This window comes from Polypterus senegalus, chromosome 1 (genome assembly GCF_016835505.1).
Source record: "Polypterus senegalus isolate Bchr_013 chromosome 1, ASM1683550v1, whole genome shotgun sequence".
NCBI classification, from domain to species: domain Eukaryota; kingdom Metazoa; phylum Chordata; class Cladistia; order Polypteriformes; family Polypteridae; genus Polypterus; species Polypterus senegalus.
The window spans coordinates 307,166,857-307,238,945 of record NC_053154.1 but is presented as its reverse complement, the minus strand read 5'-3'; the positions used below and the strand labels follow the sequence as shown (position 1 = coordinate 307,238,945).

The 72,089-nt window shown below is 41.8% G+C and overlaps 1 long non-coding RNA gene across 1 annotated transcript; it reads right to left on the bottom strand.

The window, feature by feature from the left end:
* Positions 1 to 46,093: 46,093 nt before the first annotated feature.
* LOC120519462 lies at positions 46,094 to 54,119 on the bottom strand. The gene is made up of 2 exons (XR_005631531.1): positions 53,880 to 54,119; positions 46,094 to 46,367 (listed from the first exon to the last, which is right to left on the bottom strand). It is a non-coding gene; the product is annotated as an uncharacterized LOC120519462 (long non-coding RNA).
* Positions 54,120 to 72,089: the final 17,970 nt, after the last annotated feature.

Sequence of the window (72,089 nt, the reverse complement as noted above, 5' to 3'; positions counted from 1 at the left end):
GGTCTCCTCGGTCCCCAGGCGTCTGTTGAGTGTTGTAAGAAGAAGGGGAGATGCCACACAGTGGTGAAAATGGCCTTGTCCCAACTTTTTTGGGATTTGTTGATACCATTAAATTCTGAATCAACATATTTTCCCCTTAAAATGATACATTTTCTCAGTTTAAACTTTTGTTCCGTGATTTATGTTCTATTCTGAATAAAATATTAGAAGTTGGCACCTCCACATCATTGCATTCAGTTTTTATTCACGATTTGTATAGTGTCCCAACTTTTTTGGAATCCGGTTTCTATCTATCTATCTATCTATCTATCTATCTATCTATCTATCTATTATATAGTGCCTTTATCTATCTATCTATTATATAGTTCCATCTATCTATCTATCCATCTATCTATCTATCTATCTATCTATCTATCTATCTATCTATCTATCTATCTATCTATCTATCTATCTATCTATCTATTATATAGTGCCTTTATCTATCTATCTATCTATTATATAGTGCCTTTATCTATCTATCTATCTATCTATTATATAGTGCCATCTATCTATCTATCTATCTATGATTTCCAAGGAAGTTGTTAAATGTCCTCATGACTGGCAATATATGGTAGGAGGTGCCTTAAAGTCGAGACGTCATTCATTCTCAAACATGAACTCCTACTCCTTACCAGATGCTGTGTAAATATTTCTTGTGTCCCACTCTAAGGTAGGTCAGATTCTTAGTCAGACCTTTGGTCCAATTCCTAGGAGTAATTCTGAGATGCTTCATATGTGTGGGCTCTGATTTCAAAACTATGAAACACATATTCATGTCATTACAAGGAATATTTTATGTGTAAGCCTAACAGTCAGTGTCAGTTTCAAGTAAACATGCTGATTTCTAATTCTGTAGTCCACTTAGCTTTTGACAAGTGGATCTGCAGCCTTCAGTAAAAGAAGGTTGAGGACCCTTAGTGGGTATGCAAAGAAAAAAAAAAAAGAAAAGTCTAGAACTAGGGTCACACTACAGACTGTCCTGAAATCACTAGTTTTTTTATTTCTTAGAAAAGATGAGGCCTCGTGACCATCAGGATTTAGTATTAGCAGAGAAGAAGCTAACATTAGCTTGTCCAGGCCTGAGTGGGGCACCTAATGTTGTGGTAATTCAAGTGGAGGTGACACAGCTGCCCATAAGTAAATGACCAATAATGTGTCTGATGATGATGAAGCCCAGGCCTCGCCTGTAGATCGACAGCAAAGCCATTACAGTGTTTCTGTAGAGCCTGCATTATGGGGGCCATTCAGCAATCATGGTGCTGGGACAGTGATGGAGAACAGATTGGCTTCTCAATAGTGGAAAATAATATTGGAATGAACTACCTGGTGACTACTTATTGGCTTGGCAACCCATTCTACTGTCTCCTTATTAGTTAGTAATTAGAGGCCCAGCTTCCCAGTGATTCCTAGGCAGATTACAGAGTTATTAATTACATTTGTATAGTACTTTTTTAGCTACTAAAAGTGTTTTATATAAACAGTGGGGGCAGGCCCGCACCTAGGGGGGTGAGGGGGGCAACCGTGACACTTGTCAGGGGCCCGAGCTAGATAGGGTCCTGCCCTTTAAGTTAAAATATACGCACGTATTTGAAACACGAAAGGGGCCTGAACTCTGTCAGCTGCCTGGGGCCCAGAATTTCCTAGGTGCGGGCCTGGTGGGGGGCTGCTTTATCCAACACCAATATGCAGCATCTGCAAGGATCACAGGATAGCAGCAATTCTTGAGCCAGAACGCTCTTTATATATTAACTATTAGGTGGTGAATGAGAGAGATAGTTAGCCAATTGGAGTCAGCAGATGTTTAGGGGGCCAGAAAAAGAAAGATAGATATTATATCATGACAAACAACTAACCTCTCTGAAATTCACAATAGAATGACTAAGAAGAAAGAAAACTTCTGACTTGAAAGTCCCAGTACCAGTGAGGCATTACGCACACGTATTGCTGTTGGTATAAAGGAGCCCCCCATTGCATTTCTTGACACAATTCTGCTGAATGATTCGTTGGCTGAAAGTCCTCAGTGTTGGCGTGTCACAGAGAGGATGTGTAGCTTTGTTCATAATGACACTTAGTTTTGTCTTCATTATCTCTTTTGCTGCTACCTTTAGAGGAGTCAAGAGTGCATCCCATAACTTAGTCTGCCTGCTTAATCAGTGTGTTGATTCAGTGGGTCTCTGTTGAGGTGATGTTACCAGCCCAGCAGACCACAGCCTAGAAAATCACACTGGCCATCACAGAGTTGTAGAACATGTGAAGGATGTTACTCCACACATTAAAAGAGCTCAGTCTCTTTCTCTTTATCAATACACCTCATAAGTGCAAAATCATTTGAGAAGTTCTGTAAGTGGCATGACCTGCTGTTACGTTTGTAGTCCGAGGTGCATGGGGTGAAGGGAACAGGAGAGAGGACAGTTTCTTGTGATACTCCAGTTTTGCTCACATCCACATCAGGCATAAAGTCCTTGAGTCTCTGCTGGTCCATTTTCTATGATGCCATAGGCTCATTTACTCAAAAGATGCTCAGGTATCTTTGCTGTTTTTGCTATTCTTGTTATATTTTACTGTCTTGATAAATACACCTGCTATTTACAAAGATGCTTTCTGTGAGATTTGGGCACAAGCTGAGGGTTTACACTCATCCTATTGTTTTGTGAGGCTTTCTGAAATATTTCTGGAACATTTCCTTATGTTTTGAACTTTTTACCCAGCTTCCAATTTCTGAGACCTGCTAGGTTATAAACCAGCACTTATGCATTTGAGTGAGCTGGATTGGGGTGGGCCTCTTCTGGGATGGTTGCTGAAGGTCCTAGCCTGCCTTTTGTGGAGCGTTTTGATGGTCTTGCACCTATTTTCACCCCACTCACAACAAATACATTTTAAAAACGTGTTTTCTTTAATACAATCATTTAGTACCCTTTGCTAAGTTTGTAAGAAAATATCGTAGGAGCTGGCAGACAGCATACATGGGCAGAGCAAAAGGCAACTCTCTGTGAACACTTTATGACTAGACTGGGTGAGACCCTTGAGTGAGAGCAGCCTGGCTGGCAGAGAAGGGAAGCTTGTCCTTTGACCAATCTTGGGAGGATTTGAGAAAAATGACACAGACGTTCAGGGAAAATTGTTAAATTAGAGCCATATGTACAGTAGCTGCTGGCAATTGCCTTGGTCTCAGTGAGGCTGACGAGTGTAATGATGGTAGCAAGATGAGGTACATAGGGATGCCCCAAGAATTGGTGTTGGGCCCTCTTCTCTCCTCTTCTCCCTACACATCTATTCACTAGGACCCATCTTCCTGTCTGTGGTTTTTCTTATCAGTCCTTTGTTGAAGAAACACAGCTGTGCCTGCCATTCCTTCTAGAGAACCACATAGCATCAGCTAGAATCTCTGCATGTCTTGTTGATATTGCAATCAGGAGGAAGGAACACTCTAAACCCAGGGCTAAATGAACTCATTCCAGCTGTTGAGGAAGACATCTCCTTTCAAAAATTTAGCTTTAACTGTTAATTCGATTTCAGAGGAGGAGCCATCCTAGAAGTGTTTAAGGGATAAGTGCTGTGAGAGAAGAAACCCAAGTGTCCATTGCTTTATCGTGGAGTCTGGAACGGCCTACAAAAGGGCGGGGATTCTTTGTTTGATTTTATTATAAAGCCAGGCATGCCTGCTTAAAATCGAACCCAAAGATAAGTGTGTGGCTGTTTCAGTTAAGCAGCAGGATGAGACAATATAAGGTCTATTAAGGATAGAACTACCGTCAGATGCTGTCCTGTTTTTAATATTAATGCCCTCGTTTGCACTAAACTGCCAGTACTCGGAGCTAAACAAACTCATTCCAGCTGTTAAGGAGCACATCTCATTTCAAAAAAATGTTTAAATTTAACAGTTAATTCGATTTCAGAGGCGGAGCCATCCTAGAAATTTTTAAGGAATAAGTGCTGTGAGAGTAGAAACGCGAGTGTCCATTGCTCTATTGCAGAGTCTGGAATGGCCTAAAAAACAACGTGCTACTTTAGTTACGATGGGATTTGAGAAACTAGTAAATTAAACAATTTTAAAATGACGTTTATGATGTTCTACTTTAATGACAAAATAAATTACATGATTAAAGTGGAAATTTCAAGATTAAAGTTGACATTTCGTGCTTTTTCTCATCTGTGTGCCTTTTTTTTTCTCTGTACCCTAATAAGCTCTCATATGACACCATATGGCACAGCAGGTACGTGCACATGTGTTACTTTTCACACTGACTGGGATTTTTGTAGCGGAAGAACGTGGAAGTTGGCGAATGCACAGATTTATGCATCTGGATTTTTTTGTGCGTAAGTACGTTTCCGCTTTTGTGCTTATGTCATGTTATAGGGTGAATTCTATGCACGCCGTTATGCATGAGGCCCCTGGTGTTCAACCAGCCGAGACTGGTACATGTCTCTCATGCCCTACATCGGCTCCCTGTAGCATCTCATATTAAGTTCATATCCTTGAGGCTTGTCTGTAGAATAGTCAACTATATATTATGTGACACTTGTAAGGCCTATGCTTCTTCTTGACCACTAAGGTCTGCTGATAAAAAGCAAGTTCATGGCAAAAGCAGCAAAACCAAACCTGCATATGATGTCAGAAGAGAATCTGCCATCAGAACTCTGTACAATTTCCAGGTATGTGAACTCCAAAACCTGCTCCACTTTTTGACCCTGTGTTGTTCCTGACCCTTACACTCCACATTTTTATTTTCTCTCAGGGTACCTGTAGACACAAATGAGATTAATCTGATTCAAACTGCTCCTCCAAGGCCTGTAGGTCTGTAGGTGAAGTATCTACTAAGGCAGTGATGGCGAACCTTTTAGAAACCGAGTGCCCAAACTGCAACCCAAAATCCATTTATTTATTGCAAAGTGCCAACATGGCAATTTAACCTGAATACCACCTAAAACTGAACACCAGCAAAACCAAAGGAGCTGGTGGTGGATTTTAGGATGCCCAGGCCCCTCATGGACCCCGTGATCATCAGAGGTGACTGTGCAGAGGGTGCAGACCTATAAATACCTGGGAGTGCAGCTGGATGATAAATTGGACTGGACTGCCAATGCTGATGCTCTGTGTAAGAGAGGACAGAGCCGAATATACTTCCTTAGAAGGCTGGCGTCCTTCAACATCTGCAATAAGATGCTGCAGATGTTCTATCAGACAGTTGTGGCGAGCGCCCTCTTCTACGTGGTGGTGTGCTGGGGAGGCAGCATAAAGAAGAGTAACACCTCTCGCCTGGCCAAACTGGTGAGGAAGGCAGGCTCTATTGTAGGCACAGAGCTGGAAAGTTTGACATCCGTGGCAGAGCGATGGGTGCTGAGCAGGCTCCTGTCAATCATGGAGAATCCACTGCATCAACTGAACAGGATCATCTCCAGACAGAGGAGCAGCTTCAGCGACAGACTGCTGTCACCGTCCTGCTCCACTGACAGACTGAGGAGACCCCACACTATGCGACTCTTCAATTCCACCCTGGTGGGGTAAACGTTAACACTATACAAAGTTATTGTCTGTTATACGTGCCTCACACTCTCCACCTTGCATTTTTTAACTTGCACTACATTGTTATCACTCTAATTTAATATTGTTATTTATCAGTATGCTGCTGCTGTTGGAGTATATGACTTTCCCCTTGGGATTAATAAAGTATCTATCTATCTATCTATCTATCTATTATATAGTGCCTAATCTATCTATCTATCTATCTATCTATCTATCTATCTATCTATCTATCTATCTATCTATCTATCTATCTACTGAGCTTTTTGTTTAGAAAAGCAACTCATACATTAACATCAGTAGTTATAGGCAGGGACTTTCTGTCAAACGGTCAATCAAAATGATTAATGACCTTTAAGCCCCGGCCCCTATGACGTCATACCGGAAGCCCCGCCCAGCTGATGCAAGACCGGAAGTCCCGCCCCGCTGATGCAAGACCGGAAGTCCCACCCCGTCGCCTCCTGATGACGTCACTCCGGAATTCCCCCGCCCCTCACGTGACCTCTCTCCTCCCCCTTTGGCACCGCCCCCTAGTGGCGGTTGGGTGAAGGGCCCCCTGTCCCCGCCCAGACACAGCCTTGAACCCTCCACCGGCTCCTGATTGGTTCAGGAAACTGTCAAGGGGACTTTGATGGATGTCTGTCCCCTCCTTGAACCCACCCCAGCCCTCTGATTGGTTCTCCTTTCTGTCAAGGGGACTTTGATGGATGTCTGTCCCCTCGTTGATCCCTCCCCTGGCCCCTGATTGGTTCTCCTTTCTGTCAAGGGGGCTTTGATGGATGTCTGCCCCCTGTTTAAACCCTCCCCTGGCCCCTGATTGGTTCTCCTTTTTGTCAAGGGGGCTTTGATGGATGTCTGCCCCCTGTTTGAACCCGCTCCCACCCCACACCCACCTGCCTGCCCAGGAAACTGTCAAGGGCAGTTTGATGGATGTCTACCCCCTCCTTGAACTCCCCACCGGCCCCTCTCCCGAAAGACAAGCCCGGGCAAGTGACAGCCTTTACCTCGACAAGCTCAGACATACCCGAGGCCTGTCCTGACCAGCTCAGACATGCCCGGGGGCTGCCTCGGCCCCCGCCCTTTCTCTGGCACAAGCCCAGACAGGCCCCAAGTCACCCTGCACCAGTCCCAGCACGTTCACGAAATTAAAATCTCTATCTCATCTTGGCCTCTCTAAGTCAAGCTGCTTTTTTTGTCCCTCACACAGACAACAAACTGTCAGCTGGAAGACACGGTCTGAGTCAGTCCGCATTTAACCATAGGCGCCCCACACTTCCCGGTCCCCCACACCTCCCAGTCCCCCACACTTTCCTGCCGAAAGCCTAAAAAGCTAAGCATTTTGTTCTCAGTTCTATCTATGATTTTAATATGAACACGCCATTAAAATATCTATCTCATCTTTGTTTTATCACTTACAGGTCCATCCTTTTCCATCTCACAGAAATTCCTCAACCAACATTGAATCAGGTTCCCAGTGACAGACTCTGCAGTAAAAACATTCTTAGCAATGAAGCAGGTTTCTCAGAAAGAAATCAAGCAGCCCAGCTTTTAGCCGACCCCCTGCGAACAGGCCCTGCTCTCTCTCTACCCACACACACACCCCCTAACTGCCGCGTGCCGCTCTCTCTGGTCGTTTCAGCACCCATCCCCTTTGAGACCATAAGTCATGAGCTGTACTTCATTTTTAAAGTGAAGTTTAGGTTCCGGCAGGGAGGCTTGCATCCTTGAGCTGTGCAACTCATAGGATGACTCCCACGCCGCTGAGGAATTCCTTTCTTTGAAGCTGCTTATGTCATTTTTTCATCTCTTTTAAGGGAGTTTAGGATCATCCTTTATCTGGGCAACTCAAGGTCCGGCCGCAACAATATTCGGATCTAAATAGAGAAAAGGACGCAGGCCTGTGTGCTCTCTCTCTCTCTCAGAGCGCAGACACAGGCTGAGACAGCCCCTGCTGCAGCGTAGAGCGCGATCGTCTTAGCAAAAATGTTCACCTATATACAGAGCTTAACCTTAAGGTTTATTTTTCCGGGGTCTGTCTAAAATCAGACAAAAGACACTTACTAAAAAAGAGCAAAACCCTAATTTCCTTAATTACATTGTCCTCCTGGCTGAGTAATGAACCATGTCCTGTACTTTCGAGAGGCCGGCCCATGCCTGTCATCCCTTACACTATATAGCATGTTTGGTTACTCTTTTTGTAAGTATAATATAATGAAGTATCACTACACTGGTCAAGAGAAACGGATTCCACTTTTGTTTTTGCTTAGCTCATTTCTATCACCTAGGAGCCTTTTGACAAAAGAAACCTCTCTAAATACACTTGTGCATTTCGGATATTTATAAGAAATCAGGTTTTCTACCTTATCCCAGTTTTGTATGCGTGCATGTAAAAGCACAGAATTTTGATATTTTCTGTCTACTCAAAAAACTGAAAATATTTCTATTAACACAAATGATAATTAGAAATCATTTTACTATTTTTATTTAAAAGTTAAAAACAGAAAAGCCCAATTATGATTTTTGTTTTGTCATGGGAGGGCCCTAGGGTGACACTTTTCCCCTTGTGAACGGCACCCGGGCACAGACAGGCGGACATGTTGTTATCACACCACCACACGTTTATTTACAAAATATTTACAATTATTATGGTCACCAAGACCCCAGTCCATTGGTCACAAAGACCCAGTCACGTGCACAAAACCCCAAACACTCAAAGTCCTGGCCACAATGCCTTTCTTGGGCCGCCTCCACTCTCCACTGCTTCGTCCCTCCTTCCACCCGACTCCAGCTCTGAATGACGGGAGACGGCCCCTTTTATGGAGGCCCCGGATGAGCCCCAGGTGTTCCCGGCAATCTTCTGGCCACGCCCAAGTGTGGCGGAAATGCCGGCTGTCCTCCCGGCTGCTCTCCGGGCGCCGTCATAAATCTTCCCCCCAGCACTTCCTGGTGTGGCAGGAGTGCTGGGGAAACAATCCCAAGGCATTGGGGCCTCCTGGCGGTGCCACGGGCCCCTACAGGGAAGAGCTTCCAAGCCCTTGACCCGTGGCCCCAAAGCAACCCGAAGGCGAACCCCGTGGTCCAGGCAGGGCTCTGACCCTCTTCCGGTCCCTCCTGGCGTCCCGGCGGGTCATGGCCCCTGGCATCCCCTGACAGTGCCCCACAGCCAGCGAAGACCACTCGTGGGTAAGGCGACCCGTCCAGAGGGCAGCAGAGCCAAGCGGGTCCCACTTTCGAGGATAGCCGGGGTCCGGCCCGCACTCCTAGCAGGGACAGGGGGGAGACACAATCTGAGCACCAACCCATGGTGCATCCTGTGCCTCGCACAGGTTGTGCTCCCCTTTACCGGCACCCGGGGCCTCCTCGGTCGGCACCCCTCCGAGACCTCCACGCCCCTTTGTTCTGAGCACTCGTTCCCCGTTGGCTCCTCCAGCTGTGGCGCACCTGCGCACCGACAGAGAGATCATTCTGCAGGCGGCCCGACATCAGAGTGCTGTTCCGCCATGAAGGGGTTCCTTCAACTCGCCCGGGGTCCGTCCCTACAAAAGAGAACACAGGGGCAGAACCGCTGCCAAAGCACCCAGCTCGTGCCGCGCGGGCAGCGTTCCCCTCAACCGGCACCCGGCACTTGCCTGATCGGCACCCTCTCCGCGGCTTCCGTGTCCTCTCGATGATGGAATGCGTCGGCACCGCCCGCTCTCTCTCCGCCCGGCCTCAGGGATTCCCTCTGCTCTCCCAGAGGGCAGCCAGCCGCAGCGTGCACCAACAGCGCGTCTCACCTTATTGGAGGAATCGGCACCCAGCCTCTTAATCCTCCCTTTACTTTCGGACGCCTTGACGATATGCGGCTCCGTATTAATCAACACGAGCCCCTTTCCCGTCTGCGTCCGTAACATATCGGAGGAATCGGCACCCAGCCTCTTATTCCTCCCTTCACTCTGGGGCGCCATGGCGGTTTGAGACTCCTTATGGAATAAAAGGCCTCTGTCCCGTCTGCGTCCCTATAGTCGGCGCAAGACCGCAGCCGACTTCGGCGGGCGCGCTAGGACCCGGGGCACTTAGCAGCCCGTGTCCATTCAGCGTCCTCTCGGACTCCCCCCTCGCCCGCGCATACAGCCCGCGGCGCCGCCTCTCCTGTCGGGCTGCTTACTCGGAACTGATCGTTAACATCACAGCCTTTTCAACAGACCCTCCTGCATGCTGTGCGAGTCGGCTGTACTCACCGTCTCCGCTGTACCTCTCCGGCTGGAGATTCCAGCGTCAGCGCCCGTCCGTTGTTGATTGAAGCGTTCTCAGCGCCGGCGCTTCCTCTCCAGTTCCAGCACCTCAGCCCGGAGGGCACATAGCATCTGTAACACGCTGCTCTGTGGGCTGAAGGGACAACCCCAGCTCCGCCAAAGCAGCCGGCAAAGACAGGAAGTTAACCGACGCGGAGCCTACCTGTCTGTCAGCCTCCGACGCCGGCCACTTCCTGTGGGCCTTTTCCTCCGGCCCAATCGGGTCTTCCCCCTGCCCGTGATGGACATTCGTTGGTCCCGCCTCTCTGCAGTCATCGGCGGGTACACAAGACACACCGTCCAATCGCGTGCCTGTCAGGGGGAGGGACTTCTGGTCCGCGGCCATCTTGGCTCCCCTTCTGCGGCGGCGGCGTGCTTGCCGGCAGCCTTGTTGTTCCGGCACCTTTGAGCTGCAGCGTCTCCTCCTCCGCAGCCCTGCGGCTGCCGCTGTGCTGCCGGAGCCCGCGACCGGCATCGCCTGCCACTGGCGTGGATCCGGGAAGCCCCTGTCTGCAACAAAGAAAACACGCCCGGCCCCCATGGGCCGGCTGCCGCTAGGCAGGGAACTCACCTCCCCGGACTCGTCAAACCGAGGACACCTCCTCGGCGTGGCCTTTCTTGACGCCATGCCGTCCCGGGCGCCTCCAGCAACGGCGCGCTCGTTGGAGACCGCTGCACTCATTGTAGGCATGCCGCCCTCCCGCATCAGGGAATAACGGCCCTCCTGCGGACCCCTGGCGGTCCGTGGGGTTCCTTTACCCCGCGGGGCTGTGTGCACGCAGCACCCGCGGTACGTGGGTGGGGTCCCCTGCTGCACGGGCGTCCACAACAATATTTTGTTGATCAGGTCTCCGCCTTGAAACAGGCGGAGCATCCTGCCGACTACGCCAGATGTGAACGGCACCCGGGCACAGACAGGCGGACATGTTGTTATCACACCACCACACGTTTATTTACAAAATATTTACAATTATTATGGTCACCAAGACCCCAGTCCATTGGTCACAAAGACCCAGTCACGTGCACAAAACCCCAAACACTCAAAAGTCCTGGCCACAATGCCTTTCTTCGGGCCGCCTCCACTCTCCACTGCTTCGTCCTCCTTCCACCCGACTCCAGCTCTGAATGACGGAGACGGCCCCTTTATGGAGGCCCCGGATGAGCCCCAGGTGTTCCGGCAATCTTCTGGCCGCGCCCAAGTGTGGCGGAAATGCCGGCTGTCCTCCCGGCTGCTCTCCGGGCGCCGTCATAAATCTTCCCCCCAGCACTTCGTGGTGTGGCAGGAGTGCTGGGGAAACAAGTCCCAAGGCATTGGGCGCCTCCTGGCGGTGGCCACGGGCCCCTACAGGAAGAGCTTCCAAGCCCTTGACCCGTGGCCCCAAAGCAACCCGGGGCGAACCCCACGTGGTCCAGGCAGGGCTCTGACCCTCTTCCGGTCCCTCCTGGCGTCCCGGCCGGGTCATGGCCCCTGGCATCCCTGACACCCTTTATACTCTTACTTATGTAGACCTTAAAACATATTCTTACCAAAATAGTTCATCACTTCCCAATTCCTGTAACTTCAGGTAATTAGACAGAGCTCCATAACAGGCAAGAGATGATTATAGGTCAAATACACAGTGTCATAAAATAAAATAAAGTGTGAACACCGCGCAGACCTCTGCCCATGACGGATGGATCTTTTAAAGTTAAGGGATTTTTAAAGATTAGCTTGTAAAGTTTGAGATAACTGCTAGTTCAGCCCTTTAAAAATCACACCTAGTTAAATAATATGCAGTAGTTCCCTTTTAAATCACGTTTGAGACGTCTAAAAAATCTAGCCTGGGCTGTATAATTTGTAATTATATTACTTAATATAATTTGTATAAAAATCGATCTAAAACAAGCCCTTTTTTCTCTTCAAACTCACCCCACATTTTAAATACAGGTATCTTCAGCTGACCCTAAGGAAACATCTTGTGGTCCGCATGGCTCAGGGAGGGGTGATGGTTCCAGCAGGGGCCGAATTCACACTTCAGCTAAATCAGGTTTCCAGTGACAGACTCTGCAGTAAAAACAGTTTTAGCAATGAAGCTGATTTCCCAGAGAGAAAGACCAAGTGGCAGACCCTGTCAGCTTTTAGCCGACCCCTGCGAGCAGCCCTGCTCTTTCTACACACAGAAAGTAAAGTCAGGTTCTGTAAGCACCCCAATCGGAGGAAGGACTCTGCGAGTTTGCTTGCAAACAACTGAGCCCGCCCGTTTCGAGCACCCACCCCCCGCTGGGTGACCCTCAGAGAGCTCACCGGCTGGTAGTCTCAGGAATTTGTTAGGATTATGTCATGTACAAACCTAAACTTTGATTTATCACCTTTAAAGACATGGAGCAGTCTCGTGCTACAAACGCCTTGTGTCTCTTTTAACACTTCTGCCTGTAAAAGCTCTCTATTCCTTCTGTGGCCTCAGGTTTAATAGGGGCTTGCACCCAGGCTAATGAACAAGGTCCTGTACATGCCCCATACCTGCCGTCCTTACACTATATAACATGTTTGGTTATTCATTTTGTATGTATAATATAATGAAGTTATTTTTAAAAGTAACCCCACACCGCACAAGAGACAGATTCCACGTGTGTTTTAGGATTTGCTGTGATCAGTGATTTTAGTGTTTTGCTGAGCTCATTTCTATCACCTAGGAGCCTTTGGACAAAGGAAAACTCTGTAAATACACTTGTGCGTTTAAACGGAGATTTATAAGAATGCACAGGAGGCCGTAGTGAGGTGTGCTGGTTTAACTAGAGGCAGGGGATGTAAGTAGCCCTTTTTTGCCCCTCCGAAGTTCATCGAACTAAAATCATGTTTTAAAATCAGCAGCTTTAGCTCATGCTAGTGACCTCGTAAATGGGAGCCAACCGCTCAGCAGCTTGTATAGCTCACAAAATAGCAGAGCTAATTACTCTTTCTTCTTAAACTAATGATCAGATATTCGGGTAATTCTTAATGAAACACTAAAGCTTAGTGAACAAAATACATGTTCAGTAGCCAAGTAAAAGCGACCGGTTGCTTTAACATGAAAATAAAGTATCTTTAGAAAATAAAGCGTCTAAAAGCATCTTTGTAAAGGTCCGATTTTAAAACGTTATAAGAAAAAGCCTTGTTTCCCAAAGAGTTCTTTGGAACCATCAGTGCCTTTCTGATCACATCCACCCCAAACATAGCACAGAACTTAATTTCTGTACTCCTTTTAAATGAGAATAGCCAGTATAAAGTCCCTAAAGGAACGGAGACATCTGATATCTTTTACCCTATATGTTTTCTTGCCGCCCAAGTCATTCAGATTCTGCTTACAACACAAATGTACGATTATTTTTCTCAAATGGCCAGTTCTTTGGCCTGCTAATCATGAAAAATCATATTTTATTCTCCTGACACTTTATTTGCATATTTTATTATACCTACTTGTATCGACATTTATCTATCTCTATATTTATTTTTCTGTATCAGAAGGTAGTTTAAGTCAATTTGTTTTGGGTTCAATAGATGTATTTTTCATATTTTGATTCTTGTTTTCTTTTTTCACATCTTGAGTCCCCTTTTTGTTACTTCGCGCCCTAGCGTGGTCAGCCCAGAGTTTGAGAACCACTGTTGTAGGGTTTTATTGGTAAAACACTCTGCGGCATTTCAAGCTAAGTTAGATTCCCTTGTTTATTCAGCCGTCCATCGGTGTTCCATTTTGTTATAAATTGTATTTAGTCTCTCTTTATTTACTAAGCATTTTATATGATGATTAGAAAACAGTTATCTTGTTCAGGCTTTACTTTAAATCAGCATTTTCATCAACAGGTTATAAACACTTTGGTACTCAGGGGTCTTTGTATAATACAGCGTTTTAGAAATTCTGTGAAGCTTGGTAATAGCCTTCCATTTTACAGCAGTTATGAGCCCCTGAAAATAAGAACGGTTATAGTAGGTTATAGGAACCTGTACACTACAGGGCTGATGATTAGGCTTTGGACACGTTAGGCCAATCAGGATGGAAAATGTTTTTAGTGAATAGTTACATTATATCTATTATAGGCGTTAGCACAAGGATTAAAATTTTACTAAAACTATGAGGTTTATTCTTTCTTTTAGGTAGTCCAGGTGACATAGGACGGCTGTTATGAAAACTGCTTTTCCCTCTGTTTGTGAAAAAGCATCCTTGGTTTTAGTAGCATTCAGGGTCAAGGGGCGTAAGTTTGAACTGTGATTCCAAGAGTCAACAAGTGTCTGCAATCTTCTTGAATACGAGTCACAGGACCAGGGTTTGTGCAGGGATCATAGTCAGGGGCAGAATTACGCTAGACATTATTATTCCAAAATGAAACATTGACTCGCCCTATCACAAAGATAAGACAGTACAAACTAAAATGTACAAATACTAAGTGACAGAGGAGATTAAAAACATCTTAAGACCGGATCACCCTAAGCTCAACGCACACTACAACAGAACCTAAGTGTTCTGCGGTATATTATCAGCTAAATGGTCATCTATGTAGGCAGTTCCACGGGATGGCAAAGAGTTGGGGAAAACATTATTGAACATCTGCTAGTATGAGGCTGATTAACATGAGCGGTTATTGTTAGAATCTTATCCTGGCACTAAAAGTCAGGCTTGTGTTCCTCCTGATTCAGGAAGAACATTAAATATTGGAGTTTAGAATATGAACTAGACTGATAAGGACATGTGTGCCAAAATTAATAAATAAAGTAAATAACCACATGAAAAAGTGGAGTGATTACAATTTGAAAAACTGCCGTGATGTATCAAAACATTTGAAATAAATAATAAGCTTTTTGACATGCAGTCGGAATAGTCTGAATGTGTCTTAAAGAGTTCATTTTTAAATAAAACTTAAAAGGCAAATTAAAAATATTAAATCTGAATAAAACACAGAAGTATCATTTAATGATATCAATTAGGGTTAAGTATTATCGAGCACCGGGATCTATTTATCAGGTTTATTTAATTTAGTTATAAACAAAATGATTGTTGGCATTTTGCTTTGAAATGAACAATAGTCTGATAGAGCTTTAAGAATTAGAATGTAAGACAAACCTCTACACTCTATAACAAAATGTTGCTGTTCCAATAGGAATATCTCGGATGTCTGTTTTATTTTAACCTTTTGACAAGAAGCCCTGGTCTTGGAAATATACCACCTATGTTGAAAATGAACAGTGCCACATGCTAACTAAATAGATATAATCTAAGATATTTTAGAATATGACCCTAGGCTAACCCCATGATTCTGACCAACTAAAGGGTCTTCACTTCATTGTCCAACTTCCTGCGGTGCTATGGATCTTGTAATGGAGACTGCAAAAGATTCTCTAATCTTTACTCTGTAATGGTCCATATGGCGGAGATCTAGCACCTGGGTCCATAGGGTTAACGGTCATAGGACATGATGTTCAAAATTCAACTCGGGTTTTCAAATGAGATAGGACGAGTGCGTGTGTGTTCTGTATTCTCTTTACTATATTCACTATTCACAACGACCCACTATCCTCGGTCGGCGGTGAAAGTAATTAGGGTTTAAAATCAACGATCCTTTATTGGTCATTTTCAAAACAATCTAAAAATTCAGAGAGGTTTTACCAACCACTTCAAAACATTACAAGTAAACAGCGTGATTAAAAGCTGACAAAAAACATGTGATCTCACGAAACATTCAGTTCAGACACTTCATCTGATTTTCCAGTTCGTATACCCTAAGGTCCATCAAACCTATCAGGTCCAGAAAATGGCATTTAGAAAGCCTCTGCAATTTCCGTATTTTTGAATAAGAGTCGACGTCCGTGTGATAAAGGCTTGGACGATCGACTCCTGAATAGAATGTTCATTTTCTGGTCAACAGCATTTTGTAAAAACTGGTGAAATGGCAGAAAGATAATCCCCCTGGGTGAATTCCAACCTGGACCCGGGGCCTGGTGAAGGATTTTGCCCCCGGGCCCCGGAAAAATCAAAGGTACAAAAGTTTGGCGGCCGGTTTTGGGAAATAAAGGCCCAAAAAGGGCCCCGGGCGTTAAAAGGGTAGGCCCCCAATCGGGGAGTTGGGAAAGATGGCCTCCGGAAAAAGGGGTCTGCGGACGGGCGGGGGCGGGGAGCGGGGAAACGGCCCCCTTTTTAAACCCCTTTTGGGCCAACCGCTGGTGTGGAACTAGCTTTTAGAGATCTATTTCCTAAAAATTTTTTTAAAATTTTTTAATTGAAAATCCCCCAAAGGTATTTTTAGGAAACGCAAAAATTTTTTTTTATTCATGAAAAACCCATAAAAAAACCAAAGGGGGGAAAGGTTGAATGTAAAACAAAAAAATAAGAAAACCCCCTTTTTTTCCCCCCATTCCCTTAAACCCGGGGAATTTTTTAAACTTTTGGCGAACCCCCGGGGACCCAGGGGAATTCTAAAAAATTAATTAAATAAAAATTAGAATTTTTCCCTTTTCCCTAACCCTGGGGTAACAAGAAAAGCCCCTTTTTTGGGGAAATTCAGGGGTTTTTTTCCCCAAAAAAATTTTTTTTATATTTAGTTGCTTTCAATTTTTTTAACTTTGGGGGATTTCCCAAAAACTTTTTAAAATTTTTTAAAACAAAAACCGAAAATATTCCATTGGAAACAACTTTTTTTAAAAATATTTTTTATTCAATTTTAAATTTTTTTTGCTTTGTTATTTAAAAAAATAAAACATTTTGTTTTTCTAAAATTTAAAAAACCATAAAATTTTTTGATAATTTAAACCCAATTTATTAAATATTTCTGTGTTTTATTGGGGGTTTAAAATTTTTTTTTTTTGCCTTTAGTTTTTTTTAAAAAAACTCAAAAATTTTTTTTGGTCGAGAAAAAAATTTTTTTTATTTAGTTTTATTAAAAAGTTTTTAAATTTAATCCTCCCCCTTTTTAGTGGGTTATTTTTTTTTTAAATTTTTCCCCAATGCCTTCCCCCTCATTCATATTTTAAACCCAATTTTAAGTTTTTGAAACGGGGAAAACCCAATTTGCTTTTGTGAAGGGTTTTACCCAAAAAGGCCCTGAACGCCCTATACAGATTTAATAATGTTTTCCCCTCTTTTCCCTCCCGGGGGGGGGCCCCTGTTTCCTTTAGCTGTTTTTAAAAAAAATTTTGGTTTTGTTTGGGGTGGAGAGGGTTTACGGGAAGAGTTTTTTTTTCCCCCAAAAATTTTTTACAAGTTTTAAACCTTTTTTTTTGTAAGGGCGTCGTTTTTTTTGGGAAAAATAAGTCTAAAATTTTCCCCGTTGACCTCAAAACCCCGGTCCGGGCTGGGTTAACGTTGGAGCCTGTTTCCGAACCGCAAACTTCCCCACCCTGAAGCTCTCCAAGGAAAAACGGGAAAAAAAAATTTTAAAAAAGTCTTTTTCATATATAAAAGAAAAAAAAAACCCCAAATTTATAAAATTTTCCTTTTGGGAACCCTAAAGATTAATGCTTTTCAAAAAACCCCCTTTGGTCGTCCAAAAAAACTAGCCCCGTAAAACGGTTTTATAAATCAAAAAAATTTTTAGGGCCAAATTTGGAAAATGGGAAACTTTACCAAGCCCAGAATTTTAAAAGCCAAACCCAAAACCCTGGAAAAATTTTATAACCTGTTGTGAAAAAGGGTTTTTAAAAACCCCCAAAATAAATTTTTTCTAACAAATAAAATGTTAAATGAGCAAATCTTTAAAAAAACCCCTAGGTAATAAAAAAGGAACAACGCTTAAATTGAATGTTTTCCAAAAAAACCCCCCCGTGGCTTAAACCGGGTTTTCCCGCGGGGAATAAAAAAATGTAAAAAAAACGTAAAATTGTCATCAGGCCCCCAAAAAAATTTCTTAAATTTTTTTTGATGAAAAAAAAAAGAGGAAAAAGGGCCCGGAATAATAAAAAAAGCTGGGGTTTGGGTAAAAAAAAAATTTTTTCTTTAGACCAAAGAATGGGCCCTTTTGGGAAAAAAATCAATTTGTGTTTTTAAAAAAAAAATATTCAAAAAAAAAAAAAAAATTTGGTTTTGGGTTTTACCTGGTTTCCCTTTTTTGGGGGAAAATTGCGGAGTTTGGGGTAGGTGACGGGTTGGGGTTCCAAAAATCGGGAAACGGCTTTTTTTTTAACGTTTTTGCTTTTAAAAAAAGGGGGGGTTTTTTTAAAAACTTTTTTTTTTCATTTAAAAAAAACCCGCTTTTTTCTGGTAGAACAGTTTTTTTCCACTTTTTTGTTTTAAAATTCCAAACTGACGGGGTTTTGAAAAAATAATTGCCTCTTTTTAGGTTCAAGGTCCCTTTTTTCCCAAACGGGTAAAAGAGGAAAAAAGGGGGGTTTTAAAAAAAGTTTTGTTGGGAAACCCAGGGGGGCCCCCCCTCTGGTTAAACCCCCTCCAGGCCCTGATTTTTTAAATTCGTTTAAAAAAAGGGGTTTAAAAGGGTTTTTCCCTTTTAAAACTCAAAAGAAACCCCCCAAAAAAAAAAAAACCAAAACAATTTTTCTGTTCTTTGTTGTTTTTTTAAAAATAATTTTATATTTTAAAAAAATAATAACCAAAATATAATTTGGGGGGGAAATCCTTTGGATTAGGTGGGGCCTTTCAAACCAAAACCCAGAAAGAATAGAGGCTTTGGGAAAAGGAAAGAACCACTTTTTTTTTAAAAAAACCCTTCTTTGGTTAAATCAAAATTTATTTTTAAAAACAAATCTAAAAATTTAGAACCCGCCGGAGCCCGGGGGCCCCCCGGGGGGATTTAAACGGGGGAAAATTTTTAAAAATTTGGTTTCCCCTTTTTAAGAATGCTTTTTTTTTGGGAAAAAAAATTTTTGGAAAATTTTAAAATTTCACCCCTTTTCTTTTTCCTGAAAAAGCCTTTCTAAAAAAGTTTCGATCCGAGGGAAACCTGAGCTGGTTTCGTCGGAAAACCCCCCCCCCCGGAAAAAAGATTTTCCCCCAGGAAAAATACCCTTTTTTAAAAATTTAGTTTTAAGGAAAATTTGTTTTGCATTTTATATAAATTTTTGAATAAATTAAAAAATAAACCCCGGGTAGATTTTTTTTGGCCCAAAAGGGGTTTAAAAGGAAAAAAGCCTTTATTTTTTGGGTGTTTTTTAAAGGGGGGCTGGGGTTTTCAAACTTTCGTAAATTTTTTTAAACCCTTCTTTAAAGTTTATGGGGAGAGGTCTGCTGGGCCCCATTTATTTTTTTTGCAGGATTTGGGTAAAATTCCTGATGGGCCTGATAAAATTAAGGGGTTTTAAAACTATTTTGGAAAATTTTTTTAAAGGCTCGAAAAAAAAGGGAAAAATTTGGGGGCCCCCATGCCAAAATAAATTGGGGTTTTTGTTTTAAATTTTTTTTAGGAAAAAACAAAACATTTGGGAAAAAAATTTTTATTTTTTGGGTGGGGAAAAAAAACAAAAGTGCTTTTCTGCTTTCCGGGAAAGGGAGCCGCTTAAATTCCCGAAAGCCCGGTTTTGGGGGTTTTTTGTAAAAAGGGTGGGGGGGCTGGGAAAAAAAAAGGGGTGGGTTTTTTAAGGTAGGGAATTCATTTTATTTCTTTCAAAAAATCCAAACGCAAAAGGTAAGGGTAAGGCGGGGGCCCCCAAAAAACAGGGCATTTCAACCCCGCAGGAGGAAAAATTAAGGAAAAGGGTTTTGCCAGAAGTTCTTTTTTCGAAGGAAACCCGGGAAAAAAAATTAAGGGGAAGCCTTTTAAAGGGGGCTTTTTTTAAGGAGGGGCCCAGGGCAGGGGGCCCCGCCTTTCCGGCTTGGAAAAAAGAGAAAAAGGGGGGGGGTTTTTCCATTTGCCGGGTTTTTCGGGGGGCCGGGTGCCCAGAAAAAATACTAAACCCTTGAGTGAAAAAGACTAAGCGTTCAAAGAAAGGAATTTCCCCACCTAAAACACCCTTGAGGGACAAAAAGCAGCTTGACTTAGAGAGGCCAAGATGAGATAGAGATTTTAATTTCGTGAACGTGCTGGGACTGGTGCAGGGTGACTTGGGGCCTGTCTGGGCTTGTGCCAGAGAAAGGGCGGGGGCCGAGGCAGCCCCCGGGCATGTCTGAGCTGGTCAGGACAGGCCTCGGGCATGTCTGAGCTTGTCGAGGTAAAGGCTGTCACTTGCCCGGGCTTGTGTTTCGGGAGAGGGGGGCCGGTGGGGAGTTCAAGGAGGGGGTAGACATCCATCAAACTGCCCTTGACAGTTTCCTGGGCCGGCAGATGGGTGTGGGGTGGGAGCGGGTTCAAACAGGGGGCAGACATCCATCAAACTGCCCTTGACAGAAAGGAGAATCAATCAGGGGCCAGGGGAGGGTTCAACGAGGGGCAGACATCCATCAAAGTCCCCTTGACAGAAAGGAGAACCAATCAGGGGCCGGGGGAGGGTTCAAGGAGGGGACAGACATCCATCAAAGTCCCCTTGACAGAAAGGAGAACCAATCAGGGGCCGGGGGAGGGTTCAAGGCGGAGTCTGGGCGGGACAGGGGCCCTTCAACCAACCGCCGCCAGGGGGCAGTGCCAAAGGGGGAGGAGAGAGGTCACGTGAGGGGCGGGACTTTCCGGAGTGACGTCATAGGGGCGGGGCTTAAAGGTCATTAATCATTTTGATTGACAGTTTGACAGAAAGTCCCTGCCTATAACTACAACTACTAACATCTTTTGTCTTAAAATAAAACATAACAGAGCTTTCAATGATACGAACAACTTTTTGTTGAAAGGTAAAAGTTTGCATTTGGCGTGCTTTTGAAAAATGAATGTGATTTTTGCTGTTGTATGCATGCTGATAATTTGCCTAACCTTGGCTCATACTTTGTAAGTTTGAGAGCAACACATGCAGCACTCAGGTCATCTGTTAGTTTGTTTCTGGTGTCAGATTTGATTTAATTCAAAGCTGAAAACAGCTGCTCACAAGCATAAGATGTTCCAAACAAAGTAAGGAAAGCAATCCCTTCAAGTGCCTTCACTGACTTAAAATTATTTGGCGGAGAATTCCACACTTTAAGGATTTCATTTTCAGAACTAACTGTGCTGTCCTTTGTCATCCCTTCTATCTTCTTAAGTGTTTCCCGCAGGTCTTCCCCATTAACCTCCGCTCCTGTTTCCGTGTCCCCTACTCTCTCTTTTTTTCCCCTTTCCATCCGCCTCGTGCTTCTCTTCTATATTACGGGGTTGTGGATCAGATGTGGCGATTAGCAGCTCCCGGAAACAATTACAGATGCGGACGACTCCTCACCTGTGCATTTAAGCGAGGATCGCCCGCATCACAAAGCTCCCGGAAACCGCTCCGGCAACATTACCATAACCCCCTTTAAGCCGCGAGTGCGGTGATTATCTATTAAAACGGTCCTTTTCAATTTTGAGCTGTGGACCCGCTATACCACATCCCCTCCAACCCCACCACGGGAATCACAAACTCAACAGGCTGCAGTCCGTGCCGCACCCTCACGCCGATGTCAGCCGCCGCCTACCCCAGACAGGAGAGGGAGGAAGCGCTCCCATTGGGCTGCTGGGCAGAGGGGCGGTGATGTGAGAAAAGTCCTCCGGCGCGCGTGAGAGGGGGAGCTGGGAGGGGAGCAGCCCGGTCTCGCATCCCTCTGGCTTTATAGTAACGAACTCTGTGCTAGGGCGACGGCGCGCGTGCCCACAAACAGGGCTCTGAGTGCCCCATTTGACACGCGTGCCATAGGTTCGCCACCACTGTACTAAGACAACACATTATCATGTTTGGCAAAGTGGTGTTCTGACAAGGGGACACCAGTATTCTGGACAATGTGCTCAAGAATCTAGTCCATGGCCCTGCAAAAGAGAGAGAAACCAGAATTAATGTGATTGAGGCCTTCAATATATATATGTCTTACTCTGAAAGTTCAAAAATATATTCTTTAATATTACCAAACACAATCAAAAAGCATCACAAGGGTTTAGATCACCATCAAACCCTGGCTTGGTGCAAGGCCACAATAAATCTTTATAAAGGAGGTTTTATTGAAGAAAAAATAATCAAAAAAAGGGCTTGCCTTGCAAATTGATCCCCACAAAAACAAACCAAAAAAACGCAGCAAAAATACAAAGAAAGCAACATTCGGGACCTCATTTCCCAGCATGCCAATTATTGGCTGGGGGGCAGTCCCTTAACAGTTATTGACTGGTGGCCCCGCCTCTTGGAGATCCACCCACAAAATACATGGAATATCAAGAGAACAGGTTAAGAAACATAGAAACTAAATAGAATAATAGAAAAGAATAGAAAACACACAATTAAACAAAATAGTAAATAAACAGAACCACATTATTAGAAATAATAGAAAACATTGAACAACAGAAAAAAACTAAACAAAGAAGATGTAGAAAAGAAATTTAAACATAAGTCAGGGGAGGAACTTTGGCTTAACTATTACAGCAGTGAGTCTTTCATTTCTTTTTATGTTGTTGTTTATTTTGTTCCTTTTTGTCCCCAAGTCCCTTAATCCTTTAGCTTAATATTTCTTTATTATAAAGAAACTTATTTTTATTTATTTGTTAATCTCTTGGCCATTCTATGGGCTTAAAGATGACACTTGTGTGCTCCCTTCATCCAAAATGTATACACATAATGGGCTTATAAGGAATTAGATACCTAAAGGGTGAAGCCACTGGAGAGATGTGCCAGTACTGTGCCCTCAGAAGAACAGCAGGAGCATGGAATGCCTCATTTAAGGGACCCCTGGGTTTTTTACTGGAATTGGGCACATCCTGACTATAAATTCAATAGCTATGTAGCCAGCAGGGGACTTTTCTGCACTTACTTCTGTCATTAAGTTAATAAGCACATCAGATTTGGTATACTTTATATTTTGTCCTCATCATTCTTTAAAAGAAGGGTCACCTTATAGGAGCCCTCCATACAATTACTCTACATATGCATTATACAGAGTGGTACAATGGCACATTGCTAGTGCTTCTATCTTGCAACATTTGGGTTCACATACTAGGTGTTCCCTGCATGGACTTTCCTGTGTCTGCTTGGGTTTCCTCCCAAGGACCAAAGCTATATTGGTTAGGTGAATTGGAGATATGTGTGTGTTCACCTGATGTGGGCTGGTGCCCTCTCCAGGGACTGATCCTGCCTGGTGCTTTCAAGGTAGACTCCAGTAGCTCTGATCTGGATAGGTGAGTTTAGAAAACGGATGGATAAATTAGAAATTTCTATGCATATATCCACTTTTCACAACACAATCATTCATTACAGCACCACAGAGAGCCACAGCTTATTCTGGCACACTGGGTCAATTTAATTGTTACAACAACAAATATACATTTCTGGAATGAGGACACAAAGAGCCCTTGGAAACTCAAAATAAAAATAAGTTGTCTGTGGATTCCAGATTTACAGTTTATTCAGAATCTATGGGCTTTCACTTTGTCTCAAGAAAAAAGCAAGTGTCACTCCATATACTTTCTATTAATGACGAGTGATGGCTGAGCACCGCAGAGAGTTCCATGTCAGTGTCTGGCATTTCTCTTGCAAACTGCAAATGAGTCACAGCAGGCACTTCAGTAAAATTACCTCCATATGCAATGAAACAGTGATATAACTATGAAAAAAATGAACACAAATAAATGTCTTTTTATCACAAGACAAGCAATTAAAAATTGAGAAATTAAGCTTTACTTCCTATTCACTATTTTTCCTGAAAAAATCAAATTTCAGCCACAGGCACTTTAAAATAGGAAGCACCAAAATGACTCAAAATGTATTAATTGACACAATGGCCAAATGAAATAAAACATTTTACCAAATTTTGTATGCCGACGTATAATATTTCATCCATTGAACTGGGTTGTCGTGGTATTGACATCAGTTATACCGTCAGGATTGCCAGATGTTCCAATTTGAGCGGGACTGTCCCTACAGACAAATCCACAAATCCCGATTTAACAAAAATTGTATGTAAAAAAATCTTAACTCAATTTTTATATTGAATATCTAGTTAAAGAGACTTGCTACATTTTGGTAGACAGCCTGATGTACCACCTTTTATGAATAACATATGTAACTGTCAGCTGAATCTGAGTGTTTGAATTGTGTGTATTCATGTATGTCGTGTGCTCGTGACTTCATACATTTCTGGCGCTCTTGTGTACTTCGTTTTGAAAGTGAAATGATGCTGATAAAGACTTTTCGACTAACAAGGTAGGTCATATTTGCATATCGGCATTCTAGTTACAGTATCATGTTATATTATGTGAAACATAAAACAAGTTACAAGTTATAGCAAAAATATCCATACCTAAATTTTGAATGAAAAAGAAATAAGTGAGGCTATATATAAAACTGCACAAAATGTTTACCGTGCATTCATATTTATGTTAGTTTAGTATGCATTGAAATATTTCATTACTACGTGATTATTCTGTGACTATTTTATAAATATTCTCTTCTATATATGTACTTATTTAAATATACTTACATGTTTAGATTATACATCTTTATATACTGTATCTATAATTTAATAAAATTACCTATTTTTAGGTCTTCCTTAGTTCCTGAACATCTTTTTGGTCACTCAGAATGGTGTTGGTCCCGATCTGTGATTTTGGAAGTCTGGCAACCTTGTATACTGTGGATTCAAAAAGAGTTCAGACCCCTTCACTTTCTGCACACTTTACTGTTTTGTAGATTTATTTTTTAATGGATAAATGTGCCATTTTTACCCATCAATCCACACTCAAAAACACATATTCACAATGTAAATTCATCCATTGAATTGGGTTGTCGTAGTATTGACATCAGTTATACCGTCAGGGTTGCCAGATGTTCCAATTTGAGCGGGACTGCCCCTACAGACAAATCCACAAATCCCGATTTAACAAAAATTTGCCACGTGCAAAAGTTTGCTGATGACACTGCTATTGTGGGCTGCATCAGGAGTGGGCAGGAGGAGTAGTACAGGAAGCTAATCAAAGACTTTGTTAAATGGTGCGACTCAAACCACTTACACCTTAACACCAGCAAGACCAAGGAGCTGGTGGTGGATTTTAGGAGGCCCAGGCCCCTCATGGACCCTGTGATCATCAGAGGTGACTGTGTGCAGAGGGTGCAGACCTTTAAATATCTGGGAGTGCAGCTGGATGACAAATTGGACTGGACTGCCAATACTGATGCTCTATGTAAGAAAGGTCAGAGCAGACTATACTTTCTGAGAAGGTTGGCATCCTTCAACATCTGCAGTAAGATGCTGCAGATGTTCTACCAGACGGTTGTGGCGAGTGCCCTCTTCTACACGGTGGTGTGCTGGAGTGGCAGCATAAAGATGAAAGACGCCTCATGCCTGGACAAACTTGTTAAGAACTCAGGCTCTATTGTAGGAGTAAAGTTGGACAGTTTAACATCTGTGGCAGAGCGACGGGCACTAAGCAAACTCCTGTCAATCATGAATAATCCACTGCATCCACTTAACAGTGTCATCTCCAGGAAGAGGAGTAGCTTCAGTGACAGACTTTTGTCACCGTCCTGCTCCACTGACAGACTGAGGAGATCGTTCCTCTCCCACACTATGCGACTCTTCATTTCCACCCGGGGGAGTAAATGCTAACATTTTTTTCATTTTTATTACTATTTAATTTAATATTGTTTCTTTGTATCAGTATACTGCTGCTGGATTATGTGAATTTCCCCTTGGGATTAATAAAGTATCTATCTATCTATCTATAAAGACATGTTTTTTGAAAGTTTTGCAAATTTATTAAATATGAAAACTGAAATCTCCCATTTAAGTACTCAAAGCCTTATTTCAGAACTTTGTACAAGATCCTTTGGTATTTATTTATCCTTTCATATTTAAGATCCTTTATTCTGAAGGAACAGTATGTCAAGAGTGTTTTTGAGGTGAAAAGAGTGTCAGGCAGAGTAATGATTATGAAGCTGGAAATTGGAGGTGTGATGATCTATGTTGTCAGTGCAGATGCACCACAAGTTGGGTGTGCAATTGGAGAGAAAGAAGATTTTTGCAGTGAGTTGGATGAAGTGATGAACAGTGCACCCAAGGGACAGAAAGTGGTGATTGGAGCGGATTTCAATGGACATGTTGGTGAAGGGAACAGAGGAGACGAGGAGGTGATGGGTAGGTATGGTGTCAAGGAGAGGAATGAAGATGGTCAGAGGATAGTGGATTTTGCCAAAAGGATGGACAGGGCTGTGGTGAATACGTATTTTAAGAAGAGGGAGGAACATAGGGTTACGTACAAGAGTGGATGAAGATGCACACAGGTAGATTACATCCTATGCAGAAGAGTTGATCTGAAGGAGATTGAAGACTGCAAAGTGGTGGCAGGAGAAAGTGTAGTTAAGCAGCATAGGATGGTGGTCTGTAGGATGATGTTGGAGATCAAGAAGAGGAAGAGAGTGAGGGCAGAGCCAAGGATCAAATGGTGGAAGTTGAAAAAGGAAGACTGCAAGGTTAAGTTTAGGGAGGAGGTGAGACAGGCACTGGGTGGCAGTGATGAGCTACCAGACAGCTGGGAAACTACAGCAGAGTAGTAAGGGTGACAGCAAGAAGGGTGCTTGGTGTGACATCTGGAAAGAGGAAGGAGAAAAAGGAAACCTGGTGGTGGAATGAGGAAATACAGGAGAGTATACAGAGGAAGAGGATGATGAAGAAGAAGTGGGATAGTCAGATAGATGCAGAAAGTAGACAAGAGTACAAGGAGATAAGGCACAAGGTGAAGAGAGAGGTGGCAAAGGCTAAAGAAAAGGCGTATGGTGAGGTGAGGTGAGTTTCATGAGAGGTTGGACGCTAAGGAGGGAGAAAAGGACCTGTACCAATTAGCTAGACAGAGGGATGGACCTGGAAAAGATGTACAGCAGGTTAGGGTGATAAAGGATAAAGATGGAAACGTACACACAAGCGAGGAGATTGTGTTGAGCAGATGAAAAAAGTACTCTGAGAGGCTGGTGGAATGAAGAGAACGAGAGAGAAGAGGTTGGATGATAGTGAATCGAAGTGCAACGGATTAGCAAGGTGGAATTAAGGACAGCTGTGAAGAGGATGAAAACGGAAAGGCAGTTGGTCCAGATGACATACCTAAGGAAGCATGGAGGTGTTTAGGAGAGATGGCAGAGGAGTTTTTAAACAGATTGTTTAATGGAATCTTGGATAGTGAGAGAATGCCTGAGGAATGGAGAAGAAGTGTACTGGTGCCGATATTTAAGAATAAGGGGGATGTGCAGGACTGCAGTAACTACAAGGGAATAAAACTGATGAGTCACAGCATGAAGTTATGGAAAAGAGTAGTGGAAGCTCGGTTAAGAAGTGAGGTGATGATTAGTGAGCAGCAGTATGGTTTCATGCCTAGAAAGAGCACCACAGATACAATGTTTACTCTGTAAATGTTGATGGAGAAGTTTAGAGAAGGCCAGAAGGAGTTGCATTGTGTCTTTGTGGACCTGGAGAAAGCATATGACAGGGTGCCTTGAGAGGAGCTGTGGTATTGTATGAGGAAGTCAGGAGTGGCAGAGAAGTGCAGGCAGGGTGGAATGGGTGGAGAAGAATGTCAGGAGTAATTTGTGACAGACGTGTATCAGCAAGAGTGAAAGGGAAGGTCTACAGGACAGTAGTGAGACCAGCTATGTTATATGGGTTGGAGACGGTGGCACTGACCAGAAAGCAGGAGACAGAGCTTGAGGTGGCAGAGTTAAAGATGCTAAGATTTGTATTGGGTGTAACGAGGATGGATAGGATTAGAAATGAGGACATTAGATGGTCAGCTCAAGTTGGACGGTTGGGAGACAAAGTCAGAGAGGCGAAATTGCATTGGTTTGGACATGTGCAGAGGAGAGATTCTGGGTATATTGGGAGAAGGATACTAAGAATAGAGCTGATAGGGAAGAGGAAAAGAGGAAGGCCAAAGCGAAGGTTTATGGATGTGGTGAGAGAGGACATACAGGTGATGGGTGTAACAGAACAAGATGCAGAGGGCAGAAAGATATGGAAGAAGATAATCCACTGTGGCAACCCCTAACAGGAGCAGCCAAAATAAGAAGAAGAAGTATAAGATCCTTTTGTATCAATTCCAGTGTTGAATCATTTTGGTAAATCTGTACAAACTTTACACACTCACTTGGATTTGGGCGGTTAATCCCATTCTTTCCGGCAGATCACCTCATAATCCATTTGATGGAATGGGAAGCATCTTTGGGTCTCTCCGCAGATGTTCTATAAGGGTTCTGTCTTAGGCTTTGCTTGAGCTACTAAAGGACAATCAGAGACTTGTCCCAAAGCCACTCAGGCAATGTCTTATCTGTAGACTTCTGGACATTGTACTGCTGAATGTTGAACCGTTACCCCAGTCTGAGGCCATGTGTACTCTGGAATGGACTGTCTTCAAGGACCTCTCTGTAGTTGGCTGCATTTATCCTTCCCTCAATTCTGACCAGTCTCCCTGTCCCTGTCCACTGAGAAGCACCCTCATAGCTTGATGCTGTCCTAGTCATGATGTGCAATTGGGAAGGTATCAAGCAGGTGATGAGCAGTACCTGGTCTTCACCAGACATAATGCTTGGAGTTCAATTCAAAGTGTTCAATTTTTGCCCTATTAGACCAGAGAATCCTTTTCCTCATGTTCTCAGAATCCTTTAAACCGTCATGTCCGTTTTACCCAAGAGTGGCTTCTGTCCAGTCACTTTACCATGAACGCTTGATTGATGGAGTGCTGCTGAGATGGTCGTCCTTCCAATAGGCTCTCTCATCTCAGCAGAGGACATCTGAAGCTATGTTAGACTATTGGGTTCTTTGCCATCTTCCTGACCAAGGCCCTTCTTGCCCAGTTACTCACTTTGGCCTGACAGCAAACTTTACAAAAAAACCCTGGTGGTTCCAAACTTCACAACTCCATTTCACAACTATTGAGGCCACTGTGTTCCTGGGAACACTCAAAGCTTTCATCCCCTTCCCCTGATCTGGATGTCACTACAAATTAATTGTAGAGGTCTATGGAGAGTTCTTTGGACTTCATGGCTTGGTTTTTGTCCCGACATGCAGTGAGAATTATATAACATTGTATACACAAGTGTGTGCCTTTCTAAATGATGTCCAGTCAATTCAGTTTCCCACAGGTGGTCTCCAATCAAGTTCTAGACCCATCTCAATAAGCATTAACTTGTGTTCCAAAAAACACAGTTTTCTGAAAAGCTCACAAAGCAATGGTTTCAGACAGAAATCAACATAAAACGTCTGTTGCTGCATGCTGTGGCTGCCAGTTCACCAGGAATGTGTGGCAGGCTGGCTTCCAGACTGACTTTATGTGGTGGGGGGCAAGGGAGGCAGTGGAGGTAGCAGCCACAGTACATCACAATCTGGTTTGTGACAATCCTCTTGTCATTGTGTGTGATGGTCCCCCAAGTGAATGCTGCAATAGGTGAACCTGTTCAGCACCACGATCAGCTGATGCTGGTACCCCACGTTTGTTTCCGATCACTTGCATCAAAATCGTACTTTGACAAGTCAGGGTCCAATTCAACAATAATATGGAAAACACCATCCACTGAGAATTTTGCTTTATGCATTCAATTTGATACTCGCCATCTTTGCCATTATTTGATGCTTGCTAGTCACGCAAGTGCAGGGAATCTTGGTCAAATCAGTAAAGCTAACTTCCCTTCTAGCAAAGACAGTCCAACTAAAACATAATGGTGCGTTTTGTTACTCATTACAGTTGATTACCACAGTCAGCCCCTCCTTTTGACAAAAGTCAACATCCACCCTGAAAGAGTTAAAGAAAACAGGATGCACCTGACAAAAAATTGAAGTGTCACAGATTAGGGTCTGAACACTTACTTACTACTGGTTTTTAATAAATTTGCAAACCTTTCTGTAAACATGTTTTCAGTTTGGCATTATTGGTGTTTGAGTTTAGGCTGATGGGCCAAAAATGGCAAACGTATCCATTTAAAATTAAATCTGCAACAAAGCAAAGTGTTTACATAGTGAAGGGTCTGAATCCACTGTAAGGAAACTGAATTCCAAAGCTTGGGTGAAAAACAGTTAAAAGCTTGTCATCCCATTGTGGTCTGAATACCATACATACTTGGGGATAAGTTTTCCTGTAGATAAGTCGGGACTTGATTTTACCGTATTATCTCTGGTATTTTATAATGTCGGTCATATAAGTCGAACACGGAAAACTCACGGTATTGGTCTAAGAGATTATGACATGCTAACACTCACCTGAGAGAGTAACGACGGGGCACACTGTGGGTGCGGCAATGTGCTGTATCAGCGTGTGAACCTAACCTCTCTCTCTCTCTGTTGTGCCTACGTAACCAAATGGTGATACCTGAACTATTCCAAAGTGATGTTTGCACTGTTTTGTGTTTTTTGTATCTCACACTCTCATACACCTTTATCGTAAGAGCATCGCTTATCTATGATGGAGCGTTCGATCAGAAGAAAATATGAAGCTGGTTTAAAAATTAAACGTCATTGAAGTACGAAAAGAAATTGGTAACTGCGCTGCTGCAACAAAATTCGATGCGTCTGAGGAACTGATGCGAGATTGGAGGAGGCAAGAAGATGTGTTTGCGTTTTTGAACAGGTGTACAAGTCGGGTCGATTTTATGATCGATTTTTTGGGTTTCAAGACCCGACTTATACACAAGTATATATAGTGCTTCGTAATCCACTGTATGTGTTAATATAATTAATTGTAGTAGACTAGATTGACAGATTCAAATCAGGGCTTGATCATAGTCTGTGTGAAGTTTGAATGTTCTCTTCATGTTTGTGTGGGTTTTTCCTCTGGGTATTCTGCTGTCCTTCATTTTGAAGAGAGGTGTGTTGGGTGGGTTCTTTATTTAGAGCACCCAGTTTTGGGCTGACACCTTATCCAGGGTTAGTTCTGGCCTTGCACCAAACAGGCTATGCCATCCTAAAACTCTTAACCAAATTAAGCAGGTATGAAAAATGGATGTGTATTGCCAGTCAGATTACTTTATGAGCAGCACTTTACCTAATTGAACAGAAGCAAACTATGCTGAGATAAACCACTGGTCTCCTGTGCTTAATTTATCCTTTCACTCCAGACTCGCTTGTGTATAAGTTAATTTTACTTCACTGTCAGCTTGGATGAAGAATTAATTATTTCCAACATTGCTCATATGAAAACAAGCTGTGAACAAAAAAAAAAACATAAAGTATTATAGTGAGTCTCTTGGCATTTCTATGTGTGGGTAGCAGTGCCCATCATCCATGCCGCATGACTAAGCCTGACTTCTGCATCATCTCATTAGATGGTCTCCGTGGCATTGTGCTTTCACACTTTTGTATTTTCATTTGCTTCATAAAGCACAATGTGTTGCTACTCTCCACGAATGGCGCTATATATAATGTTTAAATGATTCTTTTTGTACATCTGCAGCAAGGCTGTCATTATGTGCCTGCAACACTGGAAGACGAGATAAAGAAAATGAATTTGCTGTCTTAAGGTAGTGATCCTCTCACTCAGAATAACGCCATGGAGGCATGAAGATACAAAAGCAGACGATTTTTAAAGTAAAGAATATACGAGTGGGATGAACAAAAGTGAAGCACTCAAAGCACATTATAAAGTGAAGTAAAAGAGCAAAAACCCGCGGCTTCTCTCAACCTGTCTCTACATTTTTGCCATTCTGTTTCTTGGGTTATGGTGGCTTGCCAAATTGCCTACCTGCAGATTCCACAAAAGAATCCTAACTTCATCTCTCCTCTCTGCCGGTCTCTTTGTTTCTATAATCTCGATCCTCTCTTTTCTTTTCCTTCCACCAGCTGAGCCCTTTCATCTACCTACCTAACAATCCTGGCTTTAATCTCAGGGGTCGGGGTGGCCATACCTTGGAAAAAGGAACCAGCAGCTGAAGCAGCTCGTCGCCCTGAGCCCTCAGTTCTCTTAACAGCGTCACACCACCAGACCTCTTGAAGAGCCATTAGGACTGGGCTTGGGCTTTGTACTGGCCAGCAGTTAGCCAGTAGTCTCTCCTATTAGTGCCTGTTACTCTGCCACTGGTGTAGTGATTCCAAGATTTTGTATTTTAATTAGCAGCGTTTAGAATTTACAACTTTTTGGTGTCATTTGTAGATTCTAATTTGTGTCCATTATTATGATTATACATTTTGTTTAATTGTGTTAGATAGATAGATAGATAGATAGATAGATAGATAGATAGATAGATAGATAGATAGATAGATAGATAAGGCACTATATAATAGATAGATAGATAGATAGATAGATAGATAGATAGATAGATAGATAGATAGATAGATAGATAGATAGATAGATAGATAGATACTTTATTAATCCCAAGGGGAAATTCACATAATCCATCAGCAGTATACTTTTTAAAACTGTCAAGGTCACATCACAAAGAATTAACCAACACACCAAATATTAACAACTATTAAATAACATTAGAGTGGCATTGTGGTGCAGTGGGTAGCATTGCCGCCTTGCAGTTGGGAGACCCGGGTTCACTTTGTGTCTGCGTGGGTTTCCTCCGGGTACTCCAGTTTCCTCCCACAGTCCAAAGACATGCAGGTCAGGTGCAATGGAGATTCTAAATTGTCCCTAGTGTGTGCTTGGTGTGTGTGTGTGTGCTTGGTCTGGGTTTGTTTCCTGCCTTGTACCCTGTGTTGGCTGGGATTGGATCCAGTAGACCCCCGTGACCCTGTAGTTGGGATATAGAGGGTTTGATAATGATGGATGTACGGATATATAACATTAAACAGCATAGAAATATCATAAGGAGAAGGTCTGACATAAAAAATGCAAGTTTAAAAGGAAATCATTGTAAGTATACCCGTAATGACAAACCAAAAACACATTTTCAGAAAGGTTTAAACTTTAATAAAAGACAAAAATTGAAATCTTATTCATATAAGAAATCACATCCTTAATACAGTAGTTTTCAGAAGCCCCCTGGCAACAATTTCTTTTGGAGTAAGTCACTACAAGCATTGCACACCTGAATTCGGGCTGATTATCTCATTCTTCCTGGTAGGTCATCTCAAGCTCCATTAGATTTGATGGGAAGCATCTGGAAACTGTCATCATCAGGTATCTTCACAGATATTCTACAGGGTTTAAGTCTGGGCTGAACAAGAATAACTCAAAGCCACTCGGAATTGTCTGAACTCTACACTTCAGATCATTGTCATCATGATAGATGAACCATCGCCCCAATCTGAGGTTGAATGTATTCTAGAGCAGATTTTCTTCAAGGACCTCTCTATATTTGACTGTATTCATCCTTCCCTCAGCAAAACCATAGCCATCGTTTTGATTTTGGTTATTATATTGTGTTAATCCTCAGGGGGAATTGTCTTTTCTCATGACCTTGGACGTTCAGAGTTCAGGGTAAGCCATTGTACAGCAAGTCAAGATGGAGGCACCACCATGCTTCACTGTAGGGATGGTATTAGGCAGGTGATGAGCAGTGCCAGTCTTTAGCAGACATAGCGCTTGGAGTTCTGCCCAAAGAAATCAGTTTTTGTGTCATCACACCAGGGAATATTTTTCCTCATACTTTCAGTGTCCTTTAAACTGTCAAAAGCCTTTTACTCAAGAGTGGCTTCTGTCTAGCTACTTCACTATAAATGCCTGATTAATCAAGTGCTGGTGAGATGGTTCCTCATTCTTAGCAGAGGACTTCTGAAGCTCTTTTAGAGCGACCATTGGGCTTTTGGTTACCACCATGACCAAGGCCCTTCATTCCTGGTTACTCAGTTTGACCAGATGACCAACTCTATGAAGAGCCCTGGTGGTTCCATATCTCTTCCTTGCTCAAGGGCCCAACAGAGCAGGGTCCCTATTGGCATTTACGGGATTCAGACCAGCAACCTTCCGATTGCCAGTGCAGATCCCTAGCCTCAGAGCCACCACTCCGCACTTTAGCAGGGGGAATTCATATTGTGAAAATGAACATCGTCCCTACGCTGCTATATGTATTCCAGAGTATCACTACCTTGTATATACATAAACACATATTCTTCAAGAAATTAAATTCAATCATAACAGTATTCATCTACGTAGAATTCAAAAGGGCCAAGCACTCAAAAGGCAACTCTTTAAAGGGCTAAAGCAGAAGGTGGCATGGCGCTACCTAACTTTCAGTTTTACTACTGGGCAGCAAATATACACACAATAAAATCCTGGACCTTTCTTGAAATTCATGAATATTTACAAGGCCTGGCTTGCAATGGAAAACAAATATTCTTCTAAATCTTCATTGTATGCCCTTCTCTGTGCTTCATTGAATACTAATTACTGTCAACGTGCTGGCAATCCAGTCATTAACCATTTACTTAAAATTTGGAACCAGTGTATGTCACATCTCATGGCAGAGATGCTCATATCTGCTTCATCTATACTCATCTTTTTTTAACCTTCTCAGACCAGCTCAGTGTTTAATATATTGAAACCACTAGGAATTACAATTTTCCAATGTTTCTGAGATGGGAAAAACAGGTTTTATATAGACCCCAATAACACAAGAACTTCTGGCTTGGATAATAAGAGAGCTGCTGCTGTCTGCTTGTAATCAGATTTGCCCAGTTGTGTCAGAGGTTTACAATTAAAGACATTGACATTTGGATAGAGAAGACCCAGGTGAGTAGTCCACAAATGGAACAAGCTGATAGAAGTCCAAATAATCTTTAGAGTGTTGGTAACAGAGTGAAGCATTTCTGTTACTGAGTTTAAAAACATCAACCAGGATGATATAAATTTTTTCCGTAGGCAGTAACAAGAGTGAATTATGTGAGCATTTCAATGTCTGGATTGCACATTTTTGTTCTAATTGTAATGTGCTCACTTTTTTACCATTGCTAATTTACATAAAGTCCAGTTGCCATCCTGCCTTTTTCACTGTTTGTGATTGTATCGGATGAAACCCATCCAGCATTAAAATTGCATCTGAAATAAACAATTAAGCCAGTTCTCTCAGCCAGTCCTCAAAATTCCACAGTACCAGAATTCACTGTGACTCATCACGAGATGTGATATTTCATCCAACTTATTTAAAAGTGATCAAGTATTCCTTATTATATGGAGGCAAGCAAGGTATGAGAGCATTCCACTTTACTTTTATATACGGTCTTGAACTTTGCCCTTTCCATCCTCAGACAAGCAGCTCCTCTGATAAGGTGCAAAAGAGCTCCTTAGGCAGTAGTGATCACAGAAGCACCAGGTGAGTGAGTATGGGAATATTTAATATATCCCAATTTACATTCCTCAGAATCTCTTACAAATCTCAAATGTTGCATACATTAGGTAGTCTTCAGATCGTCCATGCTCACCATGTGACATCGCTCAAGCTTGCAGCTTGTTTGAAGACCGTGAAGATGAGCCAACATTCAGGTTTGCAATTAAAGCTCACATACTGTATAACCAGTTATATAGTATGATGTGTAGAGTACAAGTCCAAGGAGGTTATACTGAAGGTTTATAATGGATTGGTAAGGCCCCATCTTGGAGTAATGTGTGCACTTTTGGTCTACAGTTTACCAAAAAGATATAGAATTGAGAAAAGAGTCCTGAGAATAGTGGCTAAGCTGATTCCTGGGTTGCAGAGGATAAGTTATGAGGAAAGATTAAAATATATTGGCCAATTTTCCTCACCTCCCACCTACCTCTATGCCGGAAAAAATATTACTCAGTTTCGAGGACTCAGACAGCATTTCCGTAATATATAAAACTATTTTACAGTCCCTCCCTTTCAAAGAGCCAAGAGTACAGTGGGAAAAGGATCTCACTCAACATTTCAGAAAAGAAGTGGAAAGTAGCAATGTACTGAATTCACTCGAGCTCCATATGCACAAAGCATAGAATTATTCAACTCAAAATTATATATCGAGTGCATCTGTCTTGTTTAAAATTGTCCAAAAATGTTTCCAGGGCAAAATCCAACCTGTGAATGCTGCAATCAAGTACCGGCCTCACTGGGCCACATGTTTTGGGCCTGTACTGGTGAGTAGAAGGAATATGCTCTTGAGTTTGGGTTCAGAAATCTCCAGGGGTCTGATAAGTTGTGATCAGTGACAAACTGTGTAATTGTCTTTGCAGTGTTAGATGTCATCACCTCTGTGACAGGAGACCTATTTAGCTCTGGATTTAAAACACAATTAAAGTCCCCAGCCATTATTATTTTATATATACTGTAATAGAACATCCTAGGGTAGGGTAAGTACAGGATACTTCAGGATAATAGGAAATTAGAGAAAAAATAACACTACTGCTGATGGAGCTTCGCTTCAGACATCCATCACTGTAACGGACGAGACCAAATGTTATCAATCTTTAAATGCCTATTAGACAGCATTGGTGTCACAATCCCTCCTAACCCATTAACAGCTGTGTTTGGTGGGCTTAAAGTAGAGAAGGACAAACAAACTGTAATCGCTTTTACTACACTATTGGCATGTAGACTTATCTTGGTCAACTGGAAGAATCCTAACTCACCTCTTTTAAGTCAGTGGGTAACTAATGTTATATAGTATTTTGAAAATTGGAAAAAATCAAATTCGCACTTTGAGGATCTGTGCAGTACTTTTCAAACTCTGGCAGGATCTATTCAGTAACATTTTAGAATAAGCATTTAAATTGAGGAAGGAGATTCTCTCCCCTCTTTTACTCCATTTATCTTTATTCATTGATTAATTTATCTGTTCAATACAGTACAATACAATACAGTTTATTTTTGTATAGCCCAAAATCACACAGGAAGTGCCGCAATGGGCTTTAACAGGCCCTGCCTTTTGACAGCCCCCCAGCCTTGACTCTCTGAGAAGACAAGGAAAAACTCCCAATAAAAACCTTGTAGGAAAAAATGGAAGAAACCTCGGAAAGGCAGTTCAAAGAGAGACCCCTTTCCAGGTAGGTTGGGCGTGCAGTGGTTGTCAAAAGTAGGGGGTCAATACAATACAATATACACAACAGAACAATTCCTTAAGACAGCATAATAATAAAATTTTTAGAAGTACGATTTAACAGTAGATGATATGACATAATTAGGTTTGGATATTTTTAGAGTCCTGGAGACCTCATCCACTTGTTCACTTATCTTCTAGCATAACGCTTTATATTGCTTTTTTTGTAAAACTTGAGTTATGTGTATAGAATGTTATTTGATTCTAATAAAATCAATTAAAAAAAATATATATATATATATATATACATATACTGTATATATATACAGTGGAACCTCTAGATACGATCACCTCTGTATATGAGAAATTCAAGATAAAAGGAAAGTATGAGCGAAAAATTTGGATCTAAAAACGAGCATTAGCTCGCGTAGCGAGCCACGAGCCAGGCTGTGGCTATGCGTGACGTGTTTCCACATCCGCCTCGACTCGGGGATTCACCCAAGCTGACGCTGCCAGCCCGTCAGCTCACCCAGTGTTCCTTGTTCTCCCATAGCGTGAGGATCTATGTGTTTGTGCACTTGTGATTTCATTGTTTCGCTGTAGCAGTTCGCCATATAAGCGTATCCAAAAATATTGCGGACATTCAGACGGAGAATAGGAGACGATTGCCCTCAAGAGGAGTACTAGGGTGTTGTACCGTGTTAGCCATTATGAATGAAGAGAAAAGCCAAACAAAATGACACCTTTTATTGGCTAACTAAAAAGATTACAATATGCAAGCTTTGATTACATCTTGCCTGAAGAAGGGGCCTGAGTTGCCTCGAAAGCTTGCATATTGTAATCTTTTTAGTTAGCCAATAAAAGGTGTCATTTTGCTTGGCTTTTCTCTACCAGAGAAAGAGCGAGAGAGCGAGAGAGCGAGAGAGTGAGAGAGCGAGAGCGGCTCAGTTATGATCACATGACGCTCAGCAGACAAAGTGTATCCACACTTATTTATCAGTGTTATTTGTTAGGAAAATTGATTTTTATGTTGATATTTTTGGGGGTGCGGAACGGATTAACTGGATTTCCATTATATTCAATGGGGAAGTTTTGTTCTAGATACAAGAAATTCGCTATACAAGCTCAGTGCTGGAACGAATTAAACTCATATCTAGAGGTTCCACTGTATATATATATATACTGTATATATATATATATATATATATATATATATATATATATATATATATGACATGATCGAAGTGCTAAAAATTATGAAAATTATGAAGGGAATTAGTACAGTGAATCAAGACTGTGACTTTAAAATGAGTTCATCAAGAACATGGGGACACAGTTGGAAACCTGTGAAGAGTAAATTTCACACAGATGTTAAGAAGTTTTTTCTTCACACAGAGAGACACAAACACATGAGATAAGTTACCAAGTCAGTGTGGTAGAGAGCAGAACTTCAGGGACTTTCAAATTTCAATGTGATGTTATTTTGGAGGAATTAAGTGGATAGGACTTGGCAAGCTGTGTTGGGCTGAAGGGCCTGTTCTCGTCTAAATCTTTCTAATGTTCTAATCTTCAACTTAAAAATCCATATATACATTTATAGTGACATGCCACAAGCCAGATCATGTCTAATCATTAATAATTAATAACTCTTAAAAAACGTTTACCAAAATAAAACAAAAAAGGAAAGCGAAAGAGAAATTCTGTGTCCTTCACAAAGCATTAAAGCTTATAGGGTTGGGATTACAGTCACTTATAAAAGGTGCTGCAGAGTTGGATGCATCTTAGGCCAAGGAAGGTGGGAGAATAAGCTTAAGTGTATGGTTTGAGGGGGTGAAAGCCCCTTTGTGAGCAGATATAACCCACACTTGATAAACACAGTTGACTCAGGCTATTAAGGAGAATGTGGACATCTCCAAATATGATATGTCTAAATACGAGAAATGAGTGCCAACAGCAAAAGAACAGAATAAGGAGGTAGCAGGCCCTTTATGGCAAGAAGAAAAAGAGAAAGAAGTGAGAGACAGAGTTGTGGTAAGTGTGTGGGGGTCTGGTTTGGGGGGGGCTGCAGAAAATGCTGCTAAAAAGTCAGTTTAGTAAAATTGTGGAGGGACAGGACAATATTTATTACTTTTTCTGACATTATTTTATGTGACCTGGCTACATTTAGCCTAGGACCCCGTACTATGCCTGTAGGAGGCACTATAATGATACATTGATATGCAAAGCAAGATAATTATGTTTTTTTTTTTAAATATGATTATGCTTATTACTGCTCTTCATTATCATGAAATACCAGAGGCCAATTTTTATTATGCTTGTCGAAAATAGCGAAAGAGCCTTTGCTCTCATTTGCATACAAATAGACAGCAGCAACCAGCCACCCTGGGCAAAAATGTATTATTTATAAATAAATAATAATGATAATGAGCAAATTATGTCTTTGTATTTTACTGTTTTGTGTCTGCAAGACAGTGACTGACAAGACAAAATTGTTTAATTTTTTGAGCCATCTTCCCACACATAAATGGTGACCCCTAAAATTATACGGGCAATGAGGGCAAAACTGCTATTTCAATTATGAGTATTTATTTATTATTCTGTCTTAATGCCTTTGATTTACTTCAATATTGTGGGTTGAGTGGAGCACTTCATTCTGTTAATTATGTTGAGTCCTCACAGAAGAGAACATGAATTAGCTGTTGGAGAGAAAACCGGCCCGGTCGCTGGTGTGAAACTGGATTGGCAAACAAATGTCTAATGCTTTCTACTCATCAGCTTCTGGAACAGTTGTCCTGGTTGTTTTATATCAGGAACCCACCAGGTTTGTAAGGACTTATAGTCCGATGTTCAGGACTTTACAATGTATGTGATGATCTCCAAGGATGGCTGATCTTCTGCACCTCGGCAGCACTGACAGCTCATCAAAATATTTTTGGAGACCTACAGTAGTTGAGCAGTTCCAAGTACTCCGACTGTGACGAGAATCATACAAGTCAATGTGGTCCACATATGTGAGATCTCAATCTCAAGGTCTTTGTATTTTCTGAGTTCTTACACCTCTTTGAGGTGTGAGCAGACATCAACTCTCGCTTCTGTCATGGAGAATGATGTCCGGTCGATTGGCTCCAAAGGCACAATCAGCATTCACAGCCATACCACATGCACTTCAGAAGGGGTCATCAGCCTGAAGCTAAGCCTGTTCAGGCCCAGCCAGTACTTGGATGGGAAACTATCTGAGAAAAGCTTGGGTTGCTGTTGGAAGAGGTGTTGGTGAGGCCACGAGGGTCGCTTACTCTGTGTTCTGAATGTGGATCACAATGTTCCCATGCAGTGACGGGGGGCACTGTGCTGTCCTTCAGCTGAGATGTAAAACAGAGGTCCTGACTCTCTGTGGTTATTAAAGATCTATGGGCATCCTTCATAAAGAGCCAGGTGTATCCTGATGTCCTGGCTAAATTGCCATTCATGGCCTTGTCATTCTGACCCTTGTCACAAATGCAGACCACAGACATAAAAAGGTTTGGGGCAGCCTCCTGTATATTGTGCCTAGGCTGCAGAAAGGGTTGAAATTGAAACTGAACTGCATGTAACAGGAAAAGATGGCAGCTTTAAAATCCGAGAAAGGAAGTGACGTCATCGAGACCAGAACCAGAAGTTAATGTCTTCTGGAACGGAAGTGACATCATCATAGGTGCCAGAACCGGAAACAATGTCTTTGATACTGGAAGTGACATCATCCATGGGGCCAGAACCAGAAATGACCTACCAAGAGTTCCCGAGGATGGTCTGCAGAAGATTGAGAATAAGAGTTAGTGCAGCTCGTCACCCCCTAGTCTGGCGTGGTAGTACTATTCTTAAGGCCTTTCAGTTGTCTCCCAATCGCACGTGTGCGACAACCCCTAATCATCCCCGGTCTTTTATTGGCTATCTCTCTGACAACTTCAGCACCTAACAGCTCATGTGTGGTGAGCATACTGGGACAAAAATGGCTGCTGTTGCATCATCCAGGTGGATGCTATACACTAGTGGTGGTTGAAGTGTCTCCCTACTCATTATGTAAAGCGCTTTGAGTAGTGAGAACAGCGTTATGTAAATGTGAAGAATTAAAAATTATGTACTGTTAATTGCATAGTTTAATGCAATACAAGGGCTTAGGAATGGTGCTATATAAATAAAATGTATTATTATCTATATACTGTATATAATTCACTAAGGGCACGCAAGACACTGAGCGCAAGCAAGACAGAGCCCCGCCCGCCAACTCTAACCCTCCTACCCCGTCATGGGATACGCACGACAGAGCCACACACGTCAACTGTAACCGTCCTCCCGAGTCCAACGTCACTCTCGAGGCACGCAACAACTCACCTAACACAGCCTCAGTCTCTTTCGTCTGTGCAAAAGTCCACATGTACCTCTTAGCCACGTTGACTTCACACCGCACGCAAGACAGAGAGCCACATCTGCCAACTCACAGAGCCACGCCCACCAACTCTAAGACCATGGGATACGCATGCATTTATTGTATAAATGGATATAAATAATTGCATGTAAACGATTCGCCAAAATCTGTTGTATGTAAATGATACTGTTTAAAACGTTATTGTTTTTTCATCAGAAAACCTGGTTTCCATGTCTACCTGTATTAGTTTAAATGCCACTTTTGCCACTCGCAATAGGGCGGACACGCTGACTTATCGTGTCGACTGGGCAACACAGTGAACGCGGCGTCTATCTATGTATGTCTATGTTTTCCGTAGCCTGCTACAGGAAGGTACTCTCTCGACCATTGGCATTGGTTCCGCTCCTTGCTATTTTCGTTATACTGCGACGGTGGTTTCCTAAGCCTTTGTTATACTGAATTCCTTTCTCACCATTTTCTATTCCTATTCTTACACCGCAGTATGTTACGCGGGCTTCGGCTTGTTATTACTATTATTATTATTAATAGTAGACGACCTTTTCAGGTTGGTGATTATATCAATGGCCAGGCACTGTGTAGCCAATCTAGCTCTCTGGTTGTGTCGATGAGTGTAATCATTTGGCCGATGTACTGAGCATCCAGCAATAATATGACGGATGTGCTCTCTTGTTGCTGGCATATCCTACTCTCACTGCCAACGTCCACCTTGAGAATATTCTTCTGATGACAACGTGTGTTAGGTGCCTGATCCTGAGATGCCACAATGAAGCTCTGTCTGAACCTTCATCCAGGAGACTCACAACAACCCAAAGGCCATTTTCTTTTTGACATAGTTGTTCAATATCTGTCTTTTGAACTGACCATGGAGTGCTTTTTTCATTGATTAGCAAAGCTTTCATCCTGCACTTGATGACCTCAAGACTAGGTGCAATTGTATAGAGACAAGAATATTCTCAATAACTTCCTTGAACACCTTCCATGTGATTCCCTCTGGCCCCACTAGCAGATCTTTGACCCCACTGGTGATTGATGATATGTATGATTCGTTTTCCAACAGAAATGCCTTTCTTAAACTTAGCATTAACTATTCATGGAAACATCTGTCTCAAATATTGAAAATGTTCACCTTGCATGTTCATCGCTTCCACTAAATTTTTCAACAGTCCAAGTTTTATATTGTCACACACGTGTGCATGGGAGGCAGCTAAAGGGCTCAAAGGAAGGTAATTCCAGACCAGGCCAGGGGGTGGCAGAGCGAAATAATCCTTTCTCTTTTATCACTACAGACCAAACACGAGAATTTCTGCCTGGACTTAATGACATCACTTCCAGTTACAAGGCTCAATTATGTCACTCTGGGGCTCAATGGCGTCACTTCCGGTTCTGGGCTTGATGATGTCACTTCTGGTTCCGGGCCCGATGACATCACTTCCCCTGACCGAACTTAAAAACCTGCCATCTTCCTTCTGTTAATCAGTTCTGTTTTTTTTAACAAACTTGCATCTAATTGCTTATTTTTGCAGCCTTATTTGTAGTATACAGGTGGCTGCCCCAAACTTTTTCCTTATATCAAGACGTATTCTTTCACAATATGTAGAAGATGGAAAATATGTTTGTGAGTCAAAAAGTGGTTTGTGTGCCACACCTTTGTGCCCTTACGCAGTGGCCAGTTCTTTTGAATTTAACGACACCCTTTAGCACAGCTGAAAAAGCAGGACTTGGGACACTGGAGCTGCAGTGCCACTACTTTTAGATCACCGCAGAAGTCCCAGTTGTAGATGTCCTACTGTGCATGTATACTTAGGAGAGGAAATCACAAAAATAGTTGATTTTGATAGTATATGATAGACAAATCTGAAGGTGATTTATGTGACCAGCAGGCGAAAATCCATAAGGCTCACCCAAAAATATTCACAAAACAAAATCTGCGCACCCCATTGCTTTATGGTGTAAAAGTGTTCATGAAACGTATTTTAACCTCTAAGGTTATTTTTATATTGATGGACAAGTTAATACTGAAAATGCCTAAATTATTAGCTTTGATTTACTTGTACACCCTGCAGTACTTACATTCACTCATCACTCATGTTTCAAACATAATGGTGGTCCAGGTCCTGTCACAAAGCAACTTCACAAATACATCTACAGAGGCCAAGGGCCTGTCGCTGTCCTGGGCACCTCCGCTGAAGGGGCAACACTTCAGAATACCTTAGGAAAGGCCAGGAGCTGCTTCATGAGCTGCACTCCTGCTGGGACGTGCCAGATGAACTACATTTGAAAGGGCTGCACATATCAAATGAAGCAATATGGCAGAGGCACACTGACAAAACTTAAACCACACAGCAGTAATATGTATTGAGATCACATATTACATGTGCACAAAATACACTTTTACATCTTTTCAGAAATTATTTGTGCTTCAGAAGCATCCATTTTATTCTCCTGTAACCAAAGCAGCCTTAGCACTGGGAATTGCCAGATTTCTTTTGTTTGCTAAGCAATTTTTGGTTCCCTAAATAGATAAAAAAAAGTTCTCTTTCTACTTTTGTACAGACATCACACACTCTAATTTTTCTTGTTTTCTTTTCTTTTTCTAAACAGGTACTTACCCAGAATCAATGACACAAACTACCAGGTGCTTTGTTCTTCTCACTGTCTATCTTTGTCTCAAAGCACCTGGCTGAGGACCACCAGCCGCAAATCAGCTGAAGCACTTTGTGCTGAACAATCAGAAGAGATCCTCTGCTGGCTGAGATGAATGGTACAAGAAGGAATTGTCAAAGCGCTTCTGTAACATCATAAATCTTTACAGATAGATTAGGGGCATCTCTTAGCACCTGTTTGGCCAAATTAACTATTTATCTCTTTGCTGTGATTTCATATCTATCTATCTATCTATCTATTATATAGCGCCTTATCTATCTATCTATCTATCTATCTATCTATCTATCTATCTATCTATCTATCTATCTATCTATCTATCTATCTATCACACTGACAAAACAACGACTTCCATAGGTGCTTCAAAAGGTTGAAATCTCGCTGGGATTGATGTATCAACTCAGCGGGTGACAATTTTGAAGGAACTGTTCACCATTAATTGTTATTTGGTGTGTATACTTTTAAATAAATGCATTCCGGGAACTTTTAGATCGCACCTCGTATCTATCTATCTATCTATCTATCTATCTATCTATCTATCTATCTATCTGTCAGTTTAACTTTTCATAATAATGTTTTGATGTTTACAAAGTTTAGAAATTTCAAAACTTACCACTGAAAATAATTGACATATTTTTTACCATCATCACTCTTTGTTTGATGCTTGCTTACAGAGTAGTTGGCAGGTCAGCAGCTGTATATATGGAGTCACTCATAAGCTCCTGTGCTCCTTCTTGATCCCTAAGGTCTGCTAGTAAATGGTGTTTGCTGGTGCCACCTCTACATGGCATCAACTCTCAACCCATTTTATATCTCCTATCTAGCACAGGTGGGCATCCCAGCTGGATGATGGTATGATCTCTTGCAAAGACGGAAGGTGCCAGGGGATGGATAAGCAGAAGCCGGAAGTCAGGAGCAGTTCCATCCCCTATATGTTAGGTGGCAGTGGTCTGCTGGAGGTGCCACAGATAGGACACCCACAGGGGTTCATGGGAAGTGGAGTCCCGAAATGCAGCCCTATAAGGGTTTCTGGGTGCCACAAGGGAATACTGTTGGAGGAGGACTTCCTTGGCTCTCAAATAACCCAGAAGAGTTTCCCACAAAGCATGCCAGGTCATTGGAAGCGTCAATGAGTCCTCAATGAAACCTCAATGAGCCAGAGTCAGGAGGCAATAGGCAACACTCAACTGGAGGCAGGAGAAGAAAGAGTTTCATCGTTTTGCACGAATACTGGCTGTGCTTCATTATATAATGTGCTTGGCAGATTAAAAATCCTTTATCTGAGCCTGTGACTGTGTTGGGTAACATTGTGTCTGGGGTTTGGGGCTCAGTGGTCGCCCACTACTGGTTACACTCCTTTTCCAATTCAGGGTCAGGCCATTCACAAGTAGGTAACAAAGCCAGGTCAGGTGATGGTGTATTCAAAGTTTTGGAGTCACTAACTAGTCTAAGGTGATGTGGTGCAGAGACTATTCCTCCTCCACACAGACAGTGTCCAGACCTGGAGTTGGAACCAAGCTGTCAGACAACAGCCATTTCTACTCTCAATCCTTTATAATGCAAAACAGCACTTAAGACAAAATAGCTTTTATAGCCTAAACTGCACTTTTTAAAACGCAGAAGACAATAGCACTGAAAGGGAATGCTGTAGTTCAATCAAAGTAGACCTCAGTTTTTCTTGATTTCTTTTTAAATTAATATCATTGTCATATGCTCATGAGCTGTAACTTGTGTTACAGTTTTAAAGCATTGCTTACTTTTGTTGCATTTGGAAACCACCCGGGGCAGCGAGGAGCCGCCAGACACAGTTGATAAGACGCGTCTCCCACCACTTGGATGCAAGAACAGGAAAGATTCTACTAATTGAAAGAAGAGCAAAGATCAATACAGCACCATCCACGGCCGCTCTTGATGCACATTGGTATTGATTGATGCCATTCACGTAAACCGAGGCACAAATTAAAATTGACACAACGCCATGTCACTTTATTTCAGTAGTGCAGGGGTACTCAGCTAAGGTCATGAAGGTTTTTTACTTTAAACAATTTTTTAATTTGAACCCATTTATTTATTACTAAAGCAGTAAGGATATTTTGGCTTAGTTTTAGTGAACTCATTTCTTTCAATTCCAAACCCTTAATTGTCTCTTTTAGTTTGAAACAGCTGCATTAAGGGTTTTTAATTGTTGCCTGTTTTCTTAATAAACCATCAGTTAATAATGAGGTGCAAATGACAAAGGAACCACCAGCTCTCCAGCTAACCTACTCCCATTTAAACCAGTGGAATAACAGTCTCAAAAAGAAAAGACTTTTGGGATGCCAACCAGGTCATCCCTTTTATTTGTCACCAGATGAAACAAAAAGAACAAAAAAATTAAAGAGAAATGTGTGGCTTTGTGCTAATCCTCAAAACTGAGGTTTCTCGTCAACTGAATGGCAACCTTTCAAAATAGACGGTGCTCCATTCTGCAGCTTGAATTGGCCTTAAAAGACATCTTCTCTTGGGATGCCCAGCTTTTATGGAGGTCAGACCGGAAGGGGCAGGGCTATGTGCCCTTATTGGACATTTTTTTTTTGGCACTGTGAGGGAAGAAGACAAAGAAGACAAAGTTAGTGGTAGACCCCCCCCCACACACCACCAATCTCAGTGGGTTACTGCATACCTGAACCAAGCCTGTGAAGGAGTCCACCGGCCCACATGACAGTGTGTATAGGCCTCATGAAGTATCCATGTTAGTACAGTATTTAGAAATAAATGAAAGAGAAGGGAAGGACCACGAGATACAAATCTGCTCCGGACCACAAAACTTTTAGATAATGTTCTCAGAAAATGCAATGTGATAAAGATTTGTCTTAGAAAAATGAAAGCTCTTAACAAGCCACATAATGAAACACCAACTTTCAATCTCTGTTAGGCCTGGTTTCTAATTTTGAAACTGGTTGGAATGAAAACCTTCAGTCACTGCGGACCACCAGGACAGGAGATGCATACCCATGCTCTAATCTCACGGTCACAAATTGAGGCCCCCTTTAGTCCAAGGTGAAACGTCTCCATCTTATAAACACTGAAAAGCCTGAATACGTTTCAATGATTTGAATATAGGTACCTTCAGAACTTATTCAGACCTTTTACTTTTTCACATTTTGTTACACTGCAGCTTTAAGATAAAATCGTTTCATCATCAAGCAACACTCAATACACCGGAATGAATAAAGCAAAATCAGGATTCTAAAAGTTTTTGGTAATGTATTAAAACTAGGGGGCTTGCCCCCTGCTTGCTCCGCTCGCCAACCCCCAGGCGGGCACTATATGCTAGCCTATCTGCGGTTTTGACACTCGCATATGGGGATATGGATCTACAATTTAAACTGATTGTTATTTTCAATGGAATTGTTACATATGCATAATAGAACTATTTTACATAAGAGCGAGTAATTAACCATATTTTTTTTGTTCTGCATTTCTCCTTACACAATTTCTTGTATTAGGAATTTGCTAGTTTTCACATACCCCTTGGGGTCAGAGTGCAGGGTCAGCCATTGTACAGCGCCCCTGGAGCAATTACAGGTTAAGGGTCTTGCTCAAGGGCCCAGCAGAGTTGATCTCTTTTGGCAGTGATGAGGATTCGAACTGGCAACCTTCAGGATACCAGCGCAGATCCTTAGCCTTAGAGATATGAAAGGTGCTATACAGATAGATAGATAGATAGATAGATAGATAGATAGATAGATAGATAGATAGATAGATAGATAGAAAGGCACTATATAATAGATAGATAGATAGATAGATAGATAGATAGATAGATAGATAGATAGATAGATAGATAGATAGATAGATAGATAGATAGATAGGACACTATACTGTATAATAGATAGATAGATAGATAGATAGATAGATAGATAGATAGATAGATAGATAGATAGATAGATGCAAGTAAGAACTGGATTGTGCCTTGTACATTGTGTACTTGGTACATAATACAATAAATTTGAACTTGAACAAAAAAGTATCACGCCAATATAAATGCAAGCAAACCCCTTTCTGTTGTGACACTGAGTCTTCACCAAGTCAAAAAGGGTGCGAGGCCTCCAAAAACAAGCCAGGGAGCAGGCCAGAATCCTAATTGATCTGCCCAGCATAGGCTCACCTGAACCTAAAAGGGCCCCTAATCCTACCTGCTGACTTCATCTTAAGTAGAAATGTACAAAAATATAACAATGGTACCACAAAAGGAGGTATGAACTTAAAAGCTTGGCTTTAACCAGAGAATCTTTTATAATAAAGGATTTATTTAATGAAAAATTGGAAAATAAAAAGAAAATCTCAACAGAGTAAAAAGAGGCACAAGGAATTACCTGAAAAGGCAATCCTAAGCAAACAAAGAGCTCAAAATAATAGCTCAAATAAGAATCCTTAACAAAGCACAAGATGTAATCAGAAAACCAGAAAATGCATCAACAACAATCAATAGCACTGCTCAAAGCCTCCACAATTATCAAGTGATCTCCTGCTCCTGAGCCTTCTCAGCTCACTTATATAGACCGAGGGAGGGCTCTGGAGTGGTGATGTCAAATTGGCCCTGCCTCCTGAGACTCCACCCACAAGGAACAGCAAAACATTTCAAGAGACAGAATATAATTATACACCTTATAGAATATTTACAACAATATCCCACTTAAAAACAACAAACATAACAATAAAATACATAAAGACACGCAACTCCATAGCACTTTCCAGGAAATTAATATATCATCAACAAGCTGGAAGTAAGGCTTACATATGGTGTAATGGCTGCTGGAAGAAGAATCCCGATTTAGAGCTAAATGGCAGATACTAATTTTTAATAAATCTGTAAACTTGGAAACATGGAAAATGCATTGTGATGGCTTATGGGTAGTTTGAACATGCACAGAGCAGTGCTCTACCATTGGTTAGTTGAAGCCAAGGCCAAATGAATATTCTGCGCGAAGCTATCATAAAGGAAAGATGAGTGCAGATGTGCACAGGGCACTGCCTCCCCAGAGTGGTACATAGCAGCACCCCTGAGCTGCAGCGGTGTATTGGGAGTTGGACTTTGGTACATCCCTGTTGGGTTCGGTGGGGGTCGCCACGGGAAGCTGCAGAGCTTTACTTTGGGCTTGCATCACATCTGGGAGTGCTGCCAGATAATGCAGATGAGCCACCTGAAGTGCTCCCAGGTGCAACATAAAAGGAGACTTCTCACTTCATTGGAGTAGCCAGAGTCGGGAGGAAAGGAGACAAAGCTTGCTGGAGGAGGAGTGGAGGCGGAAGAAAGAGAGAGAGAGAGGGAGGGAGAAAAAAGAAAGAAGAAAAGGCATTACTGTGTGCTGTTGACTGTGCTTCATTGTATTGTGCTGATCAGGTGGGAACGACTGAAAAAGCGTTTGCCAATAAATAAAACCTGTGTATTGCTGGACTTGTGCCCAGTGTCTGTCTGTGTCGGGTTTGGGGAGCTGGTGCGCCCCCTGGTGGCCACAGTACCCATTTTTAATTAAATCTACATCACACTAAAGCGTGCAGAAAGTGGAGGGGTCTGAATACTTTCTGACTAAACAATACGATTTTCCGTATGGTTGTGACTTTACTCCCACATAACAAAGACTCCCTAGCAGTTTTAAAGGTGCCTCAAAAATCAGAATCGCGTGTGTGCGTATGTGTGTTGTCATCCTTCACGCGGGATTAGCGCCATCAAGCAGGGCTGCACACTAATTGAAACCCAAGCCCGCGCTCTCCAGTGGTCTGTGAAAGTTCGATGTGCTGTTGACTGATTGGCACTGAAACTAATAAATCTGCAGGTCAACTGACGGAGTTAAGAGTAGACCGGAGTAAACACCCGATAAACACAGTTAACTGTAGATCGGAGTACAGAACAGATAAACGCACAGTTACTGGCACATCTTCCCCAGAATGAGTAAATGACAGGTGAATATTAAGTGCATTCGCCATCAGGCCGTATAACATCTGTATGTGAATGCATTTCAATAGAGCTGTACTCAGAACATATGATTATTTTCTCTAAACTGGTCTTCAGATAAAAACTGAGTTTTATCAACGGCTTTTCCATCTTGTCTTCAAAAGTCATTCAGTCCTCCTCCCTGTACTAGATGATTATCCTTCCTGGTATCGAAACGCAAACCGATAGCATTCGAAATAAGAATGGATGGATTAATGAAGGACAGACTGTTATATCCTACGCTCGAATCTCAAGGCCACTCGTTATCCATATGTCCATCACACGTTTTCCGTAAACCTTCACGGGCTTTCCTCCCACACCTTCAAAGACGGGCTAATTAGCGATTCTGAACTGCTACGAGCGGCGGTGTGCGTGTGAGTGGGCTTGGGCTGGCAATCAGTCTGGTGTCTGGGGCTGTTAGCTTATTGAATTTAAGAGTATGTGTATGTTTGGTAGCTGGAAAATGTTCATTACAGTGGAAATGGGAGAAAACGACAACACAAACTAACAATGCTGGCTGTGCGCACACGAATAATTTGCCGTTTATTTAAATTTCCATCTGTCCATCCATTATCTAATGTCCCAGGAATGAACGATACTCCACAGGGTGAACACACACACACACGGGCCAATTTAGCAGTGCCAATTCATCTAGCCAAATAATTGTAAAGATCATAAAACGAGAATCTAAAGTGGAGAGTACAGTGAACACCGTCTATTAAAATGTAAGAGCCTTAAAGAAAGAACATTTCAAGTAACCTTTTCAAGGTTTTTGGAAGATGTGAAAAATCCCGAGCTTTGCGAATTGATTTTCTCATTTGATTAGTTGGTCTTCAGCAAGTCAAAAGGAAACAGCAAGGAAAGTCCACCAGCGACACCGTGTGGCTTTAATATAAATTAGCGAAGTGCTTTTTAAGGAATATTTTAGTACTAGGCTCAACCGCCTTTTAAGACGACCGACTTTTAAGTTGACCACTTCTTAAGGCAATTCAATATGTAGATCAATTTGATATTTTATACAAACTCATTAATTTGGTTATATTGCATTTGAGCGGTATTACTTTAATACTCGTAGTTTCTGTTATTTTTGTGATGAAACTTAAACTTTTTTTCTATATTGAGGTCGCCCTTTTGAACCCCCCTGATATTTACTATGCGGTGAGGCATTTGTACTCCATCAACATTAATTATTTCCAGAGACATAATTTTGTCTACTTTTCCAGCGCATCGCGCACAAAAGCAAGGGAACGATGGGAGCACCAGAACTCTGCTCACATCATGTCGCTTCGTACTGCAAGCTGCAAGTCATAAGTCTGTGATAAGCGGAATACCGCTACGCTTTCCACTCACGGGATGGAAGGACAATCCTGACCACTTATATATAGTAAGAAAGAAAGAAGAAGATATCGCACAGTCTGGAGTAGAAAATCATCTTTTACCTGGAAAAACGAAACTACAAATCCCATCGTGCATTGCAAAATGGACGGGGCGTGTGTGAAACTCCGTGCTACTCGCACAGTCTGGAGTAGAAAATCATCTATTACCTGCAAAAACGAAACTACAAATCCCATCGCGCATTGCAAAATGGACGGGGCGTGTGTGAAACTCCACGACTGCGTAGTACTCACGGGACGGAAGGACACCCGACCGGTTTTACATAGGACTTAACACTACAAGGTTAAGTAATATACATATATAGAGGAGAATATACAGGGCGATGGTATAGGTTTACAGTTGTGAGTACGCTAAACTGTTTATTCTTGCATTATTATTTATTTATTAATTATTGCATTATGTATTTGTATTATGTGTCTTCTTATCTTCTAATTGTTATTATTATTATTAAAGTGTGCTAGAGTGTAGCAAGTACATTACAAGAATGTTTAAATAAATACACATACAATAAATCTGTGTACTTACGAGATTATACCCAAGTGCAGTGTGCCATTGTGATATAGTTTTGAGTTAATAAAGTTCTATCTATCTATCTAATTAAGCTATAGTAATAATCATAACCGATTTATTTATATATATATATATTACTTTATCTACAGTTTGTATCTATACAGTATGTATATATATATAGATATTACTTTATATACAGTTTGTATAGGATCCTCGCTACGTGGAGTTGCATGTTCTCCCCATGTCTGTCTGGGTTTCCTCCTGGTGCTCTGGTTTCCTCCCTCAGTCCAAAGACATCCGGGTTGGACAATGATTGACTGACTGAAATTTACATATATACAGTATATACAGCATTTTTTTTTTATTGCGTATAGCTATATGCATCATAATGCATTACTCCAATAAATTAAGTCAGGAAAAGATATCATAGGAAATATCAGTTAGGCCAACTTTAAAAAGGCTCGATATATTTGTTATTTTGCTCAAGTCTTGTAATAAAGTTCTTTAAATTTCATGAAATAAAGTAATGAGAGGTTTAACACATAGGAATCTTGGGTCCTTCTCGAAGAAGCACTTAACGGAGTTCCCACTGTAACTAAACATTTAACAAGTTTTATGTAACCAGTCTTCTGTTTCTTTCATTTGTTGCTGAAATATTCTAATTGCGGACCTCAGTTCTAAGATATTTTAGATATCAGTTTAATTCAGTCTACTTGACTGTTTCCATCACCTTAACTATTATATTAATTGCAACCTAAATTCTTTTTAAACCCTTAGTTGTGTTAGTTGTGTTTCAAGCTGTATTCATTCATCCATCCATTTTGTTAATCCACTTTCCAGGTAGGGGTTGAGGAGAAGCTGGAATCTATTTCAGCAACCATTGAGCACAATCCAGGAACAAGACTTGGACAGGGTGAAGATACTCGCACATCAGGGCCCGATTCACCTAACATGCATGTCTTTGGACTGTGGGAGGAAACTGGAGCACATGGAGGAACCCCACATGGACCTCAATCAGCCAGTTTTTTGTGATGTTTTTGTGGAGTCACTATGGTCACTTCACTCTCCATTTACCCCAATGAAGAGCAGTGAGCAGTGATCTGCTTATTATGGGCTGATGGTGTACCATAGAAGGCTTTCTGAACAACATGGAGACACTATATACCAGAGGTCCCTAATTCAGGTCCCGGAGGGCCGTAGTGGCTGCAGGTTTTCATTCTAACCCTTTTCTTAATTAGTGACCTGTTTTTGCTGCTAATTAATTTCTTTTGAATTCATTTTAATTGACGTGATTTTTTTTTTAGATTTGCTCCTCTGAATTGCTTCATTTCTTTCCTTAAAATAAATGAAATGTGAAATGAGTGTGCCAACAGAAGACCAAGTCAGGGGCTTAAACTCCAACCATTTGCTTAATTCGAAGCTGAGTCTTATTGTTAATTAAACTTGTTCTTTAATGAGTTCCATGGCTTGTTGTTGCTCTCTTTGTACAATGGCATACATTTCTGAAATTGTTGATTTTCTCTTTTCTAAGAGCTCTGTTAAAATGTTTCGGGGACCTGAGCAGATCAGCATTCCTAAACCTTCATTTTTCTTTATTTTCAGATATTGAATGATGGACACAGTTTGCTGGTCATGTTTGGGCTCATTTATTGTTTGGCAGCTAATTAAGGAAAAAGAAACAATTAAGGGGTCTGAGTCTTCAAGAGCAAGTCAATTACAATTAATTCAGAAGAAGTTAATTAGCAGCAAAAACAGGTCAGTAATTAAGAAAAGGGTTAGAATGAAAACCTGGAGCCACTGCGGCCCTCCAAGACTGGAGTTGGGGACCCCTGGTATATACCATGGTGGAGTATTTATGAAAAGACTGCAAAGTTCAGAAATGGTTGAACAAGTGATAAGCACCAAGAAGGAGCAGGATGCCCATCTGTGTGCACTACCAATGAATGTGATTAAATGATGAGGATTTCAACCTCTGGTGGTACTCCTTCAGTTCATAAAAAGTGGATCACTGCGCACTGCCCTTCTATGGTGCAAAGGGAGAGCAGCACAGCCATGTTTAGTCCTAGGAAACCTTCAAAAGACACTGACTCAATGAGGTCAAAACTTCAGCACTATGACCACAGACACACCATGTTTCTACATGTCCACAGGGAAAACTGTACAGCTAACCCAAACAAAATGTTCACAAAAGTGCAGATAATTATTGTCTTACCCTCACATGTAGCTCGTCCAGTTCAGAGTTATGCCACTCCCAGAAACTCTGGGCACAACCCAATCTGTCACAGGTCAAGCTCACACCAGACTAGTCTAGGCTCACTCCAGTTCACTTCACACGTCCCACAGACACAGAGGAGAGAAATTCCACATGTAGTGCCCAGCAGGAATTTGAACCCAGGACTATGAAGCAGTTATCTAATTCTTGTGAAATGAGATGAACGCACCAACGGCTTCAGCGGCACGGATAGCACTGGCACAGTGAAAGATTACTGGCAAGAGGAACTGCTTTGTCTGCAGCTGTCGGCTTCAGCTGTTCACTTGGTGAAAAGCTCCTCTGATTTGCAGAAGGGTTTCCTTCCTGTACAGACTTTAGAGGTCATTCAGATTTTGGCTTGCATTCTAGACCAGGGGTCCTCAATCACAGTCCTGGAGGGCCGCAGTGGCTGCAGGTTTTTGTTCTAACCCTGTTACTTAATTAGAAAACAATTCTTGCCAATAATTTAATTTCATGGCTTGTTAGTGCCAGGTAATTCTCATATCCTTAGAAAAGGGAAGAAAATCTAGGATATCATCCAAATGATTTGAAGGATAAAATAGATGAGTAATTCTCAGTCCTTCACTTTTTTCTGTTCACTTTCCTTCCAAGTATTTAATTAAACCCAATAGTGCATGATAAATACACACAGGTGTAAATACTAACAAGCTAAATGGAGAAATGCTGGTCTCCTTTGTCGTTTGCATGTTATTGCTAATTATGAGTAATTAAAAACCAAGACTACAGCTGTTTAAGACTAAAATAAGCAATAAGGGTTCAAAATCTTAACGAGTGAGGCAACTAAAGTGAAGCAGATGTGTTACTTTAGCAATAAGTGACTTTTATTAAGCAATTGGGTTGGAACAAAAACCTGCAGCTACTGTGGCCCTCCAGGACCGTGATTGAGGACCCCTGTTCTAGATCAATGGAGAGTTCTTCTGCCTCTGCCATGACATTCGTATCGATACATCTAAATTGACAATTGTAAGATTAGGGACTACTTTGAGACAAATGGTTCCTCATTAATTCTTTTCATTAGTGTACTTACAGTATGTTTTGGGTAGACTCACAGTGTCGACAGTTGCTTTTAGCCAACCATGCTCACAAGGTGCTGATGGTTAAACCTAAGGCGCTGTGTGAACTTTTGGACAGGATGAATCTGATAGTCATCAAAATCCCACAATGATGAAGTTTTGTATTTGGGCTTCTAGAGGGAGTCAATCAACAGCAGAAATCAGAGATAGTCCACCGGGCAAGGGTCAGTGTTATGACCAACTGTATGCTGAAAAACAGAAGGTAAGGTCGAGGTAAGTTGCAGTTGAGGGAACAAGAATGTCTACAAACAGTAAAGGTTTGAAAAATAGATAATTAAAAGAGAAGATCAATCATTGTATATGTAGAAAGAGTCTCTTTAAAATGAACCCAGAGAATGATTTGGCTCAGAATTCTATACAAACACGGTTAAGCCCGAGTCAGACTCACGGTGACGTGTAATGGTCCACTTTACAGTCTGAATAACACTCAGGACAGTATTCTGCTGCCATCTAGTGGATGAAGTAACATTATGCTCCAAAAACTGGTGGGGCGGAGCCTTCAACCAAAAACACAATGGCAAACAAAAAACCATAAAGCCAGTCTTACAACAAGCTGAAACTGAACCAATGTTTAAATTGAGCAACAGTGATGACGATGTGAGTTTGGTCATCAGACGTTGACACGGACAGTGAAGCTAACACCTGCTCTGTAGATTCCAACCTGCCAGGGTTTAGTGATATTCATGTTTAGTGTCAGCTTCATAGTACTGCTGACAGTCCTGCACATCCTCATTTCCCAATCTAAAGATGTCTGTTGATCACGATATCTGGACTATTTATGATTTGTCGATGAATGTCTAGTGTAGAAAAGAGAAAATGCTGAGCAGTGTCAAATAATTCTCTGTAAACATTTCCTTGATGAAGTCACTGGCAGCCTGTTGCTGCAGACAACATGTAGGTGTTTTTCAGTCTCCTGATACTAAAGGGCATAGTGGGTAATCCAGTCCAGAGATGGTTCTCTTCCAAAAACAAGATTTTTGGTGAAGTTATGAGTGAGTGTCTTTTCACTTACTATGAAATACCCGCATTTCACTAATAATGATGACTATGATGAAGCCAATCACCCATCACTGAAACTATACAAACTGTCGGATGTGTGGCAGGCAATCATCAAAAATATGCAGAAGGTGTTATGTTCTCGAATGTGATGAACGTCTCATGGGTTCCAACAGAAGGTTGTCATGAATACAGGACATCACATCCAAATGGGCACAATTGGGTATTAAGTTCTACACACCGTGCAAAGCAAGTTCTCAGTACTTTACATCGGTGGAAGGACCAAATGGGATGGCAAATGCAGTCAATATGTCGCCACTGCATCATCTGTGATTTCACTGGGGGACCTTTTGCTTGACCAAGGTTACTGAATAATGACAGATAGTTTCCATACCTCACCTGCATTGCTTGAGATTTTACTTTAAAGGTAAACTTCGTTGAACCAAACTGCCATGATATGTCTGGTGACTACGGTTGGGTGAATGCATTAGACTGCAGCGTGGTGCCTTAGCGGTGTGGCAAAAAGGTAAAATGATTGTGAGCAACTGGAAAGACCAGAAAGACGTCTGCAGCAACTGTCAAAGTTCATGTGAGGAGAAGTATGGAAGTCACTGTACCATGCGCTGTAATAGCCTTACAGTAACACAATGGGTGTGTTGATCATGCAGATCAGGTCCTGACATTCTACCCTGTCATGTACAAGCAACAGTAAAAATATTACAAAATGACCATTTCAGTATCTGCTTCAACATTGCCTGTGTGCATTGGTGATGGTTTCAAACAGGTCACACGAACTGCGTGTAGAAAATCTGCATCAGTACAGCAGTGGACATGAGATAGATGTACCTTTCCTATTGTGACTATGTTGACATTTAGGTAATACGTTTCTGTAACATACCTGTAAAGTAACATTTATTTGTTCTTAAGGAAATGCAATGCTTTTGGCTTGTTTTTCCGAGGGTAAACAAAATGCTAAGGAAGTTAATCAGCAATGCAGTGGAGGGTTGCATGTAACATGTGGGCAGGTGACACAAGAGCACCACGAACATCGGTCCAAGAATCCTAGTGGACTGCCATCTACTGGTGCTGTGGGGTATCTTCAATGTGTCTCTTCAGGTTTTGTTAAATGGGGGTCCTAGCAAGATCATCAGATTCTGGGTCGGTAATTGAGTAATTGACCCCATTGCTTGATCCTATGCAAACCACTCCCGTTCTAAACTATAGCAGCAGCTTGAGACCCACCAACGGAGGCCTGCAACACATCCTTTGGTAACCCAGTGGTTGAGAAACACTGCTCCAGCAGACTAAAAACAACTCCCTGTAATGGTTGTGAATGGTGACTGCTCAGGGCAACAGAAGGTCTTGAGAGCTTGTTTAGTTTTGAACCAGACACCCAATCAGAGGTTAGCTCCTCCAATTTCATTTATTTTGGTTATTTGGATTGCCAGCAATGTTGTGATCTTCGTGGAGTCAATGGAGGCTCTGATCGGGGCACTCGAGAGACTGAGCGAGGAGTCTGAGTTTCTGGGCTTGCTAGTGCCCTGGATAAAAACCAACATCCAGGCCTTTAATGACCTCTTTGGCACAGCCATCAGCAGTGTGTCTGTTTGCAGAAAGAGTGTCTCTTACCTTGGCAGCAACATTCATGTCTCTGGTGACCCCTATGAAGTCAGTAGACGAATTGGGAGAGCATGGGGGGTTATGAGGTCACTGGAAAGGGGTGTGTGGTGCTCACGATATCTATGCAAAACAGCAAAGGTCCAAGTCTGTAGAGTCCTGGTGCTTCCTGTCTTGCTATATGGTTGCGAGACATGGACGTTATCAAGTGACCTGAGATGAAGAATGGGCTCCTCAGTCTCTTCAGAGAATCCTTGGGTACCGCTGGTTTCACTTTGTGTCGAATGAGCAGTTGCTCATGGAGTCCCAAATGAGGCACATTACCTGCATTGTGAGGGAACCACAGTTACAACACTACGGCCATGTGGCGCATTTCCCCAAGGGTGATCCGGCTTGCAGGATCCTCATTGTTGAAGACCGGAGCAGCTGGACCAGGCCAAGGGGACACCCACATAACACTTGGCTGTGGCATATAGAGGGTCATTTCCAGAGATTGGGACTGGACCGCGTGTCTGCCTGGGGGGGTTGCCAACTGGAATGCCAAGCTGTTTCGTTGTGTGGTGGGTGTGGAAACACACTGTACCAGTGCATGCTCCCCAACTTAACCTGACCTGACCTATTTGGATTGCTTCAAGCAAAATAGGATAGTTTTGATTCACGTATAGTTTTGCACAAACGTTACTAAAATTCTTTTTAGCTGTCAATTTCAAAATTGAGATATGTGAAACTCACTAATAAGATTTCTTTTGTTGATTTTAAGCATTTTTTCTGGGAATACTATTATCTAAAGCCTCATTCACAGTTCTGTATTTTTTTCTGCAGCTTTATAATGCATGTAATGTGTCACACATCAGTAAAGACAACTTAAAGTATGCCTCTTGTTCACATTACAGTGTGACATCCTGTATATTTTCCACAGAAATTCACACTGAAATGCACCATCATGCACATTACTGCGACTTCTCCACAGGAAAATGTCACTACAATAGAAGTCACCTCACTCCGTCCCTGCTATTAGCTGCCAACCGCCCTTTCCTTATTCTTGATTCCTGCAGAAGTGGTTGAGGACACGCACTGTGGAGCTTCAGGTTCCTTTTCTGTCTCTCATGCCACTTTAGGATTGTGAGCGTCACGATATTCATGGTCATTGGAAAAGTGGAGATCATGCTATCAGAACACGTCTGACGAGTCGAAGAAAATGACAATCTAGCTTTTGTGTTTTTTTTTTCACTAGAGTATTTTATTTAAAGACTAAATGGCAGGCTGACAAATAATAAAGTATCCACAGACAGGAATGATGACCTTGGTATAAATGACATTAATTTTCATAGAGATTGTTTTACAAATTATGTTACAAACAAACACTGTGAATTCAACTTCAGACAAATCAGTTAAATCATCTCTGACAGCTTTTTTTGACCCTGGACACTCTGGACGCTGTCATGGAAAAAATGATAGTACTGAAATTGGTTGCCATCATAAGCAATTCTACCCATCCTCTCCAGAGGACGCTCTCTTGGAGGACCTTTAGAGACAGGCTCCTACCACCATATTTCAATAAGAAGCACCTCAGAAGAGCTTTGCTGCCATTTGGTACTTCAATCAGGGCTGGTCAACCCATTAAATGACTTAAGTGCCCACCTAGGGTTCCATCATCTGAGGGGTACCATTTAGTTAAGGCAAGGGATGAATTTTTTTCTCTCTTTGATATAGTGTAACTGCGTGCTCTTAACCCCAAGGTGGGCACCCCTACCTGCTGCATCATATGACAGACTGTGCGCTGAAAACACCAGTAGGACCCCCACACACACCTTCAATGTTTCAAACAAATAAACAACTTTACTGACTTCATGCTCATAACTTCCAAGGTGAAAAGCCAGGCAATGTACATCTTCATAATGACAAAGTATGGGTGTGTTAAAGAAAATTGAACTGCTTGCAAACTACTTAGGGTTAAAAGCTGACAAAGCTGTTTAGCTATGATGGCAGGTTATTCATACAGGCGTCTGCCATAAGTCAGACCTCAGTATGTGCATCTCGGGAACTGCTGGTCTGACATTGTGGTCAGCAGCACAGGAGCGCCGCAGGGGACTGGACTTTCTCCGGTCCTGTTCAGCCAACATACATCAGACTTCCTGCCACGTGCAAAAGTTTGCTGACGACACTGCTATCGTGGGCTGCATCAGGAGTGGGCAGGAAGGAGTATAGGAAACTAATCAAGCACTTTGTTAAATGGTGTAACTCAAACCACTTACATCTGAACACCAGCAAGACCAAGGAGCTGGTGGTGGATTTTAGGAGGCCCAGGCCCCTCATGGACCCCGTGATCATCAGAGGAGACTGTGTACAGAGGGTGCAGACCTATAAATACCTGGGAGTGCAGCTGGGTGATAAATTGGACTGGACTGCCAATACTGATGCTCTGTGTAAGAAAGGACAGAGCCGACTATACTTCCTTAGAAGGCTGGCGTCCTTCAACATCTCAATAAGATGATGCAGATGTTATACCAGACGGCTGTGGCGAGCGCCCTCTTCTACGCGGTGGTGTGTTGGGGAGGCAGCATAAAGAAGAAGGACGCCTCACATCTGGACAAACTGGTGAGGAAGGCAGGCTCTATTGTAGGCATGAAGCTAGACAGTTTGACATCTGTGGCAGAGCGACGGGCGCTGAGCAGGCTCCTGTCAATCATGGAGAGTCCACGGCATCCACTGAACAGGATCATCTCCATACAGAGGATTAGCTTCAGCGAAAGACTGCTGTCACCGTCCTGTTCCACTGACAGACTGAGGAGACCCCACACTATGCGACTCTTCAGTTCCACCCAGTGGGGTAAACGTTAACATTATACAAATTTATTGTCTGTTATACCTGCATTTTTATTAATCTTTAATTTAATATTTTTTTTTATCAGTTTGCTGCTGCTGGAGTATGTGAATTTCCCCTTAATAAGTTAAGATTAATAAAGTATCTATCTATCTATCTATCTATCTATCTATCTATCTATCTATCTATCTATCTATCTATCTATCTATCTATCTATTATATAGTGCCTTTCCTATCTATCTATCTATCTATCTATCTATCTATCTATCTATCTATCTATCTATCTATCTATCTATCTATCTATCTATCTATCTATCTATCATATAGTGCCTTTCCTATCTATCTATCTATCTATCTATTATATAGTGCATTTTATCTATCTATCTATTATATAGTGCATTTTATCTATCTATCTATCTATCTATCTATCTATCTATCTATCTATCTATCTATCTATCATATAGTGCCTTTCCTATCTATCTATCTATCTATCTATCTATCTATCTATCTATCTATCTATCTATCTATCTATCTATCTATCTATCTATCTATCTATCTATCTATCTATCTATCTACCAGTAAGCTGACCTAGGATAACTTCCTCTTTAGGAACTCGTCTGTTAGACACGGGAGAGATGATCGTTCTTTCTTTAGGGCCCCATCTGACACGTACACAAAAACAGAAACAGTTGGCTGTGAGATGAAATGCTTAGATAAACAATATTTTGCGTATTGATAAGTAAGGGGAAGGGGGGGAGGAAAGAAATTCAAAGCCGATTGAAAAAGGGGAACTTTGGTCTTCTGCCTTGCAACATATGAATCCTATGTATTTACCGATGCCTGAATAAAAACTGATTGATTGAACTATTCCTGTCTTCCTCGGGAGTCACTTCCACAGGCGTGATATTCACAAGTTTAACTATGAGTTCCAAATGTGCTGCAATTTTAACTTCCATTATTTATGCAGTTATTTTTTTTTTTTTTTTGGTACCAGCAGTGAACCTTGCCTAGAGCTCCATATGGACTTTGACCAGAACTAATGCTGTGTTCCATTTGAACTGGGAAATCAAAATTTCTGAGTTCCTAGTCAGAATTTTCAAGTAGGATTTCCTACTCAGAAACTTGCGCCCGGTCTGTCAAGTCCGAGTTTGTCTGACTTCAGATTATGATGTCAATCCTAAATGGCGACCTATATCACTAGCTTTAATGTAAGCTGTAGTATTACAGTATACTGTTTATTAGCACTTCTGTCTAGTTGTGTGTCATTAAATCAGTCGCACACTCAGTACTGTCCAACTTCTTTTTGTGGTCATGTCACTACGGTGTTTAGATGCGCACAATATAATGGAATGTATGGTTCAGTAGTTGTCTGTATTCTGAAAGAGCAAGCACAGCAAACCTTTTCATGGAAGTATCTGTATTACTTTTCCAAACGTTTAACTGGAATGCAGTCAAGTTGGGTGTGATGTCATTCCCGGTGATGACACCTGACTTCTGAGGTAAATGTAATGCAGCGTAACTTCAAAGCTTCCTCCTCACGTCCCTTTTTTCATTCCAGGCAAAAGTTTTAGGAAAAACAGTACAGAGTTCAATTTACTATAGTTATTTTTAGTATACGAGGGTGAGTCGCGCTAAAGTTAAAGAATGTGATTTATTAGAAAATCGAATGTCATTTCTCAATGGAGTCTCCACCCTTCTCAATGCACTTGCACCACCTGCCTGGAAGTGCCAGCAGAATCTAAAGTTTTGTCTCGTCCTTGCAACCACTCGTGCACCGCTTTCTTCACGTCGTCATCTGTCTTGAATCAACGACCACCCAGATGATTTTTTAGCGGTCCTAATAAGTGGAGATCACACAATGCCCAATCTGGTCGACTAAGGAGGATGTGGCAATACCTCAAACTTCAGTTTCTCTAGACAAGCCCTGGTGTTCGTAGCAGTGTGTGTGTCATTGTCACACAGCAAATGGACTCCTTGAGACCGCAGTCCCCGCCGGTTGGATTGAATAGCAGGCTTCACTTTGGTCTCCAGCAAGTCACAGAATCTCGCACTAGCGCCTGTAGTACCCCTCGGCATGGAGTGTTTGGGTGGACGAGTGGATGTGAGGATGAGACAAAACCTTTTATTCTGCTGGAAACCAGGCGGGTGGTGCAAGTGCATTGAGAAGGGTGGAGGCTCCATTGAGAAGTGGCATGATCAGTTTTGTTAAGGTTCGGTTCATTATTTAATAAATCCCATTTTCTAATTTTAGCTGGACTCTGCCTCGTAATATTATTGTATTATATGCTTTTATTCTGTTGTCTTATATTATACTTTGAGTCGACCCCTGTTTATTTATTTTTATGTTTTGCTACAGTATGCAGTTAAAACTCCCCTTGGGAATTTATAAAGTTTATTTATAATCTAATCTAATTTATGCTTTTAATTTTTAAGTTGATTCATTATATTTATAAAGAGTATCAGACAGGTCAAAATATTTGTATGACTGAGGAGGAGGGCATATTTTGGAACAATTTAGGAAGAGACCACTAAACAGTGGAAGCATCGATTCACTAATGTCTAAGAAATCAGTACCCATAAACGAACGATTTAATGAGCTCAAAGCTGAAAACCAAGATGTCCCAAAAAAGCCATGAAAACAGATTGTTAGAGGAGTGGTGGCTCTGAGGCTAAGGATCTCTGAGGCTGAGGCTGGTATCCCGAAAGGTTGACGGTTCGAATCCCCGTCACTGCCAAGAGATCCTGCTCTGCTGGTCCCTTGAGGAAGACCCTTAACCTTCAATTGCTCCAGGTGTGCTGTACAATGGCTGACCCTGCATTCTGACCCCAAGGGGTATGCGAAAACTAGCAAATTCCTAATACAAGAAATTGTATAAGAAGAAATAAAGAACATAAAAAACTAATTTCCTTGAGCTGACAAAAGTCACTCATTTGTTAAAAAAAACCAAAACAATTTAACAGCTCAGCCACCAGGGGGCCACACTTGGCCATAGCTGAAGATACAGCAGAGCGCAGCACTCTTCTCTGTTAGAAATGCACTAGCTGGGCAATCTCGGAAGACGATGGGCCCAGTAGTGGCGCAGGAATAGCACCATCCATTAATCAGGTGTATCAGAAGTACTTTGTAACTAAGTGCATTTCTAGCTGAGTCAGTGAATTTTCTTAAGATATTGGTAGTACACACATTTGTTTTATTTGGCATAAAATTGCCTTAAATTATTCGTTTTGCTCAAAATTTTAATCATTTGAAACACAATATTATATTTTCATATAGCACTGAGAAAATGTTCTAAGTCTGGGTGTAAACCGGATACTAAAATTTCGTAGGCTCTGGCTCTAGTTAAGTCTTCAAAAGGTGATTCGATTTTTCCACGAATTCCAGGTGCTTCATCATGCCATTTCAATACAGAACAATCTGGACATTTAACATGTGTGGACCCTGTAAGAATGTATGAATTAGATTCATAATCAGTCTGTGGATTATAATTAAACCCATCTTTGCAATTTTTGAGCCAAGGCGGGATAAGAATAGGAGCTAAAGCAGCTGGTAAGCAAAATCATATTCCATTTTATTGTAGTCTATAATCAAAAAGAGAAGGTGAAGATCAGACAGGGGTTCATTACACAGAAAAGGCAATTAAACTAAAGGAAATATGGCAAAATCTAAGAGATACAAACAATCATTCTTTTTAGATAGAGGAATGTGTCCTGAGACCCAAGTAGAGAACTACAGTACAATTGTGTCTGTGTAACGATAACACAGAGTTTGGTGTTTTACGTTTAAGACTGAATTATATTTTTTTTATGAGTTGTTCTACGCTGAAGTCTCCTGGAGAATCAACTTGAGCTCATAAGAAGCACAATACCTGAACAAACTTATTGCGCCATCACAAGGCGAAACCCTGGACACACTGGAAGCTGCTGTGGGAAAGAGGATGGAGGCAAAATCGGATGCCATCATGAAAAATCCCTTCCATCTCCTGCAGGAAAGCTGTCTTGAAGCGCTTTTAGCCACAGGCTCATCCGACCCGGGGTTCGTAATCAGCACATGCGCCCAACCTCCTCCTCCTCCTCCTCATTCCACCGCGGTGTGGTAAGAAGCACCTCTGAGGGTCTTTTCTGCCCACTATTGTCAGACAATTCAAAGCTTCCTCCCAATGTACTCTTTAAGCTCATTTTGAAATATCTGCACATTATACATTTATTGTTATTTATCATTTGATTGATTGCTTAGCTGTATTATTGTCCTGTGTTTCTGTATCTTTGTTTTTTATGTTTCTTCTGCTGTATGCATCTGAATTTCCCCAGAGGATTAATAATGTTTGCCTAATCTAATCTAACATCTCTGTACAGCTCACAGATGACACTTTAGATTTAACATCTCACCAGTATATTCCCAAGCAGCATAAAGCTCCCCAACATGCAGCAATGAATGCAGTGAAGATGACATTGTAGTAGTTGTAGTCCTTATAATTTACTAGGGGGCCGTATTGCCAACTCTCCACACAGCTCTGTATTTTGGTTGTTCAGGTACAAGTGGCTTGTTCTGCTGCTGCCTTCCAGTTTCAGATCAGGGATGAATGCAGTGATATTTTGCAGAAAGTAAAAAACAACTCACAGATTGCAGAATTGTAGGCCGATGCAGATGTGTGTGTGTGTGTTTATAACGGTATTACTGCATTCAATTTCGTAGTACATTTCAGTGCACAAACATCTGTGCTGTTTAGATAGATAGATAGATAGATAGATAGATAGATAGATAGATAGATAGATAGATAGATAGATAGATAGATAGATAGATAGATAGATAGATACTTTATTAATCCCAAGGGGAAATTCACATAATCCAGCAGCAGTAAACTGATACAAAGAAACAATATTAAATTAAATAGTAATAAAAATGAAAAGAATTAAAATAAAATTAATGTTCGCATTTACTCCCCCGGGTGGAATTGAAGAGTCGCATAGTGTGGGGGAGGAACGATCTCCTCGGTCTGTCAGTGGAGCAGGACGGTGACAAAAGTCTGTCACTGAAGCTACTCCTCTGCCTGGAGATGACACTGTTAAGTGGATGCAGTGGATTCTTCATGATTGACAGGAGTTTGCTTAATGCCCGTCGCTCTGCCACAGATGTTAAACTGTCCAACTTTAATCCTACAATGGAGCCTGCCTTCTTAACAAGTTTGTCCAGGCGTGAGGCGTCTTTCATCTTTATGCTGCCACCCCAGCACACCACTGCATAGAAGAGGGCACTCGCCACAACCGTCTGGTAGAACATCTGCAGCATCTTACTGCAGATGTTGAAGGATGCCAACCTTCTCAGAAAGTATAGTCTGCTCTGAGCTTTCTTACATAGAGCATCAGTATTGGCAGTCCAGTCCAATTTGTCATCCAGCTGCACTCCCAGATATTTAAAGGTCTGCACCCTCTGCACACAGTCACCTCTGATGATCACAGGGTCCATGAGGGGCCTGGGCCTCCTAAAATCCACCACCAGCTCCTTGGTCTTACTGGTGTTAAGGTGTAAGTGGTTTGAGTCGCACCATTTAACAAAGTCTTTGATTAACTTTCTGTACTTATAAGTTATATATACTTATACTTATAAGTTTCCTCCATCTCCATCACTGAGTGTAGCTGCAGGTGACTAAAGCAGGATCAAACACTCGCCAAAAGAAATCTCTCAGTCCAAAAGTTTGTTTTAAAAGGTTTAGTGAAAACTCAAAGCAAACAGTCCACACAAGAATAAAAAATGGTTGTTACACACAGAGTAAAAGGCAAAAATAATTGGAAGAAATGTCTCTTCTCTAAACTTAGCTTTCCTTGCGAAACTCCAGTTGTTACTAAACTTAAAGAGGCTTTACTTCGCCTTCAGTCCGCTCTAAACGTTTGGCACAGCACATTCAATAGAGTGCATTGCATTAAATACTATTGGACACGTTAAGGCACGGTTTAAAACCGTGTGTCCTCCATGCCTTACTCACAGCAAGTCAGGTTACTAACTGAGGCTAATCTATAGTCAGAGGGGCAAAACATAGTTAGAATACACCAATTCAATTTAGCATGTTAGAAGAATAATAAGACCCTCCCATAGACTATGCACTAATATATAGGCAAACATTTAATATAACTTATATAACTAACAAATGGCTCTTACACTGAGCAAACATTAAATATTGTTTAAGTATTTATTTATACGAGGCCAAGAATGTGTTACATGGTCTACGTTAACCTTTTTTCTTTTTGTTCTTTATTTCACCTTATACAATTTCTTGTATTAGGAATTTGTTGGTTTGCACATACCCCTTGGGGTCAGAGTGCAGGGTCAGCCATTGTACAGCGCCCCAGGAGCAAATACAGGTTAAGGGCCTTGCTCAAGGGCCCAGCAAAGTAGGATCTCTTTTGGCAGTAACAGGGATTTGAACCGGCAACCTTTGGGATATCAGCACAGATCTTTAGCCTCACAGCCACCACTCCGCCCATAGGGGGCAAAGGTACTTGATACAGAAAAGTAAGGAAAACTAACTCCCAATGAAGAGAGTGTTTATTCAAAATATTATGTACTAGCAAAATACCCGTGCTTCGTAGCGGAGAATTAGTGTGTTAAAGAAGTTATGAAAAAGAAAAGGAAACATTTTAACATCAGACTTCCAATATGACTCGGAGTCCTGCCACGTGCAAAAGTTCGCTGATGACACTGCTATTGTGGGCTGCATCAGGAGTGGGCAGGAGGAGGAGTACAGGAAGCTAATCAAAGACTTTGTTAAATGGTGCGACTCAAACCACTTACACCTTAACACCAGCAAGACCAAGGAGCTGGTGGTGGATTTTAGGAGGCCTAGGCCCCTCATGGACCCCATGATCATCAGAGGTGACTGTGTGCAGAGGGTGCAGACCTATAAATATCTGGGAGTGCAGCTGGATGACAAATTGGACTGGACTGCCAATACTGATGCTCTATGTAAGAAAGCTCAGAGCAGACTATACTTTCTGAGAAGGTTGGCATCCTTCAACATCTGCAGTAAGATGCTGCAGATGTTCTACCAGACGGTTGTGGCGAGTGCCCTCTTCTACGCGGTGGGGTGCTGGGGAGGCAGCATAAAGATGAAAGACGCCTCACGCCTGGACAAACTTGTTAAGAAGGCAGGCTCCATTGTAGGATTAAAGTTGGACAGTTTAACATCTGTGGCAGAGGGACGGGCACTAAGCAAACTCCTGTCAATCATGAAGAATCCACTGCATCCACTGAACAGGATCATCTCCAGGAAGAGGAGTAGCTTCAGTGACAGACTGAGGAGATCGTTCCTCCCCCACACTATGCGACTCTTCAATTCCACCCGGGGGAATAAATGCTAACATTAATTTTATTTTTATTATTTTCATTTTTTTCATTTTTTCAGTTTTATTACTATTTAATTTAATATTGTTTCTTTGTATCAGTATACTGCTGCTGGATTATGTGAATTTCCCCTTGGGATTAATAAAGTATCTATCTAAAAATAACGTAATATCCCTGACCATCTCATCTTCGTTGTCAACTATTGTAAAGATAACAGGTTTCATTAATCGAAGTGTTCACTACCCAAATCGGTACTCGTGAATCTAAGATGTTTAACGGGCATTCCCGGTATTAAGTTGTGGATTTGCCTGTGAATATTTAGCGGCAGCGTATCTATGAACGTAATTTAAACTTAAGCTTTACACCTTGCTTTCCTATTGATATGTCTGCAAAGGCATGTTCAGATTCAGAGGGTTGTTCCTCTCTTACTGCATCAATAAACAGCTCGTCTTCCTCTTTATCTGAGACATCACACACTGCATGCACGGGTTTACCTTTCCCAGTCTTGCAAACTTTAGCGAACTGGTTCAATTTACCACATTTTTTACACTGTCTTCCTTTAGCTGGGCATTGACTTTTTCCACCGTGTGCTTTGTTTCCGCAGTAGGTGAACTTATGAATATGCCTGTATGCGTCACTTGCTTCATATTCTATTGCTGCCTTCTCAATTGTGTAATGCGTTTTTTGTTCAGCGCTCTTTGGAGCTCTTGCTTGTTGTCTGCGTACTGCGTTCACAGTCAGTTCACGTGAGCCGCTCGGAGTACATGCCTCGAAGGTTCTCAGCTGTGCTTGTGCTATCTCGTGCGATCTTGCGATGTCCACGGCTTCATTTAATGTTAGCTCAGACCCGGCACTTAAAAGTTTCTCTCGCACTTTTTGCTGAGTTTGTGCCAAACACTAGTCTATCACTGACCATCTCATCTTCGTTTACATAAGCACAGTCCTTCACCCACAAATACTTAGCAGCAGTGTGTCTATTGGATTGCTGCTGACGGACGGCCTTATATGCGCAGGCACTCAATTATGTGGGAGGCGTGATGATGCGGGACGCAACTCTGCCTCACACGGCGACCAAGCTGCAGGCTATGGCCGGTATATATGTACGTAAGTAGGTTCCAGTTATGACCGTTACACATAGAATTTCGAAATGAAACCTGCTTAACTTTTGTAAGTAAGCTGTAAGGAATGAGCCTGCCAAATTTCAGCCTTCTACCTACACAGGAAGTTGGAGAGTTAGGGATGAGTGTGTGTGTGAGTGAGTCAGTCAGTCAGTCAGTCAGTCAGTCAGTCAGTGAGGGCTTTGCCTTTTATTAGTATAGATAAGGAAGTATTTTTGTTTAAATATGCTATTACAGTATATGTTATAAATATGTTATTATGTTGTTATATGTTTATTGTCATGTGCACAGGAAACACATTTCCCTGTACAATGAAATTCTTTCTTTGCTGTCCACACCAAATGACAAAACCAATGTATAAAGATAAATATAAATAATAAGTAGCAGATAGATAATAAGTAACAGAGGCAGCATAAAGTAGAAAAGCAGAATAGAAATATAAAGTGTAATGTGCAGGTAGGTGTGTGATGGACAAGTCAAATACATTTGTGTGAGGGAGATAGAATGAGGTGAGCCATGGTTATAAACTCCAGTCAGTTATTTAGGAATCTAATGGCCTTGGGAAAGAAAGAGTTCTTTAGCCTGGAAGTCCTGCATTTCATGTTTCTATACCTCCTGCCTGAGGGTAGAAGTGTGAACAGTTCGGGTTGGGGGTGGGTGGGATCCCTGAGGATCGAGGCAGTTCTCCTGTGGACTCTGCAGTTGTAGATGCTCTGCAGAGAAGGCATTGGGGTCCAGGGGCCTCATGTATAAACGGTGCGTATGCACAGAAATGTTGCGTAAGAACTTTTCCACGTTCAAATCGCGATTTATAAAACCTACACTTGGCGTAAAGCCACGCACTTTTCAACGGTACCTCATGCCTTGTCGTACGCAAGTTCTCCGCTCGGTTTTGCAAACTGGCGGCACCCAGCGTCAAAGCAATGGTACTGTTCTTGTGTGATTACTCATTATTTTCATGACGCGGCTTTATAAATACACAGAAACTAACCGCATATTATTTATTAGTGTAATGCATCTGATTGTAATTAACTCATAACAATATAATGGTCCAGGGAACAGCCATAGTATTCCAAATACCATAACTGCTTTAGCGTTGTTACTCTCACTTCTCCTTCTTCTTCTTCTTCTTCTTCTTTCAGCTCCTCCCGTTAGGAGTTGCCACAGCGGATCATCTTTTCCATATTTCTCTCACTGCACCACTCGGAGTATTTATATCACTGTATCTGAGTGTGAATCACAGCAGCAGCTGATCGGAAAGAGAATTATCGGTATACAGCTTTAAGCACACGCTGTCTCAGCCACTGCAAAACGTTTTAAAGCCTTTCCTGTACAGACCTCGCGGTTCAGAAACAGTTTAATCCCAAGAACTTTAAATGCAGCCAATCAATTGCTCCTTGTAGAACGGTTTGTACTTATAAGTACAATCACCTCACTGTAAACTTGCACTACAGTTATAATATCGCACAACCTGAGCCACTTTATAAAGCGCGTATTTACATATGATGACGATATCATTTTTAAGGTGAAATGCAGCAAAATATGTTTGTTAAATTATACACATAAAACTTTAACTTCATTTAAATAATCTATATTCTTCACTGGGAGTGTCGTGAAGGATAGAATAATTAAACATGTACTACAAAGATATTTCAATGTTCTTTACACGTTTTGAAGAATCGGCTAAGCTTACAGATGGCTTAACGTCTATTACAGAGCTGATTGTGTGGCGATCGGTTACTTGGGGAAAGAAAAGCACTGACTGCAGTGACGGCTACGCCAATATATATTGAATATAAAACAGAAAGTGAAAATAACAACACAGCTAAAAACGCAGCGACAAATTTCGACAAAAGTTAAATGCTTGTGTCATGAGCACAAGGCTGCTATGCAGTGTCCGCAATGGACATGGCCATCCACCGTGATAAGCTACCTTACTGACATTGGCCGACGAAGGAGCCACCGATTCTTCCTCTGCCCAGTGCCACCACAAGCCTAGACCCGCCCCTGAGTACTGCTGCAATAAATTATTTCATCAAAGTAAAACACATGTTTAATAACGTGCTTTAACTCCTATCATCATGAAAATGACATCACGTATACATCTCAGTATTTTAGTTATTCAGAGAGCTGTAATATCACGAATGTAATGGACTCTGTGTCCAGTTGGAGGAAGAGAGTTGGTTTAAGAAGCAAGTAGTGATTCACACACATAGAGCACATAGAAGATCAAATACAAAACAAAGCATTTAACGTGTTACTTTAATTACGATGTGATTTGAGAAACTGGTTAATTAAACGATTTTAAGATGAAGTTTATGATGTTCTACTAAATGACAAAATAAACTACGTGATTAAAGTGGAAATGTCGAGATTAAAGTTGACATTTCGTGCTTTTCCCCACCGTGTGCCTTTTTCTCTGTACCCTAATAAACTTTCATATGACACTCAGACAGTGGGCTACAACTCGGCTTTTCACGGCGACTTTGATATGTGACTTTTTTTATTTCCGGCACTGTGCGATTTTGTGAATGTGAGCTTTCAAGTTTCTCCAACACGCTATGTCACTCGATCAACTTCATTTTGTTGATTATACCACGGTTTATTTGAACAAATAGTATGTTTTTCCTTTGCCTCCACTTGGTATTCGCTGAAATTCTTACATTTTCCCCGTGCTTTTCCCATTGTCTTTTCACAGAAGGCTGCGCTTAAGGGCGATTTATATTGATTTGCATATTCAAAGAGGCATAATTCTGGGAGGATTTGGGGCGTTACATAAAGCGCGTTCACGAGCGTTAGTTTTCATGCTGATCAGGATTTATGTAGTGAAAGAACGTGGAAGTTGGAGTACGCATAGATTCCTGCATCTGGATTTTTCTGTGCGTAAGCACATTTCGGCTTTTGTGCTTATGCCATGTTATAGTTCGAGTTCTACGCATGCCGTTATACATGAGGCCCCTGGTGATTTTCTCAGCAGTCTTTACCACTCTCTGCAGGCATTTGTGGTCCATAACATTAGTGTTGCCGTACCACACGGTGATGCAGTTGGTCAAGATGCTCTTAACAATGCAGCTGTAAAAGTTGCGGAGGATCTTAGTCAACATAACAAATTTCCTCAGCCTCCTCAGAAAGTACAGCCGCTGTTGAGCCGTCTTGACTAGCTGTGGTAACACCATATCAGACCAG